Here is a 71243-nt window from a genome sequence, read left to right on the forward strand (position 1 = left end):
TTTTTTAATGCATAACCATAACAACAAGGTTGTTTTTCTGTCTGGAAGCAGCTGATTATAATCTCAAAAATTGAAATAATAATACTTGAGCTGTGTCGCCAAATCCCAATGAGAAGAGAGAGAAGGAGGAAGTTTAAACCATTTCTTCAATCAATCATAATAAGCAACACCAGCATCTCTCAGCCCGGCGTTCTAATCATACAGACATAGATTTAAAGAGCAAAAGCAAATGAGGTGAATTATCAGCGCCTGCTAACACTTGATGGAGTCAAACAGGAAGTGTGGCCTCTGCTGGCCGGATGCTGAGCTGTTATGTCATGACAGTCACAAGACTATTATACAGCAGCAGTCTTCAGTCAGACGTTAAACTAAAGTGATTGCTACCAGAGATGCTTTATGTCTACATCTTCACCACCCACAATTATCCTTTTGACAATAGACCCTTTTCACAGTGACGTCAGACAATGGCCGCCATAACTCAAAACTGGGTATCTTTACTTCCGGTGTGATTTTGCCTTGGGAACCAAGCTGAAAACTTCCCGCATTCTCATAATCTTAAGGATATAATAAAAGGTAAGTTTAATAATAACAGCATTTAAGTGTTAGATAGCTGTTACTAATCATTGTAAATTCACCATTCTCTATCTGTGTATAAAATAAACAGCCTCCGATCGGAGAGTAAACCACCTAGCAGCAGCTTTAGCCACATTTAGGAAAAATATACTCTCTGTCAGCGCTGTAACGTTTAGAGGTTCACTTTCTGTGTTTTATAAAACGGTGTTTACGTGTTAGATAACCGTTATCAGTCATTGTCAATTTACCATTCTCCAACTGTATTCAAAGGAACCAGCCTCTGATCATGAGTAAACCAGCTAGCAGCAGCTTTAGCCACAGTTAGGAAACATATACACCGCCGCCTGTCAGTGATGTAACGTTTAGAGGTTCATTTACCGGTGAATCATTATTTTTTATAAGTTTAGAAAAAACAAGACAAAAGCCACAAATAACAGTTGGGCTTGACGATATTTCTGTTTTTCCAGCAACAAAATGCGCATCTCCATGCACTGTTCATGTTTCTGTCACTGCTAACTGTCACAGAGTCTCTCCCAAAGACGCAAAGAAGGAATAAAAATAAATACACAAGAAAATATTAATGTGCAATGATTTGGATAAATAACTTTAATCTGATTACTGGATTTGAAATACGAACTCGTTAGATTATTCGTTACCGAAAAAGTGGTCCGATTAAAGGCATTACAAAGCAGCGGCGGCACCGGACATCTCTGCTTATAACAAACAAATCCCTATTTTATGGGATGAGTGGCAACTCCAGTCTATAATTTAATAATCTGATCAAGATTAGAGCCTAAAACGTTATAGTTCAAAAACAGTAAAAAGTTCTGGTTAAGGAACAGTTATGTCACGTAGTTAGCTAGCTAACAAAATTCACTAATGCTAAGCTAACGGTTACGCAAAACAAAAATACCTACCTTCATAGTCAAACAGGTATTGTTCGGTGAAGAATTTGTAGCCTTTGTCTAATTTAGATTTTTTTTGTCAGAGAGAACTGGTTTGCAAATCGTGATATATCTTCAAATCTTATTTTAGGCAAATGTTTTAGAGACTGTGTAAACTCCATGCTCCGGTGATCTGTCTGATCAACATATGCTGTCAGATTTATACATATCTCTCTCTCTCTCTCTCTCTCTCTCTCTCTCTCTCTCTCTCTCTCTCTCTCTCTCTCTCTCTCTCTCTCTATATATATATATATATATATATATATATATATATATATATGAAATAGACAACTTTATCATTACTTACTATGTACACCGGAACTAAGGATACACAGCTTCGAGCCAAAACGGAAGTTGTGTGACGTCATGTGAAAAGGGTCTATTATGTGGATTACATGAGTTATGACAACATTTAATTTGCTTTTGGGAATGACAATACAAAAATACAAGTAGTACATATTAAAAATCAAAAAATGTCTTTGAGGTTATAATTGAAATTCATTACAAAGTGTTTTGGTCTTCAGGACCTCCAAAGATTTTATGTATGTATTTATTTTAATAATTGCCTGTTTTTGAACATATTGTTTTTACATAAAAACTTGTAGGCCTGTAAAGGTGAATTGCAATAATATTGGTCTTGATTACAGTAATCTGAAGTGGACAGGATGACATACTGTCATAAAATACTGTATGTATTGTGTCTTTCCAAAATAACGTCAAAAGATCAGTTTAAGGACAGTTCCAGAAAAGACAGGTGATTACCTTAGAGCTGGGTCTACACTGGGTCATTGAAGAATATTTAGGCATACTGCAGGAATCTTTTTTTTAAATTTAATATTTACTAAGTAGCAAACATTTTTCCAACCAATATCACAATTTCCAAGAAATTATCCCATAAAAATGCAGAAGTGTGCTTGCTGATAGAGTATCCTATTATCAATTTCCCAGTACAAATGTTATTGGTTAGCTGATCTGATTTTTTTTTCTTCCAAATCTTTATTGAAAGAAATGTGGTCCAACAAGACAGTAATTAATATGAACAGAATCCAGACTAATTATTCCCGTAAATACATTGAAAAAAGATGCAAAAATTAAATGTTTTTCCACAACTTCCTTGTCATTGGAGTCAAAGCTATTCATAATGTACTGTCCAGATTCTTTATGTCGATAAAAAGCGGGGAAAAAATGGTAAGGGTGAGTCATGGCTCATGTGACCGATAACGGGGCGTGGCTTTCGGCGTCAACACTGATTGACGTGGATCGGAGCAGGAAGCCAGCAGTGACATCACTTTCCAGAAGTCCCCTTCAGGTTTCAGACAGCGACGAAGAGGCAGCAAAATAAAGGGAGAGCGCTACTTACTCTCTGGGAGTCCTGTTGGTTCGAGTTGATATCCACACAAACACTGAGCAGGTGAGGCTGTTGTTTCTGTCAGCGTTGAGGTGAACCCTTTCTGAGCGGTGATGGGTTTCGTTTCCCCCCACCAAGCTAACACCGTCTCGGCTAGCTCCCCTCCGCCTCCTTCGCTGTTTATGTCGGAACAAAGACGGTCTGCTTCGCGGCTCCGCGACTTCTGTCTGCCGTCAGATTTTCACACACGGTGCTTTTACTTTTATCGGGTTTTTTTTTTCCTGCCTGGTCTTGAAGTGGTTTTAACAGAAGTCTTTTAAAACCAGTCAGGCTTGTTAATTTTTAATGATTATGCAGTAAGGCTAGCTTACGTTGACTGGCGAGGTTTTGTGTCTCAAATGCAACCTTGGTTCCCTAATAAAGTTGTTTAGGTTGGAAAACAACCTAAACTAATATTGTTTAGATTATTAATTTTTACATCTAGACGAGATCACCTTACACCGCATTTATCATTTCTAACCCATTTTTTAACGTCACCTATAGGAATAAATACAGCGATTGCCTTGTTGTATGTCCGGGAGTTTGGTTTGTTATTTGCCTGTACTTGATGTAATGAAAGACATATTTAGCAGTTACAGTGTTCAGGGTGTGGGTCAGTTCATATTTTCCCATCAGTCCTCCGACCTCCCTCTCTCCCTTCCTCTTTTTGCTTTCCCAGCCATGTCACCAGACCGGAATAAGCTGCCAAAAACACCACATTCTTGGATCCAACCAATTCGTTCAGGCCTCCTGAAGTTAGCTGTCCAGCTTCCGCCTGCTTTTAATAGCGGTTGTCACATACTAGGGTTGAATAGAAGCAGTGGAAAGTGACTGAGTTTGCTTATTTCCCCGAGTATTTCTGTTTGAGTTACTGTTTACATTAATTTCTCTGACCTCGTTACATATCACTTGGACTACGAGGAAGATGAAATATACTAAAGATGAGAATACATAACTATCTGGCTTGTGAAGTATAGATTTCCACAACAGGATTAAAAAAAAAAACGGTAATGGAAAATAACAAACGACCAGGCTAACTATGCTTTGTATAGATTTAGGCTGATGACATCACAAGAGGCAACTAGCATTAGTAAACACAACAACTGAGTGTTGAAAAACAACTTACTAATTTTTAATCTGCCAAGTTTTCATACTTATTCATTACTCATGGAATGAGTAAATTCAGTATTCTGTGTGTTTTACAGTCAGTCTGAACTCTGCCAGCTTTCCTGAACAACTGCGATGGTGTGGAGGGTTGGTATGGCTATAGGTGGTTGGGAAATTAAATGTTGTCATAACTCCTACCATTCACATATCTTCAGAGTTGTTGTGGATGGTGATCCTCGTAGCAGTTAGTCTCGCAACAAATCTGAAGAAACTTCTGACTGAAGACATTGTTGCTGTTTGACAGTGTCACGACCGTTATACATGACATACTAAAGGCTCAACATCCAGGCAGCAGAAACAATACAGTAAAATGTCCTGTTTGACACTGGAGTGGAAAAATTAAAGTAAGGTCACATCTGCTAGTTGTATTGCTATATGTTTATTCTAAGTTTCTGTATATTCCCACCAAGTTAAACTATTTTGGTTACATGTACAAGGTTGGACGTTGTTTTTCATAGTTGCATGGGAACCAGTCTGTTTAGGATCCCTTATCCCTTTGTATAAAACTCATGTGTTGTCTCTGCCTGGCAGAGCTTTTCATCCAGACCTGCTTCATTACTGATTGTCCTACAAGCTCTCTGTATTGTGCACAATATATGAATAAACCGGATTGAGTAATTTCACCTGAACAGTGCTTGGAAATAGTTTTTTTCCACGACAGACACCATCAGTTGTTAGCAGCTCTGCTAACTCTCCTCCTTTGCTTCTGCTGCGCCCTCTCTCTCCATGCTCTTTGGTCCTTTTCAACTCTTCTGGGTTTTGGGAGTTGTAATTTGTGTACTATTTTTACTTTTGAGATGCTAATAAGCTTCTTCCAGTTACGCATCACGATTACGCATCAAATGTCCTGAAGTTGAAAAATAAATGAGAACAATACCCAACCATTAAATGTAGTTTTGGTGACGAGTTATATTTGAAGTGAGTCTGACTTCTAGAAAAGAAATGTTTTGCTTGTAACTTTAAAATAATTGCCAGTTGTGACTTAATGTGCTTCTGTTTCATCTTACAAATCTTGCAATAAATAATGTCGACGACTAGCTTCCACTGCCGTTGCTAGGACAAGGTTATGTCATCAGGAATTGTTCAAACTCCCATTTTCTCTCCAGTCCCATTCACGTCGAGTCCGCAGGTCGGTCCGAGAGAAGAACACAAAGCAAGCTAACGCATCGCTGAAAAGTAAACAGCAGAAGATATTTAAAATGGCCTTCTTTGTGCGCCAACACAATGATGGGCTTGTGTGTGTGAGGAGTGCGAAGAAGAGAATAGAGTAGTGGCCAGAGTAAAGCTGGAGGACTGAGGTGTCTCAGTGGTGCGATTGTGGCCGGCATATTTGCTTGTTTTGGGGGCTCTTTGCAGATTTGACATGTCTGTGTCAGAGCAGTTCTCTGTGCCCATAGACTGGTTATGTAAACATGAGTCAGCAGTGTGGGAATATTAAACATTTGGTATTTGGGATGATGCATTTATGTGGGAAGGGTCTGTTTAGACTCAGTGTGGTGTTTTAGCTTTCTCTGGTAATTCAGAGGAAAGCAAAGCTGTTTCATGGTCGACTGTTATTAGTATTAGTAGTTTTGATATCATTCAGTCACACCTATTGGTGTTTTTCTATTTTGCAATGAGGAAGTGATTTATCTACACGTCTTGTGACCGACACACATTGTTGTGTAATGGACTGACCTCCTAGATCTGCAACTACTGACACGTCTCCACTTTGATCTACATCCTGAAGAATATTTTTAGCATATTTAATAACAAGGACTTTTCCTTTTAATCATTTTTAGAAATGTCCCGATACAACTTTTTCACTTCCGATATGATACAAATATCATAGTTTTGATTATTGGCTGATCCCAATATTGAGCCAATTCAATATTAACATGGGTCATATACTTTTATTACTCATTTTGTAGTGTGGAATAATAGAAAAGGCTTGATAAATTAATATTACTCAGAGAAGAACAGTCCACAACAATAGGTATGAAAACAACTGACCTCTTTATTATTAATCAGTGGATCTGTGTGAGGGATACAAGTACTGTAAGTCACAATAAATCAATTAAACGCATAATAAATTAAAACAAGCTCAATAATTTCCATTTGCATGATTTTGTTTCTTCTGTCTCTTTCTTCTTCTTTTTTTTTTTTTTTAACGAAAATTGGATGATGAAAGTTTTCAGTCTGATTCTTTGGCCTCAACTAGATCAGTTTCGTTTACAGAGACTTCATAATTAATTTTGTGTGTTGTTTTGTTAACTTATTTTGGATATTTAATATGTCTTGTGGTGTTTATTGTTCATTAGAATTCAAAGTTTATAGACATTGGAGATTATGTTCCTTCGTTATTATGCCATTGCCACTACGTTACTTGAAAAGGGCCTCAAAACAACTATATTATTGTTTATAATATATATTATATTATCTTTGGATAATATAATATATATATTACATATATATATTATAATATCGTTGGACACCGGCTAGAAAGACTTGTAAAGTTGTCCTTAATATTACTATTGGATGAAATATTGTGCTTTTTATTTCTTCCTCCTATATTTAGATTTTTTTTATGAAAGAGGCAGCAGCCAGCTACGTTTTATTTCGGTTGCACCAAAAAAAACGGATTTGAATAAGTAGCTCAATATAGGATTCATGTTATTACACAGAATAGGCGCCTCTTTAGCAGTTTGCAAATTTGCTAGCTGATGATCTACAGAGAGGGTTAGCTGATAACAAAACAGTTGAGAGCAGGTATTAGATTTAGGTTATGATCTTTATGGATTATAGCCTAACAACAACATCCAGGAAGTTCTACTTCTCCTTGTTTCTCCATATTTTGCTCCTCTGCCACGTTCTGGTTCCATCTTTGTGCAGCCTCTGACAGCCTTTGCATTTAGCATTTTAGAGAAAGATGAGGAGACAAATTAAAGGCTCATTTTCTAATTAGGTAGTTTTGTACCCGACTATGTTGAGGGTGATGCACGGTGAGCTGATACTAACCGTGTATCAGTTCATACCTGCCTTAAGGATGTTTTTTAAAAAAAACTTCTGTAGTCTTCTGTAAGGCAGTGTGTTTGTGTGTCTCTGATAAATAATATCTAACAGCAGATTTGATCAAGGGTCATAATTTGAGATCAGATCCTCAGTTGATGGTAACAGTGTAATATATATTCTTTGGCAAAAGATTCGGCCGATCACCAATCCTCCAAAATGAAATAAATCAGCACCGATAAATCGGTGCACCCTAGTGATATGTATCACTGAACTGTACACAGTAACTGTAGTTAATCAGTGGTACAAAAAGTGGGTATGCACTGCTATGAGGGGCCAATGTGTGCACCAAATTATGGTGGAAAAATTAGTTCTCGTTGACGTTTTCTGTATTTAATTTGATATTCTCATTGAACAAACGAGAGAAAATAGTAAAACTAAGAATCCCGACAATTTGGACAACCCCAGTGGGGTAAAGAAGAGAAGCCATGATCTGTGGACAATTGGATGGAACTTAATGTCAGTGATAAATCACACCCCTTTGTTGGACAAGGTGGTGTTTCTGTAACGTTTTGTTTGGTGCAGGTCAAATAAAACCAAACACAAATGTTTGCCTTTGGAAAAATTCCTTCCAGAACCTTGATAAGAGGTGGACAGTCAGATAAAAGAGCGACAGCTACTACCGCTGCAATAAATCCACAGGTGGACTTTGACCTTTCCAGTTCTTTTCATCTGCTGAAGCAGAAGTAGGTTTGTGGGTAATGAAGTCATTTGAGAGAATTGGTGCCGCGTCTGTTCGGCATCTGTCGTTATCTTCCTGAGAGCCTCGCCCAGCTGGGCTGAGCCGTTGCTCAACCTCTGTCAGCTGATTTCCTTTCATTTCCGCAAACTGCTTCAGGCTGCTGTCATGTTTAGATCCAAGCTAATGATGCTGGAGCTAAACTGTGCTTTCAGGAGACCATAAGGGAATTTAAAGTGTATTATAATGGAGAAACACAACCCTCTGCTTGTACCTTTGTGTCCACTTTTTTTTCCTGCTTCCTTCACGCTATTTCAATTGAGGCTTCAGTTAGATTATTTTGGATAAAATGTCTATTTGTTGTCTGTTAAAGTGGCACGGTCTTCTTTAAAACTGCCTGTGTTTGGCTTTAACAGCTGAAGTCTTAATATTTTATTGACCTAATCTCTTCCAGTAATGCATTTCAGCTTTGCAGAGTAGTTTGATCCAGTTGTTTCAGTAATGTTGCTTAAGTTCTACGCTAATGGATAACATGGTGTTGAGGTAGAACCTTGCTGCTCACAGCTGTTTCTTTCTTTTTTTTTCTTCTCAGAATGTCTCTGTATCCATCCCTGGAAGACCTGAAGGTCGACAAGGTCATCAAGGTAAGAGAAATGTGCTGCTATGTCTCTGTTTATAGCATGATGATTCACCGAGATGTTAAGTCATTATTTGTCGTTTATAGTAACCAATTCTACGTGAGCGTATGTGAAGGAGACCAGCCTGTTTGAAAGAAGCTAACTGGATCCCAGCTCTTTCGACTGAAAAATGTTGCAAAGATAAGATTCTTGGGTAAATCAGGTTTTAGCCAGATCCAATGTCTCTGCAAAAGCTGGGATCTGAGAAGATAAAAGAGCAACATTTACGTTTTTCTGAGCTGTTAGATTTACTGAACCGGTGACCAAAAGAAAATCAAATTGTAAAATAAAACCAGGTCCCGGAACTTTACGTGTTTATTTGAAAGAATTAATTACATAAATATTAGCATGTTAAAAATTTTAACGCAGTTAATCACCTTTTTTATACAGTAACTCTGACGCACACCTCGCTGTTTCTGAAAAAAATTAGTCCCTTTGAATGTTCTTCACTTGGTATCAACAGCCACACCAAAGTGTGTTGTGCGTCGCACTTTCATATGTGAGTTTCTAAAAAAACAATCACTGGTAAAGGCTGATGAAGCTAAAATCATCGCACTCTAGTCAATAGACATTTTTTGAGTGCCTCTCTAGTCTTCACTCAGCCCTCATTTGTTTAGCTTCCATGTTACTTATTCTGAATACTGATTCAGATTTGTGTTTAGCATAGTTGAAACCAAACGAGCGCATAATAATTCCTGCCTTATCTTTCCCCAGACCTTCATCATGTCTCTGTTTTGTTCTTTTCTGTTGTTCTGAATGGAATCTGCTTCACTAAGCTTTCATTTGACTGCTGTGTCTGATTGCTTTCTAGGCTCAGGCCCAGTTTGCACAGAGCACCGCCCCCATGCCGGCCATCACTGAGGGAACCTACCAGCCTCAGCCTGTTACTGCTGGGATGCCAGGATCCAGTGAGTCGCACGCCGTGTTGCGAGTGCTAGAGCGTTTAAAACAGAACCACTCCGAGTTACCTAGAGTTTCCTATAATGTTTTTATTTCTTGCTCTTTTTTTCTTTGCTTCAGTCTGTCTGGTAGGAAACCACCTTATTTTGTGTGAAATTCTGTCAGTGGCACACATGATTGCTCGGAAATCATCTGAAATGGACTGAAGATAGGCAGAGATTAGAGACAGTGGAATTTTTGCTAATCTTCTCCCTTTTCCCCTCATCCCATTCTCCCACCCCTTCAGAGACTCCTCTCTCTATTTGGATGCAAAGTCCTGTGGGTTTTTCCTGTTTTGTTTTCACCTCAGCAGAGCTCGCTGCGAGTCGCCATGGCGACAGGCTCTGGCAGTTGTGCCGGGATAGGGCGAAGGGAGGTGAAGGAGAGACTCACGGGCATTTAGCGAGCTCGAGAGGAAAACTGGAGTCTAGTTGAAGGAGAAGGAGATGAAACAGGGTCGAATTACTGACAAAAATATTCTTTGCATTAAATATTGTAGTAAAATGCATACGCTAATTTTAAATTACTTTAATATAAAATTAACAGGTTTAAAGATTTGTCCCATTAAACCTGAACATGTCAGCGGATCTGCTGTTGTTCAAGCAAGATTTTCATCAAGTATTGGTTTCTGATCTGACATGTCAGCGTGCTTCAATGCCTCTATCCTTAGTGTATTGGACATATATTATATTTCCTTCTGCAAAATTTATTTTCACACTGCCAAGGCAGCCTTAAGACAAAACTAACTTACAAGTAACTTTTCAGCAAGATATAGGAGCTTGTTTTAAGTCATTGATTCTTTAATATTAATGAAGAAGTACTGGTTCCACTGGCAGATTTTTTTTCACTCATTGCAGGAGAAAAATGTCTTGTTACAAGTGAAGTCAGTCAAACTAGTACTTTTGAAAACCTTCCATGTGTTCTATAACAGCTGATTAGAGAGTAATCAGATTCTCTATCCACCATGTTTGTTTTGACATTTTTAGGACAGAACCAGGACAGAAGGTCTGGAACCACATTGGCTTACTTGAGGCACAGACACAGACTTACCGCTGCAGTCTTCTGGTACATGCAGCATTCTGGAGGAAAACTATTGTAATTATTAAGAATTTGAAGAAGATAAAAAGATGAAATCCTCAAAAGTTTGTGTTGCCTGAAAAATATAGGCAATGACAGATTTTTTTATTTTATTTTTTTATAGTCGTCGCTGTCAACGATGAGGCCACATTTCAAGATTTCTGTATTTATGACTGACTCCAATCTTTCAATCTTTTTTTTTCCAAACTGGAAACCCATCAATCAACATTATTGCTGGTCATTATTATTCATTTTTTCACGGTGTCTTATTTAATACCATTAGTAGTCACGCTTTAACTCCTCAGCTACTTCCTGTTATTAAATCTCCATCCTGCTGGTTAGGGTGACCTTGTTTATACTTGGCAGGCCATCATAACTAGCATCACCTAATTACTTTGTTTCTGTTTATACATTTGTTTATAGACCAAAGAAGATGAGTAACTGTAGAACATACAGTTATGTGTTCATGTCTTCACAAGCAGGAAAAACCTGCTAATTCCAGTAATCTGTAACTGAACACTGCTGTTGTACAACATGGCTGCCACCATCTGATATTCTATCAGGTGTTTTTACGCCTGTGAGTGAAGAGCTGATTGTGTCTGTGTTCAAAGTTGAACAAAGACCTCACTGGATTTCTGGAAGCTTTTCTTTCCAACAGAGGGCGGACCATCTTTTCTGTTTTCTCCCACTCATTTTGTTTTTTCATCTTGCATCTTCTTTTTTTCAGGTTTGTACCCTAATCTGGAGGAGCTGGGAGATTACATGGGTCTGGCCCTCAACAGCGATGAAGTCCAGCGGAACCTGGCTCTTGTTCCTGTGGCTGACGATGTAAGCATTTTAGTGTTTGTTTGCTTCATCATTATCATCAGACTTGTTAGTTTGTTTTAAATAGGAAGTGTTACGTAAAATGGACTTTTAAAAACACACCTGAAATGCTGCCTTGATTCTTTCATGCATGTTTGCAAAATCCTTTAGTCGCCATGGCAACCATTCAGCTGTGCAAAATGCTTGGATGGATGTGGAGCTGCCTTCGAGGACTAAGCTTCTCCTAAGAGCTGCAGATTTGGAGCTTCCATGATTCCCCCTCTCAGCTCCTTCAGACTAGCCAGCAGCAATTAGCAAACACCTGGTGTAACTGTGCATCTGCTGTGCTCATTATAGAAAATACTTCTCAGTGAAACGCTGGTAAAAACATTGTTAAAGGGTTAACCGAAAAGCGATGTTGCGTTGACTTTATGAGGGTGGAGTTTCAGAAAGAGCTGGAGTTTCTTAAAGAAACAGATGCCTAATTTCAAGGCATTAAATTACGACGTCACATTTCTTTTAAGTCTTATTTGTCATCGCTTTTCTATAACTGATGGCAACGTGGTTACTGGATTGAGTTTTAAAATGGCGATCTGTGCCTGGAAAACACATAATACTGCCCTTTTACAACCAGAAGAGGTCAGGTTGGATTGGAAACACAGAAAGCTGCTGCTCTGGCTTAAACCCAGCAGGAGATCCAGTCTGCAGAGTGACTCACTGCAGGCCTGAAGCTGAATGGGAGACTGTGATCCCTTCACGCTCCTCCAGCAGCGTGCTCCTGCCCCCAGCCTGTCAGCTTTTCTGCTGTTTGATTCAAACTCTTGTCTTGATGCTTCACATTTTTCATCTTCTTTTTGAAAGCTGAAAAAGTGAGCTTTCTAAAGCATTTTTAATTGTTCTGCCTGCTGAAGGAAGTGATGAAACACAATCCTCCCACATACAAATGAAATATTTATCAGTGTCAAAATGTGGAATGGATTGAATGATCTCAAATTATGTGCTGTTTTGATGAGCTTTAATAGAATCTTAAAATGTGAGTTTATAAAAGCTCAGACTGGTATTCAGATGTATATGTGTTGTGTACCCATGTACAGTTGAAACTAAATATTTACATACATTGAACAGTGAGACACACTTCTTCTCAGTGTTTGAAGTTAAATCTGACCAAACCTTTCTTGTTTTAGTTTAGTCAGAATTACCAAACTTAATTCTATTTGCCAGAAAACTTGTCAAACATTTTTTAGAAGTTATTTTGTACATTTCCTCAAAATCAAGACTTTACATGCATTTGGTCAGTATCAGGGACAACTCTTTTAAAATGTGTGCCTTTTTATTCAGTGTATGTAATCATCTAGTTTCAACTATATATATGTAATGTAAGTGTGTATATTTAAATATAAATGTGTATACATATAGATGGCACATACTGTATCTCTCAATATTGTAGACTGCTGAGTCTATGAAAATGGTCATCCTATTCCTTGTTTGTTAAATTGTAGGTTGGAAAACAGTATTTTATTTAGTTTTCTTTTTAGAAATGTAAATTTACCAAAATAAGTTGATGTGAATAGCTCTTTTTAAATCACAATCTTTCGTCTTCCTTCTCCTTCTTTCTGAACCTTCTTGTTCTTCTTTGCTCCTCCAACACAGCAGGTGGCGCTGCCTTCCAGCTCCGGCCTGGGGGCGATGGTCCGCCCTGTGACGGGAACAGACATGGGCATCAGGAGGGCAGAGATCCGTCCCGGCCTTCGAGAGATCATCCTCTGTAAGGACCAGGATGGGAAGGTCGGGCTCCGGCTGAGGGCCATCGACAACGTGAGTTAGCAACCGTCACGCCCGCGCCGTTGCCGCGCGTAAATTATTTAGCACACACTGATTTTTAACACCTTGTTCCACATAAGTGCTTTTGATGTGCTGTAGAGGTGGGCCCTTTCTTACACTGCACTTGGTTGTGTGTGAAAATAAGAGATTTCTCGGTTGAGTCGGATGATGTTTTGATTAAGCCTGAAACTTTTTGTGTGTGAAGAATTCTGCTTGTTGGGGAGTTTTATAAAAGTAGAGAAAGCCCTTAACTAATTTAAGGTGACGTTTTTGGAAATGGCCCTGATAGTGGGCAAAAACTACATTGCTACTACATGGAAGTCTGATTCCTCCCTATCAACATTGAAATGGTACTGTATATGGAGACAGGTTGTGTATAATCTCAGAAAGGATACAACACCTTTATTAAAGTTTTGCAGCCTTATTTAAGTTATTTAGATAAAACGTGATGCTGAAACTTTTTTACTTCAATGTGCTGTAAAACTGTCTTAAATTAACGGAGCACCCACTTGGGGAGGAGAAATGAGGGAACTGGGGGTTGATTGTCCGTGTATAAACTGTAAAATGAGCCGTTCTCTCTGCTCCACTCACTAACTGAATGTTTGGGTTGTCAGGGGCTGTTCGTCCAGCTGGTCCAGGCCAACTCCCCCGCCGCCCTGGCCGGGCTGCGGTTCGGGGATCAGGTTCTTCAGATCAATGGACAGAACTGCGCTGGCTGGAGCACAGATAAGGCCCACAAGGCTCTTAAAGCTGCGGCGGAGACCCGCATCGAGATGGTCGTCAGGGACAGGTGAGGACCATTTGACATGAAGAAGCGGGGAATAAAACATGAAATAAAACTATGATTCCAGTCATTTCTATTTTATACTGTAGGAAATTCTGTCTAACTAGCTTGTTAGTATTAGGAAACACCCACTTAGTCACTGTAAAGGACTGAGGTCATTACTTTATTTTTTGATGTTACATGATCTAGTAATCCTACATTTTAATTTAATTCCAGGACATCGAAACTGAAGCTTTACCCTTTTAAATCGCTGATAATAAATCTCTGATTGTCTGCTGTGAATTTTTTGTTTTCTAAGACCTTTTCAGCGCACCATCACCATGCACAAAGACAGCTCAGGACACGTGGGCTTCATCTACAAGTCTGGAAAAATCACCTCCCTGGTCAAAGACGGCTCTGCTGCTCGCAACGGCCTGCTGACCGAACATTACATCTGTGAAATCAACGGACAGAACGTCATCGGACTCAAGGTCTGGCTGCTCTTGTGCCCATCAGTCACGGTTTTGTAAAATTCTCTTAGATGCTGTAAAAATTCAATACAGGGTGGGATTGTTACGGTTGTGACAAAGGAAAAGTAAGATTAGGTGGAATTATTGTCGTGTTGCATTTGGATTCAGTTGCATTTCCTTCACCTTTTACACAATCATGATGCAGTAAACATGCTTCCCCTATATCCACTATTTAAAATAATATACCCAAAGTTGAATCCAGATTGCTTATTGCATTTTTGCAAGCTGATGCAAACTCGCCAAATGTAATGTTACAAATGGTAGGTTTTAATGGAAAAAGGATCAACATCTTTTTGCTTAAACTAATGTTACCAGTTTTGGGTCATGACCCCGTTAGCTAACAGGTAGTACTGTAGGATACAGAATCTAACACTTGCATACACTGCTTTGTTTGAAAGGAAATAAATGCTGATATTTTAGAATGAAGATTCAGTGACTATATAACTAAGGTCAAAAGATTAAAATTAACACAACTTTGCATGTTTTATTAAAATAACAATTTAAGATGGCCAGAGTTAAACTAATGTACTCGCACTGAATGTAATCACAACTAAATGTTTCTTAGCAGTCTGTTTTGACATTGGTATTGCACACATCCACATATTTTAGAATATTGTTCTAGAATATTTGTACGTGTAAGTGCTAATTTTACCTCCTGCATATTTTTCCAATAGGAGTTAATTGCTGACATGTCTCTGTATTTTCTAGGACTCTCAGATTAAGGACATTCTGAACACTTCCCCCACCACCATGACCATCACCGTCATGCCCAAGTTAATCTATGACCACATGATAAAGAGGTACGCCCTTCCATTTTAATCTGTCTGCTCATTTATAATTTAAGATGTTAATTTTTTTTCTATTATCTCGCTGGCAAAAGTGTGCTGTCAATGTTTCTGGTATTTTAAACGTATAGTTAGACTGAGACTCTGCAATAATAGTTGAATGACTCTTATGCTAACGTATTTTTGGACAAAATTACATAAAACCCGAATTTTAATTTATTGATTGGTCATTTAAGCAGTATGTTATAGAAAAGATCGAGATTCATAATCGTTTCTAAAGTAATTAGTTGATAAATTGACTGAGATTGAATCACAATTTTCTATTTAGCTGAATCTCCTAAAAAGTGTAAATATTTAACTTTATACTATATATATTTTTCAAGTATTTTTTAATTGTGTGATGTTTTACTCTGAAATGGTAATATGCAACAATGTTGAAAATGAAGCTACCATTTATTTCTGATAAATAAAATAACAAATTTTACTGGATGATGAATTGCCCCATAACGTTGCTGAGACAATCTTCAAGTAATATATTGCTAATAATGCAAGTCCAAATAAACTTTAATTTCACGAAGAACTCTCAACACTGGAATTGTAAAATATTTTGAATATCCTAAATGAAATGAAACAACCAAAATCAATAAATAAAACCTAAATAAAAACAACACACAACTAAAATCATAAATAAAATGGATTACAATGTCTCTGTAAGCAGAATTGCCCTTCAAAAAATATAATGGAGCTCATTTTGAATCATCATGGATATCACCCGGATAAAGCGGAAGAAAATGGATGGATGGATGGATGGAAGCTATTAATTAATTAATTTATTGCAGCGAACTAGGATTAATGAAATAAATGTGATTGCATCCCGTTTATTTCCAAGCTGATGGAAACTGTATTTGTTTTCTGTCCAGGATGTCCACCGGCCTGCTGCGGTCCTCCATGGACCACTCCGTCCCTGAGGTGTGAGGACCATCAGCCATGCTGAAAACCGTCACCATGTCTACAGAATAGTTCCTCTTGTCATTTTTAACCGTTTTTTCTTCTGTCTTCATACCAAGAAGCCTTCAACTTTACATCACAATCGTTTTCCTTCATTACCTGTAACATATTCTTAAAAAAAAACTTTTTTACTCTTCCCATTTCTACATTTTATCATTAGTACTGTCTGTATGTTAACTTAGTAGTCTGATATGTAGTACGCATCTGTTTTTCTTTTTTTTTTTTAATTCAGGATTAGGACTATAGAGTAAGTTTTTTTGTTTGTTTTTTCTTCTTTTTAAAAAGAAACATGCACAAACTATCATGAGTCCAGATCTTCCTCCTCAGTATGGAGCCAAGTCGGTGACACTTCATCCTTTCCTAAATGCTGTAGAAGTTGATCGGCAGCCATGCGGATAGAAGATGTAGTCTCTGCACACCTTTTTTTTTCTGTAAATAATCCAATCTAAATTAACACATGGGCTTTCCGAATCAAAAATAAACTAATCTAATTTCAGTGTACAGCCATATACTGGGGGCCAGTAGGAGTGGTTTGTTTTTACTTCCTCTCATTTAACAATGAGGATCAGGTTTTAGTCAAACATTGTGAGTGTTAACATTTGTTTTTATTATTATTATTATTATTAATTTGCTGTTCCGCGATTCAAAGTCTGAACGCAGCAGTTTTCCATATTGTCCAGGAGGTGGCGACCTAGAACAACACAGTTCCAGCCTCTGTGCAGCTGCAACAAACACTGCATGTTCCAGGGGGAACTGTTGGGAAAAGAAACAATGTTTGGAGGACTGACTATATCGGATGAGGGAAATAAAATAATAATCTGAATATTATCATGGTCGCCTGTTAAGAAGTAGTAAAGCGTTGTATGGTCTTGTGTTTCATGAGGAAATGGCTGATATTATTTCATTGGGGGCCCCGAGCCGGGCCCACCCACTAAGTGCACTTTTCATTACCTTATAAGAGGTTTTTTCCCCTGTATTATCCATTTCACCTTTTTTAATCTTTGTGGTGCCTTGTGTTAACCAGACAACTCTTAAAAAAAAATCCGATTCGGTCATTCAGAAAGGACTTCCTGCTGTCTTCTGCTGCATCTTGTCTCACAACAGGTGACCGATGAACACACCGACCTTATACTTGTAAATTCCCACATGTTCCTCCTTTTATTGCTGTTCATTTTCGGGATGCATGTACTCTTTTGAATTTTCTCCATATGCAGTCTGATAAAAAAAAAAAAATGCTGTCATTCTGTAAAAAATATTACAAAAATCTAAAAGTTTATATACAAATGTAACCAAGATAATATTGTAAAACTGAATAAAGTCTTTTCTGTTCACACCCTGATTCTGCCTCACTGATTCACAGTTCGACGACAAAGACGACAAGAATGCTTCCATCATGCTCTTTTAACATAAGAGTTTATTTTTGACTTCATACAGTGTGGAGGGACGTGGATCCCATTTGTTTTTATACCTTTTTTCACTGCACACCCTCCTATTGCATTAAAGTAGTTATTTCAGATAAGCTTCAAATATATATTCATTCTGTACAGGGTAATGGACGCCTGTACAGGCTTGATGTTAAGGAACTAGACCTCAGGATACATCAGGGTTAGGGAGGGGAACACACACACAAATATGTTGTGTTTACAAGGATATTCCATTGACTTCCTTTCGTTTCTACAGTCTAACCTTTAAACCTAAACATAACCACTGCATGCCTAACCTAAACTCAGCTCACACGTCAGTCCAAACCTAACCCACAAACAACACTTCTCTTGGGGACCAGACTTTGGTCCCCGCATTGTGGTGTAAGAAAAAAGTCCTTGCTATGTAACAAATACAAGATCACCCCTACACACACATGCGCACACCCACACACACACGAGTCATTTTTCTAGCTTCACAAGAAAAATGAAGCACATGTTCCTGCATAATTCAAAACACTAAGATAAAAGAAGATTTTAAAAAATATGTTCTATGTTAATTAATGATAAGAATTTAATTTATTACTGTAACCATCTTAATTTCACTAAATCATCTCAGTGTTTTGCCATGTGAATGTTATTGAGATATCTGTTGTGAATTGGCGCTATAAATATATAAACTGACAAAACTGAATTTAATGTGCTCAACATTGTTAATAATCTCAATATTTAATCATAAATTATTGCCCAACTTGATTAAAATGCAATAGCTACTGCATTGAACATTCAGGTACATAAAAGGCATGCGCAAATGATTTGAAATAAGTGATGTACAAAATATCCAAATGACCAAAAGGCTTATTTAAATAATGAGCACGAACAAGACATGAACTTTAATAAGATATGATTCTGCTCAGAAGTCATTGAAGGGCAAAATATCAGTAGATTTTCATAGCTCAGAAAATTCGCTGGAAACTGAGGAAAGTGATTTAATATTGCATGACTGTGAGGATATTTAATACTCTGCCACCTGATGCTTTTGTATGTTTGTTTTTCAAAGTCTTCATCGGTCCTGCACACCAACCTACAGCTCGTTCCATCCATCGCTGCTCAGGCTTTATTTAAAAGGGATAGTTCAGAATGTTTTGATAGTTCAGATTTTTTAAAATGATTTTTTCAACAGAGATGCAAGATGTGTTTCTTGCTGTAAAAGTAACTTTTAGCCTTCTTTTTTAAAAAGTTATTTCATACCCAAATGGACATCAAAACAGTTTTAAGATTGTTCTTGACTTCTATTAATTTAATTATCATAAATGTTATAGCAAATCACAAACACATTCTTCAGATGCCCAGTATTTTCAGGGGCACTAAAAGTTGCTTTCCATAGTTTCTTACACTGTATTACTTCTGCAGCAAATAAATATGCATGAGTAAATATAATCATATAGTTGAAATATGATGGTACTTTAAAGATTCTTAATGAGACCTGCCTTACATCAGCAACATATTGAGACTATTTTAAAATGGCAGAAGACATTTTATTTTTTATCTTGGTCCAACTATGATGAACCAGAGTTCATCAAAGTGAGGAGTCGCCTACAGGAAGTGAGCAGTGGCGCCCCCAAGAAGGGATCTGAGGTTAAAAATTTTTTTTATCTGGGTACCCTTCACAGTATGGTCATTTTTGATTGGATGTCGCTTAACAACCTGCCCAACCCCAAACATTTTGACATATTTGCTTCTAACAAATAATTTCCCCTGCTCACTTTTGATTAATTGAAATAACCTCCTTCAACTGGATGGCAACTCTCAAAAAAGCAATACACATTTTCCTCAAGAGATATGTGCGACAATTTTGTCAATTTTAATTGATCTCAGGTGAAACTGCTGTATAATGCAAAACCCAAATTTATTTTCTATATGTTAGAAAAAGAAGTTGCACCTGTTAACAATGAGAACTGGGAACATCAGTAAGAGATCTTCACATATCATAATCAATTAATAAAACTATAAAATGTGTACTTTAAGATGTGGACTTTAGAGGCCAATATTACAAAAATCATTTCTGTTTAGAAAGCAGGGAGATCCTGTACAACAAGCCTGACTGAACAGAAACTTGTGAACTTAACTACATGTGCATGTCAATAAATGAGAATATCTTCCAAATAATAATTGAATTCAATAATTCACTTCAAAAATGGAAACTGATATCAAACGGATTCACTTAGTAACGAGGTGATATATTTCAAGCATTTATTTATGTTAATGTTGATGGCTATGGCTTACAGCTGATGAAAACCCAACTGTCAGTTTCTCCAGAAATTGCATAAGACCATCTTACTAAGGTCTTTAATACAGAAATGTTATGATAGAGTTGTAATCATAGGCAACTCTATGATTTGCCTATGATTAGGCAACAAGACAACAGACTGCCTGTTGCCTTGTCGACAGCTAACAGTGTAGTAGCAATGTTTGCATGTGAATAGAAAGTTGGTTGGAAGAAAACAAAAATTTGGTTGAAAAAAAAAACAGGAAAAACCGCAGCCTTAGCAGGATTGTAAAGCCAAATCTATTAAAGAGTTTGAGGAAGAATTACAAAGTGGAGTTGGTGTTTCAAGAAACACAACTCACAGACATGTTAGTGTTGATATTTATGCAGTGGCCTCCAGAAGCTGCCCTGGAGTAGCTCAAATCCGCTGAAACAAAAGGTTTAGACCTCCAGTAAAGTGACTTAGAACTAACTGCTTACTTTAATAGCCAAATAATAAATACGTCTAAATAAGCATTAATATGCACAGTGGAAGCCCTCTTAGCATTTCTGCAGAAGCTAACATCAATGCTCCCCCATTACTTGAAGGCCCAGCCAATCAGCTCTGATGAAAATGAATGGTGTTCCTGGATTAGCTACTTTGCAAAAGCCAGCCAATAGGGTGTCAAGTTACGTTATCCAAAGGTATTTTTGTTTATTTTTTATACGCTCCATGAAAAAGCATGGCAAAACATAGGCAAAGTTTTCACAAAACTTTTTTTTTTTTTAAAAAAGCAAAAACTCAACTTTGGCGGGGGTCCAACATACTGTATTTCTGTATTAGATTTTCTGATAAAAAAAGAAAAAAACCCTAAACTGCAAGCTTTAATTAGCTGAAAGACATAATCATCAGAATAAATAGAAGTAAACATTTCAGTCTGTGTGCTGAGTATGAAAATATATAAGTCTAAACTCTTCAAATAGAATTACTGTGATAAATGGACTTTTCTTTGTTCTCATTCATCAGGATGTTCCTAATAAACTGCATTGAGGCTCTACAGATGACACCTTCAAACTTTCTTCGCTTTATTACCCTGTTAGTCACAGCAGCCTGTGGTTAGTAACAATGCGAAAGCTGACTGCCAAAAGCAAACTACAAGATACAGGAGGATTCCTTCACATAACTCTGGTATTGTGTGTTTTTTTTTACATTACTTTGCAGCAGAGAGGCGGAGGCTGGCTCTCACATTCCCACACTTGTACCCTGACAACAGCATATGGCTTTTTTTGACATGGTTTTGCCTCCTAATGTCCCTTCATACAGTCAGACAAGGGATCAAATCTAAAGTTCAACACACAGAGAAACAATAGAGGACAAGTTCTTTCTCTAGAACCTTCTATAAAACATTAGACAGGTTACCCCGAACATAAACTCAAGATTGTTGTAATATCTTTACCAGTCAAATTACAGTAATAACCATCAGATTGGAGGTTTCACTTTAGTTAAGAGCAGCTCATTTTAAGGATTAAAGGATGATAAATTACAGTTTTATCATACAAAATGATCAACATTAAATATCTGATTTTTAATCCATTAAGAAGTGTACCACTAACAACCCTTATGGACTTCAAACAGCATCAAAAATAATCAGTGAGGAAATAACAGCTGGTACAGATACATGTACAGTCTACTTCAAGTAAATCCTTAAAACATATAAAGTGAATAATAGTGCAATATATAGCAGTAAAAACTTAAAAAAAGAAGGACATTGTCTATTCATGTGTTGGTGGTTCCAGAGGATTCTTGCGTCCGTGTTTGACTCTGACATCTAATGGAAACATTTAGATTCACCTTCAGTGGAGACACATTTATACCAGATTACAGGAGAAGTAAAAAGGCCAGCAGAACCTTCATCTGAGGAAGACGAGCAGCATAGACTGAATTCAGTCACAGTCATTCTGTAACATACGCTCTGTGATTTCTGTCTTTGAAGTAGTTTGTCATTTTCTTACTTTCCATTTTATATTTTTATCATAAGTGTATTTGCCTATATCATTTTATGAAGTCATTCATGAATGTTCTGTCTATCTGAATATTACTACACAGTTTAGCAATATTCACTGTGTAGTGTGAATATTACTGCTGTCATTTTGCTCCTTGCAGTCTCTATAGCCCTTAGAGTCATATGGCATATATTTGTTGAAACTTTTCATCTCCAAAAAATTCGTTTGGGCCTGCATGTTGTTAGTTTTTTTATGTAGTTATTTTGTAACTGATAGCGTGCTGCGAGTTAATGTGTTTATATATGTATATACTGTATATATATATTCAGATATACAGTACAGACCAAAAGTTTGGACACACCTTTTAATTCAAAACTATGAATAACACATGTGGAAATATGCACTAAACAAAAAAGTGTAAAACAACTGAAAATACCCCTTATATTCTAGTTTCTTCAAAGTAGCAACCTTTTGCTGTGATTACTGCTTTGCACACACTCTGCATTTTCTTGATGAGCTTCAAGAGGTAGTCACCTGAAATGGTTTTCACTTCATAGGTGTGCCCTGTCAGGTTAATAAGTGGGATTTCTTGCCTTATAAATAGTCATGAAAATAAAGAAAACCCATTGAATTAGAAAGGTGTGTCCAAACTTTTGGTCTGTACTGTATATACAGATGTATTTGATGATTGAAAGTACATGTGGTCTGGACATTTTCTACTCTTTATTATTGAACATGAGCTATTTCTCAAGAATGGGCATAGATTTCAGATGTACAAAACAGTAGCTAAAGAGTAATTTGTTTTGGTTCACCAAAACAGATTGTTAAAAAGAAATTAAAAACCACAAAACTATGCTTTTTTTCCCCATTTCAAAATTATGCTTCATTTTATGTTGGTCTGTCACATACAATTCTAAAAATAAAAATACATTGAAATTTGTGGATATGATAAGATATAGTCTTAAATGTAGGTATTTTTTTGCAGTTTTCAGAATGTATTTTGTCAGTATCTTGAATGCTAAGTACAAAATGCTTTATCTTACTGGTACTTAACCATCAATCTGCTACATGCTTGTTGAATTTTGACATCAGAAAACATCAACGTCAGCCTGATAACAAAATACAGAAAATAAAATTCAGCTGAATGCAACTGGAACCAAACAACACATTTAAAAAAAGTAAATAAGTTTGACCTAACAGATTTGTAGAATGTCTTTACAAGACAATTTTAGACACACAGTTTGTTTTTGTAATGGACTAAATTGTGTAGGATGGACTCGAGAATACATATTGACAGTTAAAGACTAGCTACAGCACAAGATCATCAGGGTTAGCAGAAATGTACAGCACAGATCACAGACTGAGCACAACTCACTTCACTCAGATCTACTGATGGTGTCAAACTGAGATAGTGAGTATCTACAGACGTTTGATCATGATTTCACTGTATGACTAAAGAGTTTTGACTCTGTTAGTCACTGCCAGCGGTACACTAAACAGCTATATAGGTAACTGTGTATAGAAAATATTCCAGGCCCACATCATTCCCCAGACACTGTTGTGACATTGGCAAATAAAAAGGCACAGATTAGGGAGGAATAATCTAAGAGCAATATATTTCTCAATGTACAAAATTTACACACTGAATTTTCTATAACAATTCATGAATTCTCACCAAAAAAACTTTGATTTATTTAGAGTTCTTTCAAAGATATTCAAGCTATCTTTATCTAACCTAGCTAACCTTTAGCTAAAGGACAATTCAGAGCAGGTGTAAGGATATAACTAGCGTTGAATGTGTTGTCTGTGAACTAATTATGTAATGGCGGAAAATTAGTGGACAGGGTAGACATTTGGAGGGGACTGGGGGAACTGCATCATTACAATCGATGTAAGAACACTTCACACACAAGTGATACGGTGAAAATAAATAGGTGAGTCTAACGAAAACAATCTCAGGGTAGAAACACAACCAGCAACCTGCGAGAAAGGAGATCAGTGTCGACTCGAGAAGCAGACTGCACAAGAAGGGTTGTATTGAAAAGAACACAACAAATAAACTAGAGGGCAAACAAGGGAGTAGGATGCAGCCTACCACATGTAGAGAAAACTAACAGGAAAAACTGCACAGTTTGTTCGCTGTAAAAATGACTGAATGTTAGCCAAAGTAACGACTAACATTGTTCATAGGTTACGATTACTTCTGTTTGAACTTTCACCATGACGGTGGAAGCTACTATAAAGTGGTCTGTTTTTATGTACAGAGGTGTATTTTTTAAGTGTTTACAGCTTGGCTAACTTTCTTCTTTTATGTTTGTTTAAATAATTACACAGCTAGGTATGTGTCCCTGTGAAACTAAGACATGTCTGGACTACTTGTTGCGCTGCTGCACCTTATCAGAGCCAGATTAACTCCAACAGGTATGTTTAACATGCACCGAGACTGAAACTGGATTACAGCTAAATTCACTTGATTATCTTCCATCATTTAACAGATGGGAAATCCAGACAAATGTGGCTGAAGTCCCTACATATGAAGTGACCATTGAAAGAGAGTATCATGTAAGGATCACAGATAATCTCTGTTCTGTTTTATTCTGCAATCATTAATTAGTGCATGACCTCACTGTCATGTGCTCTTAATGATTTAAATTTCTATTTTAAAAAATGCCTGACCAATTCTACACTAAATGTGTTTACCCCCAGTCGTCGTTTTGTCTTGTTTGTTGCTGGAGCTAAAGGTAGTCATATCTCCTTTCATCTAGAATATTTTACTCCCCTGAAAATGAAAACATTTCAGCTGAGCACCACATTGGGAAAACATAAAAGAACAACAAAATCCAAGTCCCTTTCCACTGAATAATTTTATAATTTACCATTATTAATGTCATTAAGCAAACCTTTAGAAAAGGAATAAAGCTATCGTTAAAGAATAAATGTCAAATCTTTGAGTTTATTCACTTCTGCTTCTGGCCAGTAGAGGGAACCATTAACGTCTAAGGCAGTCATTTAATTCTGAGCAACCCTTGATCTTCATCTGGACTTGTGTCAGGAAGTCCAAGAAAAGTGAAGCGTTTTCTTCCTGTTCTACCCGATTTAAACCTTTTCAGTGGACACAGTAAAGAGTCCATTTATAAACATCTGAACTGTAATAGCCAGGCCTCTCCATTAAGTCTGGGTACAGATAGCCTGTATATCAAAGACAAAATTCTCATTGTAAATATCTCCACTGCCAGTTTAAAGAGAGGAAGCCAGTAAGAATAAACTGCTTTTGACTGAAGTTTATTTAGCACACCACTGTGCAAGGCCGGCTGACAGGATTGGTTGTGTTTCTACCCCTAGCAGATACCTGAGTTCTGTGTCTCCCATGTTTTTCTCCACAGCAGACAAATGAAGTTATCGGTGAAAAGTGTCTGCAGCTTTGGATTAAAGTGGATTTATTCCCACTACCACTGGCCAACAACCGTTACCTTAGTTTGTTCTAATTTAATTTTACATATACACACCTATACATACATATAAAGTATTTATGTACACATTCACCAACATGTGATCATAGTATTACGTCATAACTGACAGCTGACATGGCAAGGGACATTTTCTCTACATTCAAAAATAAATTAAACAATCAACACCAAAGCATTGATCATTCCTTTCAAGCAGCTCATTCAGCTAGCACAAGCCGGTACATGGATATTTTGGTAACGACAGCAAAGACCAAACAAGAAAAAGTAATTATCTTTCTTGCTTTTACAATATGTTGCAGGGTCAAACAGAGTAGAGTTGATCGGTCAAAGGTCTTCCTCTTTGATGCCCAACTCTTGTTCCTAACATTCCCATTCTTTATTACCATCCAAAGCAGAGGAACAAGAAGTTCTTGCTCTTGCACTTTAAGCAATGGTCTAACACTACAGACCACACAGGAGAAGTGACACCACAGTAAAGGACCAGGAAGATGTCATTCTGCTATATTTGTGTGCCGCCAAGATCTCCCCCGCCTGCGGGGTAATGTCTCAGGCCACCGCCCCTGCGCAGCGAGTGCAGTGCAACAGTGCAGCAGCCTCTCAGCAGTGAACCGATGTGATACATAGGCTGGCCGCCACGGACCGGGCCACGACACAGCCACGCCACCGTTGGCACCACAGGGATGGCCACCGCTAGCAGATCAATCAGGAAGTGACGACTCCAGTAGCTTTTTTGGATTTTCCCAGAGTCTTCGTCCTCTGCTACAGCAATCCCTGTGGCCTCTTGTTCATTAGTCTTATCTTCGTCATCATCCTCGTCATGAACTTCTACCACTGTGACACCAGCTATCTCTTCACGGGAGATAGATCTCCTCGGAGGTTGGGATGTTTGAGGCTCTTGTACACCCGGAGACAGTCCAGTGTACTCTGAAGTAATCACAGGGCTCTTTTCCTCTGCTGATATTTCTCCAATCCTGGCCTCTTGCTGCTTGTCCTCCGCTCTCTGGTCATCTTGCTTGTTTTCTCCACAGCACCCTGCAAAATTAAGTTCACCCTGCATTCTTCCTGCTAAATCACAGACTTTTCTTTGTTCTGCCTCTTCATCCAATACCTCAGTCCCTTCCACTGAGCTTTGATCTGCCTCTCCTGATTGTCTGACTTTAGTGTTGTCCAACTTTTCTCCTGCCTTCTCTCTATTTTCTTTTTCTTGCTTTTCCTCTTCCTCAACTTTGTCATTTGCCTGATACGAAGGACTCTCCATGGAAAATGCAACAGTTGCGGATCGTGGAAGAGGTGGAGCCAGTGGTGTTTTGGAAACTGGAATTGGCTCAGTGGCTGTGCTCATCACGGTCGCTGTTGTCACTGAAGTGGTGGTGGTGATGGAGTCCAGATCCTCTTCCACCTCATCAGACATCCAGGTGGAGGTGGGGCTGCAGGCCTGAGAGCGAAATGTACGTTGCTCTGCAATAGTATCCAGATCAGAGGGATACCCCGCTGTTGCAGGGATGGGACAGCTCTCAGTCTGAATGCCTGCCTCTCTCAGGGGGTGCAGGTATAGGTGGTGGTGGGACAGGCAGGGGTGGCTCATGCAGCTCACTCCACCCAAACTGCAACGAAATGGAGCCAGCCGCTCGCCTGTGCAGAGTTTCTCATAGGTGGAGGAGTGAGGCATCGTGTGTGGCATGGAGTGGGACATGTTGTGAGGGAAAGAATGAGGTAAGGTATGGGAGTAGGTGTGAGGCAGGGAGAGGGGAGCAGAATGAGGCAAAGTGTGGGAGAAGGTCTGCGTGTAGGAGTTCAACAAAGATGCCGTTTCCTCTGAGAGGTAGGCAGCTTCCAGGAGGAGGTCTGCCCGGCTGGGGACACTGTTCTCTCCACAGCACACAAACCCACTGTCCTGTGTGCCGTCAGCTGAGAGGCAAGGAAAGTCTGTGTCATTGCAGTTGCGGTCTCCCAGTGCCTGTTCGCTCAGCTTGGTGTAGGTGGAGCTCCGAGTCAGAGAACGAGCTGGAGAGCCATCGCAAGAACAAGACCCCCTCCCTCCCACTGGCAACTTAGGTACAACTCCAGGGCTTTCTCCAGAAACAGATGCCGGAGCTGAGCCCCCAGCACGGGTCCTGCAGCCTGGTATGGCTTCTCCTTCCTTGGCTAGTCCTGCTTGTGCTATCTCCATGTTGAGCAAAAGGTTCTCCAATTTGTGATTCTGAGTATTGATGTCCTGAAAGTACTTTTGAACCCCTACGTCTCCACTGAGCCCACCGGCATCACTAAGTCGGGTACGAACTGTGTCCACTGCATGTTTGAGCTGCTGAATTTCCTGACGAGCCTCCTTCAGGGCTAACTGAGCCTCCACGCGGTGACACTCCTCCTCAACCCAGTCTTCCTGCATTCGGTAAAGCTTGGTTCGCAGCGCATCAATCTCTGTGTCCCTAAAAGGTTGAAAAATGAGAGGAAGGGCAGAATGATCAAAACTAAGTGGAATAGAGAAAGACATTTTAAACTTCTATCCAGGTTTTTGTAATTCTGTCTCAGTATCTCACCTGTCTTGCAGGGTGTTAATGGTCTCTTTGAGCTTGGCTCGCAGGTGTCGGATACACACTTCCTTCTGCTGGAGAGGTGTGAGGTACTGCTCTGGGGGAGGAGGGCGAATGCCATGGTTGTCCGTACATGATGTGTACTTCTGACGTCTGGGACACACCAGGCACAACCAAATATAGGTGATCTGCCACAAGTTGAGTATTTTGAAGTATTTTTTTAAAGTATCTTTGTTTAAATAAGTTGATTGGCTTGTTTTAAGACAGGCTCTGTATGAAAGCTCAGAAATCTTGGAATTTACTGCAAGTTTTAAAAATGAGTTAGTCAATATTAGCTACACATTAATTTATCTACCTGTGTGCAGTATATAACATACGTTTTATGGCACTAAAATATGGAAACACCAAGCTGCAAAAACTGACGTCACCTTATTTAGTTAACATATTGAGGGAACTAAACAAATACAGTGTTTCACATTTTATTGTGTGATGCAGAGTGGGGTGCTGGTCTTGGTCTTGACTTGGTCTCAGGTTACGTCTTGACTACAATACTAAAAAACAGACTAGAATCATAAGATTAAGCTGATTGTGTCTTTTTTCACAACCTTAAAAAAAATGTCATGATTCCTGTAGTTAAAGGAATATGTTTAAATGTAACAAGCAGTCAACACCTGACAATTCTTTTAGTGTCTTCATTTAGAAAAAAAGCTGTTCATTTTGGAGGCTCCAAAAATATCATGCTGGTTTCAGTTAATACTATCACATTAGATTTTGCACAGAAACACTTCATATTCTGAAGCCAGAATATGAAGTGTTTCTAGAGTTAGTGCCTAAATGACATCAGACAGCCACTATGAAAACAGTAACAACCAATCCTTTCTGCTTTTTTCTTAGTTTGTGTTTCACACAGGGAAATTATTGATGGTGCACTGCCTCCCACTTCTGTTTCCAGCATGAGATTATCATTGACTGCTGGGTAAAAAAGAACATCCAATGCAAACATATGTATGGTTAAAACCAATTATGGACATTTATTAAATTTCTATTGTACAATAACTTCACTATGGTTTTACAATGTCACCATAGTTAAACAATAATGTGAAATATTAATATTTATCTTAATATGGCCTTAATAAGAATGGTGGATGATGTTGCTCTGCATCACTCTTACTGTTCAGAACTTCTTACCCTTTGGTGGGGCTGCAGTCACTGCCTTTACACGAGCCTGAGTTGCTGCCACTGCTGACGGAGGCATTGCCTTGGGGATCTCTGTTACTGGGTGCAGCTGGAGGCCGCCTGGAAAGAAGGAACCAACTCTTCACCTCTTACCATACAACTAAAGACCACAAGTGGACTGATAAGCAGTTCTACTACACATACAAAGACAGAAATGCACATAAATACAAGGCACTGACTCATAGTCATTGGCATGCCACTTCAGCATACACACTGACAGATCACAACACTCAGACATTTAAATGGATATCAACAGAAAATAAGCCTGCATGACGAACATGGACACACACTACAGATAATATTATTATCAAGAAGGGAATGGGCTCAGTGATAAAAAAAAAAGACAAGCAAAGTAGCATACCACAAAAGTAGGCTAACTTGTTAGTGCACAAGACCGCTTTTGTTTCCGACTGTAAGACATCGTGAAACACCAAAAACATTCCCATGCTCAAGACGACCAAAAAACATCAAGTCTTGGACTCTTAACAGACCGGGAACGTGGCGTGGAGGGAGAGTTTGTCGAGCGGCGATCCGGAGACTTTGTGGAGGTGTATCCTTTAGTGGGCGACTTGGTCGATGTGTAGCCTTTAGTGGGGCGCATTGAAACCATGTAGCCCGACTCCATGGGGACATAATCTAGTTCTATGAACCTGCAGTAGTCAAACCTGAGCAGGCAGAAACAGGAAGGTGTTAAACCGCAGAAGGTGGATCAGCAAACCGCACCTGCATGACGCGATGTGTGTGATTGCATGCAGGCAAACTGCACCTGTCCTGAGGGGACAGGAGAAGCTCTCAGGTGATGGCTGCACTGAACTGACCCAGGAGATGCTGCCTTCTAAAAGGCTCTGCATTAAGGGATGGGCCCCTCACTCTGGACAATCTGTTGCTCTAGGGTTGTATCGACAGAAAACATAAACTAATACTGTGGATCTTAAAACACAATCTGAAAGTGTGAAAAAGAATGGCCGGAGACATCTTTGAGGGATAGCATGGGATGTGTTGTGACAAAATTAACATTTGCTCATAAAAACCTCGATATCCAGAAGCACTTTATGCCAAATAGGTTTCCACACAAAGGATTCTAAACAGCAGCGGTCATAAACACTAGGCTAGGTAATACTGATACAGAAATGATGACAACTTATTTTATTTCAATACAAAGAAAATCTTTTGCTTCAAAAAATACAGTAGAGCTGATCACTAAGACCTTTCTATCACTCCTATCACAGAAACTACAAGACAAACTACAGTATAGCCAATGAATGCTGCAGTGGGGAATTGCTTCAGGGTGATGAAAGACAGCTGAAAAGTTATTAGGAATAGCAATATTTGCATATTCCTGGTAGAAATTTTTAACACGGCAGCAAACCTGCAGTAGACATCGCTTGTTTGCACTCTCTGTCAGACCAACAAATTTAAAGCATTTTATTTTTCCTTTGTATTTACTTAAACACAGAGGAAAAAATGATCTACCTTTTTTATTCTTCTACATCCAGTTATTATGGATGAATAGAATTTTGCCAGCTGTTTGCCCACAACTCCAGCTTTTACATAAAAATATGCTGATGTTCAGAAGTTCTGGATTCTGCTAAGAAAGTAAAGCATTTTATGTAAAAGCATATCTGTCCCAGGCGAGAAAAAGGAAGAATGCTCTGTGATGGGCAACTTCTATATCTGTGTTCTATAATTATAGAGAGGTTTTAAAGAAAAAACATAGGTTTTTTATTAATGACTGTTGCCCAGTCACCGACCGCCAAAAGTGGAAGAGGAGAGAAGCAGGTCTACTCAAAGCAACCATGAGGGATTTACACACAGGACACGGTAACTACAAGCTAAACCACGGCTCCAGTCTTTGCTTTGGTTCCTGTTGTCATTTAGGGCAGCGGTTCCCAAAGTAGCGGTCAGGGTGTCGAGGGCCAAAATAGAAAAAAAACTATGTCAAATGTGAATGTATAATGAAACAGATTAATGTATCAAAAAATATTCCATTAAATAGTTAAATATACTTCTTAAATGATGAAATTAAATAATACAGTTTTAGTTCTTAAACACAAATGCATTTAAAAGGCAGGTAATTATGTACAGAGTGAAATAATTACACATATTTTACGGGCGTCACTGGGTTGTCATTAGACTATTGGCACTCTGGTCCTATTTTTTGGTTGGTCACAGACTGAAAAGCTTGGGAATCCATGACTTAGGTATTTTTCTCTTTATTTTAAAATGATTATTTCTCTATTATTTTTAAAGTACAATTTTAGAATGTTATGAAAGTAAAACCCTTTCAATAACCTCCAATTGCTCTCATAAAGTCACACCCACATAAATTAAACAAAAACAATAGGATTATATTTACTACAATTATATTTAATAATTTCTCACAAATACACTGAGGCTTGAAAATGGGCTATCTAACAGGTTTTTTATATTAACTCTTTTAAATTATTTTTGCTGGTCTTGCAGTGGAGACTGGTCACTTAGAAAACAGCTAGCTAGCTAGATACAAGATTAATGGTGGATGAATTGGATTTCTTGCTACGGGATAAATTTGAAACCCTTAATTTGGAGAAGAAACTCAAAAGTAACTTGGTGTTTACCAGTCCCAAAAGAGATGGGCAACTTGAACGAGTGGTAAAATGGATTTAAAGCTGACAGTTTCACTGTGAAGAAGTGGCTAACTGTTAGCTTACAATTTCAAGCTCTTTGGGCAGAGTACATCTGATGCTAACGCATCAAAATGTCTACATATTGGCTTTGCTTGTGTTGTGTCATCGTGTCCTGTGCAACACAACAAGGGAGGAGCTCAGATATTGACAGCTCAACAGATCTTTGAAAATCACTATATACGACAAACAAGCCGAGACATTAACAAAAGGTGAACCAGGCAGACAGGAGCAGCTAAAAACGGGATGAGCCTAAGAAGTGACAGAATACACAGAGAATCAGTGTTTCTGGTCTGTTTTATTCATCTACAGATGGTGCCAGTGACAGGTCAGTCAGGTGAAGGTGAGCATTAGGTGTCAGCATGAGTACCAAGATATTGCCTCATGATGGAGATAAAGTTTAAAAGGCTTCAGTATTTTTGATAAATCAAATACAAGAAGAAAAACAACAAAATGAAACAATAAGATCTTTCCCATTTGAAGTGAAGCCAGTGTCTCAAATGTATCCACAGACCAAGCAGTGAGTGGTGAACCAGTGATCACTCATGATCACAGTATGCTTTCCTAGTACAGCTGCTTCCACTATAGCCACTAAACACAATCTCACAAGAACACCGGTCCTCCAATATGAACTCCATGTTCACGTTTACCAGCAGAGTGTAAGGTATGAGCAGGTCCACCTCATCTATTTGCTCGAACAAAAGCTCAACAAGAGCAGCAGAATGAAGTTTTAGAAAATTTGCCTTTGTTTTCCATTTCTGGTTTTAGTGGCTAGAGCGTCAGAGCTGCAGCTACAGCCGCAGTGCATGCTCGCTGAGACTGCAATTCAACGGTGTCTCACGCAGGGGGCGCAGGCACCGGAATGGCCACCGGCGCAGTGGCCGCGGCTGCACTCGTCCCCGATCCCGATGCCGGCTTGGAAGCCGCCGGCACGGGTGAGGACGCCAGTATTTGCTGCAAGCGGCGTTTGGGCTGCAGCGCCTTCAGAGGGTTGAATCTGAGGAAGAGGAGAGATGAGAGAGGAGGACACCATGGCTTCACACTGAGGCTGCTGCTCATTACCATGATTGTAAAAAGCAGACATCATAACACCTGTCAGAGAGGGAAGTGATGATAGAGCTTATGTACAACAAATAACCTAGACTTAACTAATGAAGTTCAGCTGTATTAAGTTATATGTGGAAAGGTTCTAAAAACTTTGGTTTAGTAAGGAAGATGCGAGCCAACTTGTTGTTCTCTAGGTAGTCTGTTAGGATAAAGGGGACAGGTCAGAACATGGCCGCACAAAGGCACAGTTCCACAGAGAAAAGGCACTAAATTAACAGTAGCTGTGTTTCTACTTCAAATGTGAGCAAATCTTTGTCTATATTCTGATAATGTCAAAATTCACAATTGCTGTGTTTTCATTAAATAAATGAAATTAAAGTCATAAGCTTATTTACGCGATAAGTCATTAAAAATCATGGCAAAGACAGATGTAAACAATTACATGAGATATATTCACAGTCCAGTCATGGCGCCAGTGCTCATCATCAGCCAATCAGAGGAGACGTCGGCGTCTTATTCAGGCGTTGAAGCTACAAGCCCTGCCTACTTGAGAGTCGCTAAGTATGCGGCATTTTTGGGGAAAATTGTAGTCTGAGATTTTACAGAAGAGCTATAGATTCAACATGCTTTTTATGACACACAGCTTTTTATGAACTGTGTGATGCTGTGAGAGCCCTGGTGGAGCCAGCTGCTCACTGTCTGAAAAAAACCAAAACAAACTATCATCCTCCTACCACTTCCTGTTATGTTTTTTTGTCATTTTCGCCGGCAGTACAATCCAGTTGTTGATCACGTGACTTGAGTGATGCAAAAAAGTGTTTCCATAGCAGTTTTGTGAAATACACCTATTTCGATAAACCACCTCATCCTAGTGCAAAAACTTTTAGTTTATCCTAGCAGAATAAACGTTTTGAAATTGCCGTGTTTCCAATAAAGCAATTTCAATTTGTGCAACAATCAATATAGTCAGTAAGTCATGTTCCTGTTTCTTTGCCTATTCTGGCCCGTGTGGCACAAACTCTGGTTTTAGAAAATAATAACACCGCTCTCCCTGGACCCCAGGAGTTTTCATTTCTATATTAGGATGATACGTCCCTCAGGCACTAAAAAGGTGACACATTTTTGTAAAGGCAAAATTCAATTATGCATTTTTTTTAATAAGCAATTGCCACAAACATTGCCACTATAACTTCACAACTTGTTTGTCTGAAATATGAAATATGGACAGATGGGTTCAGGACTGGCTTGAATATTTATGCACCGCTGACCCACAAATTGTCTGACTACAACTGCATTAGGATCCATTTGGTATACAGATACTTCAGCTCATCTCCATCTCACACAAAACTCTTCTATATCCTGAAGGAATTACACACAAACATTAACTTACCCTGCTGGGCAGTGACTCAGCAGACTGTTTTATACCAGAGACATGACACAAGATGAAGCCTGCCCCTGAAATGTTGGTATAAGTATCCCACTAATAAAGATGTATTAAATTAACAGTGTAGAAAAACCAATTCCAGAAGTTCTGGATGCACTTTCTGCATCCAGAAAGTATTCACAGCGCTTCATTTCTCCCTCAGTATTAATGCAGCAGTGGTTGGAAGAAATTATGATAATTAGTAGCTCTCAAGCTTCCTTGTCATCTTGAGGCACTGTGCTGATGATCATTGACTGAGTTTCTGCAATAGCCATTAGAAGAGTTTAAAGGTCTACATGTGACTTCAAGTGTTGTGAAATAGGAATCTCTTTTAGCTGTTAAATGTATTATATGATACGCTGAAGTAAGTAAAGATATACAATATGGAATTTGAAATCCATCCATCCATCCATCCATCCATCCAGCCATCCATCCAGCCATCCAGCCAGCCAGCCAGCCGTTCCCAGGCCAGACTGGACAAATTGTTCGTCCAGCGAGTCCTTGGTCTCGCTGGACCAAGGACGAGACCAAGTGTTCCATCATATGAACACCAGTCGCTCCAAAAATAAAAAACGTCAGAATGAAACAAAAGCAATGACTGGGAAATCTTTAAGAGCAGTTCCAGCTGATAATCTGGTTTAGAAAACCACAAGTGTAAAAGGTTTTACATGAAGTTTAACATTTCTTTTTTCTTTAACATATCTTTAGTTCATGAAATGCTTTTCCTGTTTTCTGTGTTGAATCTGCATTTTCTACACGTGCCTTGGCAAGAAGTCTTCTCATACCCATGTTGGTTCCGCCTTTTGCCACAAAAAAACGTACACCCATCAAGTCATATCATCTAAACATTCTAGATGTCAAGTTAATTAAGCTTGATTGTTTTCCTCAAACCATTTTGTTGCAGATGGATGACAGCTTTTGTTTCCAAAAGAGACTATGAGGACTTGTTTTTCTTTTATTCTTTTTCTTAGGTGCCACACTTAACACTGAAGAAGTCAGATACATTTGGGTAAAAATGTATAATTTAATGTGGTTAGTTGATTTTAAAACAATTAATCAGCCAGCTCTTAGCTTGCAAGCAACTCTATCGTCTTATTTAGAGCAATAGGTGACACTCATTGAGTTTCCAAGCCTTGAATCTTTGTGTTTTTTACACCCAGAGACATTTCCAAACAGTTGAATTCATGTTTTCAGGCAACATAGGAAAAATGTAGATGATGGGGGGGGGGACAGTTCTGCTACATTTTGTACAGCCAAAGAAAACTCCAGTCACTATTAAACTTTCTATTTTATCTCAGTTGAACTCTAGGGACCATATGGCAAAAGTTTCAGAAGTGAACTGTGACTCTTGAGACTGCTAACCGATTGTGTTACCAGTAGGATACTGGTCCATACCTGCTCAACAACAGTGGCAGAGTCTGTAGAGGCTTGTGCAAAGAACTATTGCCCACACAAGATTGGTGTACAAAGTCCTCCAATGTGATATGTTCCATGTATACTTTATCCCAAAGGGGACAGCCACTTTTACAGCATTTCAAGATCATAAATAGACCTTCATAACAATAAGTGTCAACAAACCTAGATCATGTTCTACAATTTCATTCATCCACCCTTGATGTTAAAGTCAATGTGAAGCTAATGGTAGGTACCTGGTACCTGCCATAAAGACTCTGATATGCCCAGATGCCAGATCAGTTTTAGCTGTCTTATACCAGTGGTCAAAATGAAAGTGTGAAAGTGTGATATATAAATATGTAAGTGTAAATATGAGCCCCAATCCTCAACATTGAACAATATCTACCTTGAACTGAACAACACGCGTATAGAAGAACGCTGAAAGTCCTGTTTACTTCTTACCGGCGAGAGCCTGACGTCGTCCTCCGACTGGCTGGAGCAGGGGCAGACATGGAGTCAGACAACCTCTTGCTAGGCCTGCAGGGTTGTCTGTTGTCGGCCTCCTGTTTTCAGCTTAATTCCAAGAACTCAGAGGCTGAAGGAAGAACAGACAACCATCAAGAAACAACAAAGGTCAACAGCTGCTTCATTGACAGCTCCTGTGTTTAGGTCTGGGCGCTTCAACATGCAGGCTGGCGTTGCTGACTCAATTTGACAATTAGGTGGATCATCACAGACTAGACATCAAAGTTAATCAACCAATCATCTCTCAGCCTTATGGGTGAACCACCCAGTCAACATTAGTCTGTCTTTTCTCAGGTAAAATGCAATGGTAGCTGACATTTGCTTCTGTAGGTCAAGGCCAATTTAAGCACAGATGTGACTTTATAAATGAAGAGAAAAGGCAGCTCAAGGTAACAGTGGCGCTTGATGGCACTTTAAAAAAAAACCTGGTGGAAATATGTTGCATATTTCTGCCACAGTTGTGCCAGAAATATTCTTTCAGCATCCAATATGTGAGCTTGCAGGCTGAGACAGAGAAAGGGGAAAGCACATGGAAGCAGATTATTGTCATCAATAATGTATCATAACTTGGTTGGGCCTTGAGAGCCAGGCTTGTGTATGTGAGTCACTGCAAGCTATTTCCTGCTGTGCTGTCTGCCAATTGTGATTCACTCAAAGAATCTCACTCATACCCCTTTCATCAACTTGCATGGCATATATTTCATTCAGTCCAGGACATGTAATGTATTTGCCATTAATAACTAGGTCTATTTTAAATCTTTTAGTGTCAGTTTATGTTTCACTTTTACATCAGCTTAATGTAAATAACGACATGCCAGTTGAAAATTGGGAGCAATACACAAAGGATGTCCACTCTGTAGATGAAGACGTCGACCAAAACGTTAAAAAACTTATTCCAAACATGTGGGATAGCTGTCACACATGAAATGTTGGCTCAAACAGTCTGGCAGTTGATGTTCTGGTATATATTTTAAAATATAAATAGAGAATAAATGATATGTTTTGTTTTTCTTTTTCGCTTCAGTTTATTGCGGTGAACTATGATCTCAGGCCTCACAGATTCATCAGTCCATGGAAAGTCCAATGTATGGGAAACATGGAAAATTATCATGGATACATTATCCATGTCTTAAATGAATTACATAGCAATGCACTTGCACTCCTCCCTTGCAGCAATCAGTTGCATATGTCAGGGTTCTCTTCGGGAACTCCAATTGCCTCCCACAGTCCGAAAATGAGACTGTAGTGCTAATTGCTTGACATCAATTGCCGTTAAGTGTGAGTGTGTGCATGTGTGTTTTGTTGCCTTGTGTGTATCTGTGTTTTCTTGTGATAGACTGACAATAGGGTTCAGGGTGTATCCTACCTCTCACCCAACGACTCTGCAAGGATAAACGGATATTGACCCTTTACACTTTTATTTAGTTGATTTCCCAGTTTTGCATGGTTGGCTACACAAACAGACAAGGATGCAAACTGAACGTGTCATTTTATCAGAAATCTTTTGATGATGAATAATGGAGAGCAACTGTCAATAATAAGCACTGGCAGCCCTTGGTGTGTTACAGTGTAAACTTTTGACAAGGTAAGTAAGATTGATGTCCAAATACTTTATAAGTAAGTAAGATTAGTAAGATGCAATAAAATATTGCATTATTGAGAAGTTACATATTTAAGACATTTCTTACCAAAGTGGCAATGCCTCACCATCATGTAGCCTAGCATGTACGAAAAAAACTGGTAATCTAGACTAGCATGGTTTTAAGACTGTTCTGATGTAAGGGGAAACGCCGTTGATGACATAGTGGTATAAATGATGTAGCATGAATTCAGTCAGATTTGATCAAATTAACAAACACGCTGGAAAGAAGACGATATTGTTCAGTTTCTCAGCTAGCTTTTCCTAACTCTTGTAAAATGTGCTGTCTATAAGACCCCGATAGGTACGCTACGTCCACAGGCAAGTTAGTTTGATTTGAACAAGTAGCCATGGCTATTTGAGAAGAAATAATTTGTGAAAACAATCTCTGTCGCAACGTTCAATACTCCCGTCCCTGACTTTCAACGTCTGTTACGGCGCCTCGTGTGAATAAATGTGGTGTTGCAAAGGGTCAACAGAGAAAGGACAGATTTTTTCCAACATTTTCTATTTGACCTCAGTGAACAGCTTTATTTTAACCTCTTGTCTACAGTAAATGAGTCTTCTAAAGAAAGCCTGTTCTCCATATGCAGCTGCTGACACAACACATCAAACAAGAGAGGAGCGCATCATCATGCAGAATTTACTAAGTTAGGCTGGTTATGTAACGACGTCCCCGTCCTCAGAGATGCTGACACGCAAGCAGCTTCTGCGCTGACGCGGCGGAAGTACCGAGCAGGTTACGAGAACGAGACAACCTGTGAAAGAAGGAAGAGCACTGGGAGGGACCAGGCGAGACGAGAGCCAGTGAGACGGCGGGAAGAGATGGCACGTGTAGCGAGGGAGAGAAGATGGCATGCAGAATGAAGAATTGTGTGATAAGCTAAGTGTCTCTGCAGCAGAGGAAACACTGCAGCGTGTGCTTGCCTTCTAAGCCTTGTGTAACCTTCACAACACCCAGCAGGATTAATAGCAGCGTCAGTGCATAAACATACTGACACCTGACTTTCAGAGGGCAACAAAACACAAAGTATATGCAGAAAAACAACAACTGAGCTCAGCTGCCTGAAAAGACTGCGGTGGTTGACTCATGACTGACAGCGTGCAGGCCAGACAAACTGGGGAAGGATCATGGTGAGCCAGGGAGTGTTCTGTCTAATATCCCAGGACATGTGTGTACTGTGTGATTGCTGTGAGTGTGTTTGTGTTTATGTGATGTTCTGCAGAGGTCAGTATGATGCTGAGGGAGGATGATAGGGTGAGTTTCTCCATCAGTGAGCTGTCCTGTTGTAACATGACTCTTTGTTGCATGCGACACTTTGTGTTTTGTTAAATAGATGACAGAAAATTCCTGAAGAAGTCTGATCAACGTTCAGCTTTTCTAATTAGCTAGGAGAACAGCAAGATGCTACTCATTTTGGGAACTTGTAGCAGATGATACCTATTTGCTGACAGATCTTTCATGTTTGATAAAAAAAAAAAAATACTGTTAAATATTTCCCATTTATCCCAAACCTATTAGATTGAAGTCAAGACTCTGGGTAGGTAAGTTTGGTGTTTAACAGTCTAGTTATTGGAAGCAAAGTAAGAAGAAACATAGCTTGTTTTTTTGCTCAGCATTGCGCGCTGGAACATGTCAAGATGTCAGTAAAGGTGTAATATGCAATGAGTGCTTTCACTTCTATAGCAAAACACAGACTAAACCAGACAGGTAGACATGGAAAGTGGAGTCTTTCCACTGAGTTTTTCATAGACTTGGAGATGCTATGAGCAGCCCTTAGAGTGCATTCACACCAACCCAGCTTAGTCCTGCCTAGTCTGTTTAATCGAAAGTTCAGTTCAGTTGGGGAGGTGTGAATGTGCAACCAAACTCTGATGCAGACCAAAACAGCAAACTCTGGTCCGCCTACAAAGCTATATAGGTCAAGGTTTGGTTGAGGTGAACTCTGGAACGGTTTGAATGCATACATGAACGTTAAGCGTATCAGAGACCGCTCCAAAAGCAGGACTGTAGCACAGGGCATTCTGGGTAAATACAACCAAAACAAACGTGCGTGTCTTGTGATAGTGTCAGAATTGGCTTGTGGTCTTTTATCAAACCCAAAAGTGAAATCCATCCATCCATCCATCCATCCATCTTCTTCCGCTTATCCGAGGTCGGGTCGCGGGGGTAGCAGCTTCAGAAGGGAGGCCCAGACTTCCCTCTCCCCAGCCACTTCTTCTAGTTCCTCCGGGGGAATCCCGAGGCGTTCCCAGGCCAGCCGAGAGACATAGTCCCTCCAGCGTGTCCTGGGTCTTCCCCGGGGCCTCCTCCCGGTGGGACGTGCCCGGAACACCTCACCAGGGAGGCGTCTAGGAGGCATCCTGACCAGATGCCCGAGCCACCTCAACTGGCTCCTCTCGATGTGAAGGAGCAGCGGCTCTACTCTGAGTCCCTCCCGGATGACTGAGCTTCTCACCCTATCTCTAAGGGAGAGCCCAGCCACCCTACGGAGAAAACCCATTTCGGCCGCTTGTATCCGCGATCTCGTTCTTTCGGTCATGACTCAAAGCTCATGACCATAGATGAGGGTGGGAACGTAGATCGACCGGTAAATCGAGAGCTTCGCTTTTTGGCTCAGCTCTCTCTTCACCACGACGGACCGGTACAGCGCCCGCTTGACAGCAGACGCTGCGCCAATCCGCCTGTCGATCTCCCGCTCCCTTCTTGAAATCCTACAAATGCTAAAATTTGGAAAACAGGTTTTTGGAAGGGATTGGTTGTTTGACACAGTGTAGTGTGAAAGTGAACCGCACCAGCTGAAAATTTCACAAATGTAGTAATTTTGGTCCCCAATTAAACCAAGCCTACCAGACTATCATGTGTGAAAAAACCCTGATTGTATGAGAAAGTGTTTGAAAACCTTTTCTAACATTAGTACTCCTTGTGGAACCTAAAATGTGACGTTTGGCCTTTAAAGCAAACAGAGATCAGGCCAGTCCTGCTGCTCCTGCTGCTCTGCATGTTTCCCAGCTCAGCTAAAGTTTTGCCAAGCACCACAGCACACTACAGCCCAATTAACATAATAAGTCTGATGCAGTTCAACCAATCACAATCTGGGAAGTATCTGACACATTAATCAGAGGTTTTAATCTTAATATTAGTTGCTTGACAAAAGTCCCTGCAGAGTTTTTTTCTCAACAAGCAAGACTTAGCCCTCATTAGGCTTATCTGGTGCTCAATGTGAGTTTATTCAGGTCAGGAGCCTGAAATATCTAATACACTAAGGGTTTGTCAGTAGAGAGTCAAGCTACGTTGACAGAAATCATGCCTGAGTGCTGCTACCCACAAAATCATGCTAGTGTTTTACTCACAGCCAGGAGGAGCAAAGGGGCATTATTACAAACCAGAAAATCAATGTTTATGATCACATTAGAAATGGGAGGAGACTGAACTGCATTCATTTGTGGCACTCTGCAATTCTACAAGAAGCTGACAGGGAGGAGCCTGTGGGTTTATAGAGCTGTCTGTTCTGTTAGCAGAGCTTCTGAAACACTTTTCCAAATGAGAGTGTTGATGTTACTAGAGACAAGGCAAGTCAAATCTAATCTTTAAACGGGCAGTATTGTGTGTTTTCCATTTTATAGCACAATCAAATAACTATATTACCATCAGGTGTTATAAGAAGGCTATATGTGTGTGTGTGTGTGTGTGTGTGCGTGTGGGGGTGTGTGTGTGTGTGTTGGGGGGGGGCGTGTATATCAAATATGACTTAACAGAAATTTGACTTTGTTATTTAATGCCTTGAAATTGGGCCTATGTCTCTTTAAAAATTCCTGCTCTTCCTGAAACTCCGCCTTCAGGAAGTCATCACAACATGGCTCCTCTGTTAACCCTTTCACAACATTTTTACCAGCATTTCACTGAGAAGTAACTCCTATAATAAGCTCAGCAGTTCTTATTATAAGGTGTTTGCTAATTGTTGCTGGCTAGTCTGAAGGAGTTGAGTTGTGGAGTCTTAGGGGAGGGCTGCTCTGTAATGTTGGAGCTGCGAAGGTTGGAAACTGCAGCTCCAAGGAGGAGCTATGTCTGGAAGGCGGAGCTAGGTCTACTCAGGCGTTTTGCGCAGCTGAATGTTTTCTGTGGAGTATAAAAGATTTCTCAAACATGCATGGAAAAATCAATGGAACGGTCCAGGTATGTTGGATGTAAAGCTCAAAAAAGTTTACTTTACATAAACAGTCCAGAATTGTTTTGGCATTCTCAACTTTAAACAGAAGAAAAAACTTTGCAAACCTTGATAATGGATATTGGAAACTGTCCAATGCAAAGAAATAAAAAAAATCCTTAGGTGTACATTTCCCAGCAGCTGACACTTCAGCAATCCCACCAAAAAATATACACTTTGCACTTACTGCTAATATGTTAACTGTGTGATTTCTGCGGGTAAACATGCGTGCAGGTTTTGAGCCATTGTCCTACACAAAGGGCAGCTGGTAGCACAGTTGCCTTCCAGCAAGAAGGTTCTGTGTTCTGGAGTCTTTCTGCATGGAGATTGCATGTTCTCTCAGTGCATGACTGGGTTCTCTCCAGGGACTCTGGCTTCCTTCCACAGTCCAAAAACATGATTCTTAGAGCAGTTTAAAGAGACCAGTAACTTACAGTGTGAGTGTGTGTAGGGTTGGGTGTCCTGTGATTCTAAACCATATGCTGCAGCTGTTCTTTGCTTTCAAATAAATGCTGTTGCTAGACTTTGGGATTAGTATCACAAACTCTAATTAAAAAACAGTGCAAACAACTCCAACTGACTGTGGCACATAGTGTCAAATAGTGTCATTTGTACCACAACCAATTGTACATTGAGGATATTTACAAGGACTGAAGAACTGAAAATCCTGTGAAAGCGTTTTGTAGTCTTACATATTTTACTTAACTATGATTGTTTGCTTTTATTTATTTAATAGAAATGTGGAACGATTAGGTTTTCTCTCCATGTGTGCATCTTGCCAAACACAATGTGGTGACAATGAGTGCCAAGTCACCATGGAGACGGTCAGTTTTCCGCTCGTGTGTGAAACGTGAGCAGAAGGAGAGCTGCGGCTGACGAATAACGCTGGAAGACGGGACAAGAGGGGGAGTCTGCAGCTGGCGAGGAGGGCAGGCTGGACAAAGGACAAGAGGAACCAAAAACCAGAGGGAGAGGTCTGGCTGGTTTTCATCTCCTCACTCTTGTGTTGCGTTGCTGAACAAGTAGTATTTGGATTTATAAATAGATCAGGGTGCATATGGCATGGCGCCTAGAGCACAGCGTCTGACTGTTGCAATATTTAAGAACAAACCCAAAAGATTGAGTACAGAATCGGAAGGACAAACAAGAACTTGCTTGGAATGAGTATCCTATGTGTATGACATCTGGAAAGGCAGAAAACTTTTAATCAAACCAACTGTTTAAGATCCAAAAAACATCCAAGAAACAGCTAGAAGTTTGCTTTTAAGTTTCAAATCTCTGACTCCCAAAGAATGTCATCATCATGCTAAGTGTTAGCATGCCTGTCAGTGAAATGAACAACCTTCTGCAAATTCAGTACTGGACAGTTGAAATTGTTATTTAATAGGCTAACTTGCTGTGAAATTGGGAATGTTACTGTACAAGCTAAACAAATGCAGTAAAGAAAGTGTATAGTACTTAATTTTAGACACATAATTAAATTCAATTTAGTTGGCATATTTGAGGCTGAGACAGAATTTCAAACTTGAGTCACCTTTTAGGAAGCTTTAACATATGATAGTCCAGTAAACTTGGTTTGAATGGGGACCAAAATTGCAACATTTGTTCCTTTTTCAGCAGGTACGGTTTGCTTTTGCACAAACCAAACCCTTGAAAAACCTGCTCCCCCTCCTCACCTGTGGCGGCGCTGCACTAAGGACCACAACACAAAAACCTCTGTAGAAGACACTGACAACTTAATTTATCACAAAATGTAAACAAAAATGGGGGTGGCATCAGATTTTCACAGTTACAGGATTTCTCTTTTGTCTTTAGTAAAAATCCACAAGCCATCTCTCCCTCCGGTGCTAGACTCATGCAACTGCATTTACCCAGAATGCCCTGTGCTATAGTCCACTTCCTGCTTTTGGAGCGGGTCTTGGTCTGCATTCAAACCGCCTAACCGCACCAAAGTGCACCAAGACCTAAGTTTTTAGCCAGACCAGATTTAACTTTTTGGTCTGTATCAGAGTTAGATTACACATTCCTCCTGAAACAAACCGACATGCTAGGTAAACCGACTGTTCGATTAAAGAGGATCAAACTGGGCTGTTGTGAATGCACTCTTAAACTCAGAGAGCATTAAAAACCTTTGTTATTTTACTTGCCAGATACAAATGAATACATATCATAGCCAAAACCATAACCATCATCTACAACATTTTGTTATTTTTCTTGGAACCGACCAAACTTGTAAGATTTGTCAGCTTTTCCACAGCATTGTTGAGGTCAGGACTTTTTAAATGCTTAATTTTATGTATGTTTGTGATCTTTATCTTGTTATTCCCTGTTATTGTTATTGTTATTCTCTGAGATGAAGGAAAACTATGAAATGCTGAGGAAAAAAAAAAACAAGCACCCCAAGACTCAAACTTGCTATAACCAAAGTTATTATAGTTAGCTAAAACAAACAAAACAAAACACGGGTGACAGCAAAAGATGGGAGGAAATACCAGAGTCATAAAATGATGTCTTCTGTTGCATATTCATTACCCAGTCAATTTAATCACAATACAATACTTTGGTTAATTTTTAGGTACAGGACTCAACAAGGTCCAAGTGTGAAAAACTCAAAACTTCTAAAATTACTCCTAAAAACCAAGCTAAAACCAAGCTATATTTAACTAATAATAACTAACAAGAATAGCAAACCAATAAATAATAAAACGGACTAGACACACACAAAAATAAAACTCCTCATGCATTATTTGATATTGGATAAAGATTATTGACATATTCTTGGCAGAGTAATCATCCTAACTTACCCCTGTGGTTGAGTCTGTGCTGACTCCATGCACATTTAAGAAGCAGTCCTTGATTTAGTCTTGCACACAGAAACATAGTTATTCTTTTCACCACCAAAGAATGAAAACTATTTCGCGCCTTAATATGTTTAGAGTAAAAATCCCTGTCATTTATCAGGCTGGGGCAGAATCATAGAAAAAAAAGAAGAAGAAGCAAAAAACAAAACAAAACACAAATGCTGCAAGGTCAAACTGCAGCGCATTGCAACCTGTCACGACTCCGCTGCGAGCAAACATGGACGACTCTTACCCAGAGCCCTGGGCGCACTGTCCCATAGCTCATAGTTCCACAGGAAATTAGATGCACAAATCGCTGGAATTCCAGTTTTGGTGCAGTGAGTGTGCACGTAAAGGCTGTAAGGAGTTGAGCTGAATCAGGCGCACAGCGTGAGCAAAACATCTGCCGGCGCAGGAGCGCAGTGCGCAGCTTCCATCAGCTGCAGCAACATAAACAGAGCAGGAAACACACCGTGGGCCTGACTCAGAGCTGAATTAACCATCGAGATCTACACACTCCCTGCACAGTCTCTCCATGCATTCATTGTTTTCTGCGTAGAACACTTTTAGTCCTTGACGCACAACACGGTCTTCACTCTTCCGCCGCAAAACGACACCTCTGTCGCAGCCACCAGTGGCTCTGACGGCTGCAGTAACCAGACCTTACCTGTGCTCCTTATGTCTCATCCGGGATTTTTTCCGCTTTTCACGCTCCCATGTCCTCGGTTCTTGTGATTTGAGCTCCGCCCGATGGAGCGCTGATCTCCCGGCGAGCAGAGGCGGAGGGAGGTGGAGGAGGGAGGGGCTGGTCCAGGGGGCGATACAGGAGGTGAGCTGGATGGAAGAAAGGAAGGAAGGAAGGATGGATGGATGGATACGGCGCGAGGAAGAGAGGACGGGAGAGGCGCACGGGGTTTTGGACGGAAGCGTCTGCGTCATGTTACGTCGGGTTATTTTTAAAGGGAAATACCACTCAGTCTGTTGTGGCTGAAGAACTCGAGATTGCATGATTGGTTCTTTCATAAAGTAAGAACTTAAAGGGATAACCCTATAGTTATCCGTTTAACTTAACTTAAAGGCTTAAAGTTAAAGGGTATATATATATATATATATATATATATATATATATATATATATATATATATATATATATATATATATATATATATATATATAAACTTTTATAGTTGAAAGTGGCAAGCCGAGTTGCCATATGGGGTACCATTTGTGATGATGCACAGTCAAAAGTTAATAATTTGGGTTCTTTACACTGTCATAAGAAAAAACGGAGGTTCATTTTTCATAGCCGTAAGACGGTGTAAAATAGGGCAACTGTAGATAGAAAAAAGGGGAAAGTAAATTTCCATCAAAGCACGAAACGAAAATTTGCTGGCTAAAACTCAGAAATTTTTAGATTAACAACAACCGGAGTTACAACACCGGTATTTTTGCCCTGAAATGAATTGCACCGCAGCCCAACGCTAATCCACTCAGCACTACAAGGCAAAAAGACAAGCGACCTATGCTGGAACATTTGCTTAATAAAATGAAATTATTTTACAAAATTACTTTTGCCAACTCTACTCTGACAGCGATATTAGAAAGACATACTTCAGACAAGCGATTATTTGGTTGAGAACAACAGTCTATGTTCATCGATGCCTTACCACCAGTCTTTCCTGCCACCTAGTGGTGAATATGCAAAAATGAAGGTCAGACAGCTTTGGACGAAGCCCTGTGTGCTAGTAGGATGTTTTCGAACAAACATTAACAACTCGATTATTCCTTAACTATTCTATAGATAACCAGTGCAAAGACATAATAAATTAAAGCTAAGTAAATAATAATAATAATAATAATAATAATAATAATAATAATAATAATAATAATAATAATAATAATAAAAGAGAGACATCCTGCTATTACACGTTCGGTTTTGAGTCATAAGAAGCAAGTTCAGAGCGGTTCATAAATGTCCAGGCTAAAATATGTGTGTATTTGTTCCAAAAGTGAACTTCTTTAAAATTTGCTTTTTTGGAGTCTAAAAATAACCTCTTTTAGTCAAGAAAATCAGGACCTATTACTGAGCTCTATTAAATATGTTACAGAAACTTCCGTGTGTCCAAAAAAAAAAAAATAAATAAATAAATAAAACCTTTTCTTTCAAATCAACTCTAATTGGGAGTAAATGTGGATTGATTCTTTCCTATTGAATTTCGCTCATGTCTGCAGCAAGGATGTTCACAATCACTTTAAATACCAAAATCAAACAACAGAGAATGTTGGAAGGGTGATTAAGTCCTTCGTCAAAACTCCATTAAACAGTCATTTGAAGTCCCTTTGCAATACTTGCAATCACTTGTAATACCACAACTTCAACAGCAGAGGTCACTTTATCATCGCCACTCTTATCTGGATACGCTGCACTCTACTGAGACTGGATCCGATAGTGGAAAAAGCAGAGAAAAGTATATCAGGAAGTTATATCAGTTGACGAAAAAACATTAAGCTCATCTATTACCAAGTGTTTATATGGGGAAAAATCCTAATTTAATCTACACTTAGACCCAGGATCCATATACTTGAACTCCTTTTAAAACCAAACAAAACTCTAAAAGCATATTTTCAACAATAGGTGTACACATTAATTCTGTTCTGCCATAGAGTCAGTATTAAGGAATGCTTAAATAACACTCTTTTCAGGTGTAGGATGTTCTTTAACATGCTGGAAGATAATCAAGACTTCCTTTTGCATAACGATTTTGAATCAATAGAAAATACTTCATATTTTCTATTGACTATTCTAGTGTTGCAGTTCTAATACTGCAACACTAGAACTGCAGTAGGAAGCAACATTTGACCTTCCATTCTGCAAAATGAAATGTCTGAATCAGAGTTTTCTTCATTGCGCCAACCTGCAGCAACAGTCACTTCAATGTGCATTATAACATGTACAGGTCCGTTTTGTAACCACATGAAAACACTTGTGAACTGCTTTTGGTTTGTAATTTATCTTTGTCTAATATCAAACTTATTTTGACGATGAAACGTTGACCATGCAAAAAAAAAAAAAAAAAAAAAAAAGAAAAGAAAAAACCCCAAAACAAAAACAGGAGCATATTAGAGGTTAAACATTAGCTCAGGAAAACCCAGAAGAAGATCCTGATGACTGAAACCTCTTGTTTTACTAAGAATCAGTGCAATATGTTCTATGCTTCAAACCTTATTGAATAATAAAGAGCAAAGATCAAATCATATAATATTCACGGAATAGCTCAGCTAAGAAAAGGACTGTGATGGAAAATCAAAGTCCAGTTACCATAACAACTGGTTTCAAACCATTCAAGGTATCCTGAAGCAACTTGTTCGACACAAACAACAACATAAAACACGTTTAAAACACGTTCAACATGTAAGGAGGTTTCACACTGTTCATTCGTGAGAATATTAAACTCCAAATGATCTCATAATTCATTATATGATCCGGTATGCACTAAGGAAAAGAGAACAGATGGAGTGAAAAATGTCAGTTTCAAGTTATTAATCAGATCATCTGATCAATAACCTCTGGTTTTATTTCAGAAAGGTCAACAGAGAGCTGAGCCTGAGCAAACACAGCAGAGGCCTGACTGTAGTCACAAACAGCTGTGTGGCTCACAGCAAAACTAAGTCTATTTGGGAAGGTAAAAGTACATCCTCTCCTCCTTCACAATAACAAAGACTGCAGACTGGGGGCATGCTGATTATTTTTAAAGCTCATCTGGAACAACAAATGGCTCTTCTTTACTCATTTTGCTCTTTAGTGTATGATGGGTGAAACGGTTTGGAAAGGTTATTCCCTCAGACTGAATGTTGGGATACATGACCAGCTGGCTTACAGGACATAACAGTCGAACTGGAGTTATTTTCCCCAACAAAGCAGTTGAACTGAATACAAAAAGTAATCAATTCAATTCTGTTCAGTTCATTTATATACCGCCAATTCAGAACAAATGTTGCCAGTTCAGTCATACATTTACAGCAATTCAAGCTAGTCATCAAGTAGGACATTAAGTATTTTGAAAGGTTCCTCTTATAAATCAACCAGTTTAACTGGATTTACAGCTGCAGTTTAGTACATGCTGGTTTGGAAACCATCCAGAAAAGTTCAAACCTGGGCTGCTTCATCCATTCATTGATTTAAAAAGTAAACTGAAACAGGCAGGAGTTTCATGTGTTAACCCAGACATTAGAGCCGCTGTCTTGGTCCAGATGGTATTTTTTCATCCCTCCAACCGTTTCTACTGTAATCCACATGAATCTACAGGAGAAAATTGAATTCCCAGGACAGAGTGCTCCTGTGTGTTTCCACAGAAGGTCTTAAGTACACATACATCAAGTTTATCTAAAAGCAATCAAGAAGCCACACACTGAGTAAAAAAACAGAAAAAATTTTTTAAATATATATATATATATTGTAGGAGGGGGCACTGTGGGTATGCAAGTCAAGTTAAAAATTCTGGTTGCAGCATAGATGAACGATATTCTAAAACAAATCAGAATATACTGATCCCCAAGAATACACACTCATGGCCTCATCACATTAATGTGTGTCTTCAATGGCAAAGCAAAAGCCACAGGAAAAAAAAGAGACGTAACTAAATACAAACACCATTTGATCACCAAACAAGCCAGGCTGCGACAAAACTTTCAGAAGAATAGACATGTGGCAGCAAATGTGCACCACTGCTGCAAAAGGTATGGTAACATTTTGTAAACTGCATATAGATCAAATATTCAGCACATTATGAGTCACCAAGCTCATCCCTCCATCGAAAATACAATACAATTTTTTTTTTTTTACATTTCAGTACTTTGGTTAAAGTTGCAGTACGTAACTTTTATAAACATACATACATGTATATATACTTGTTGAAAGTGTCTGTATGTCGTGACAGTATAACATAAGTCAAATATTCAGTGAAAAAAATCAAGCTTCTCTGCCTCCTCCCAGGTGGCCCTATTGCTACCTGCAGAAATACACAGCTCAGTCAGAAACAGCCAATCAGAGCCAGGAGGAGGGCCTTAGTGCTGTCAGTCACTCTCATGTACTGCTCATCCTCCTGGAAACACAGCAATTGCAAAATGTTTTTTTTTTTTTTTTTACATTAGCAGAATATTAAACTTTTGCACACATTTGTAATGGAAATGCAGCAAGTATGTTCTTTCACCAACATCAGCACATTTACGTTTTAGTTTAAAGTTATCTGCTATGTTTGTAGGGGGGAGGACTGAATTTTCAAACCTTAGGTTGCTGATTTATAGCTGTTACACTGAGAGGTGTGGTGTGGAAGGAAAAAAACTCCTCAAAGTTGGCTGTAACATAAACAAAGGTGGTTTATTAGGCCTCCTTCAGCACAGCATGGCTCACAGACAAGACAAAACGACATCTTCTCAAGCTTTCTTTCCCCCTTTTGGCTCAGCCAACAGTCCTCTTATATACTGTTGTCCCCACCTTCTCCATTAACTGCCCAGCCAATCAAAGTCCGGCAAACATGGGCCTTTCTATAAAAGAGCTGGGTTTGAGGCGGGCCTCCTCTTTGATAGGTTCCAAGATGGCCGCTACAAGGACACACCCAAAAGGTAACAAACATTTCACAAACAAAAGGATCACATACACATTCTAGAATTTAAATGTTACAGAAAATATTATTGCTTCTTAACAATAGCACACAACAAAATCAGAAACTATGTTAACACCATGTAAAGATGGTGTTAACATAAAAACATGACCAAGGTCTGATGATTAGTGCTTGCCTGCTTGGCGGTTGCATCATCTCATCTTGTATTGAGTCGATATGATTTATCACTGAGTGTGCGTTCAGACCGGCACTACTGATACCTCTTCTCTGTGTGAACCGCTAAGCAAAGGCAGGATTCAATTTCACGGTTGAGCAGTGTTCAAGACTGAGGGACATTTCTGTGATTGTAGCCATGTGTGATCAGTGTTATGGGAAAGATGATGTCATCACCACCAATGGTTATGGTTTATGTCTACTGATATCCTAATGTGGCATGTATAGATTGCACCAGGTAGCTCAAGCTCCTATTAAACTGACTTATAATAAGTCTAACACATTTTGTTTTTTAGTTGAAAGTTGGTTTTCAGATTAAAAACATTGATAAAAGAGGAGGGATGTTGTGATGACTTCCTGAAGGCGGAGTTTCAGAAAGAGCAGGAATTTCTTAAAGAGACATGGGCCCAATTTCAAGGCGCTAAATAATGAAGTCAAATTTTTTTAAGACAAATTATATGTATATGTACAGTATTTTTTATAACAACTGAAGGTAACATAAATAGTTGATTGTGCTATAAAACTGCACTTTGTGCCAGGAAATGACATAATATTGCCTCCTTTAACATCGGCTAATGTAGCCTTCAAAAACTAAAGGGTCGCGTTCACCAGCAGATGTTTTAGGGTGTGTGTGAAAGGCTCAAAGAGGTAAAAACCATAAAAAGTTCAAATGCATCTTTATTTTAAGAACACAGCAGCCAGGCTGGGTTTTAAACCACAGGCTGCTCTTAAACTTTTTGAAACCCGTCAGTGAAAAGGAGCACCATAGTTGGTTTATGTCAGAATCTAATAACGTAGAACATAATTAGTCGAGTCTCGTCTCATTCTTGCTGTTCTCAGGAGAATCCAACAGCGTGGTGTTGCACGACGATCAAACAATTGACCCTGCAAGCATTCATTCAGCGCTCCATCCCCCGGGACTCGGCCTCGTGAAGAATCTATTTCAGTGCTGCAATGTTTTCCAAAAAGCAGGCAACCTGACCCCGCTTCATTTGTTGAAGCCATGGTACAAACACAGACAAGGGTATTACACGGTCTTTAAATGGGGGGGCCTCTGATTGCAAACTCATGATGGAGTCCATCAGTCGGTCACAGTACTGAAACATGTTGTTGGAATTTAATCGTATTTAATGTGTGTTTAATATTCTCCTTCAGTAGAAAAGATTACAGCTACAATAAAGTCATTGTCGTTTACCTGCATCTTCTCTCCTGTGCTCCTTGTCCCAGTTAAACCATAAAACGTTTGTGATGAGGCTGATACTGGTTTATGAAACTGGGTTGCATAGGTTTGCACGAGGTGATATTTGGCATGTGCGTCACATTGTTGGCTGTCTGCGTCACCTGAGCCGACTGAGAAAAAGGATTTTCTCAGTTTTACTTGCCACCTCTGAGCACCTCTGTGAGAACTCACGCAGAGCCGTATTTCCGTGCAGTTGCTCCACAATGAAACTTTTAAATTGAACCGTGAGTCTGAATAGATGCAAAAAGTAAACAATTTTATGCTTCATCTTATACATCACACTGTACGGCCCACCATAACGACGGTGTGTGAAGAGAGGAGGCAGGAGGCAAAGCAGAACCCGTAAATGAAAATGCCAAATTGAGTTTGATGTTGTGTGTCCTGCTTGAATTTGCTGACAGTAGAGAGGAAGTTTTACCTCGTTTAGGAGATGAGAACTTTTTCACAAAGAGCAGAGGAAATACTGAGCTTATCTCTCAAGTGTAGGAAAATGATAAAAGTTACTACTCATTACATACTTTGTCTCAAAGAGGCAGAATTATGTATTTTCCAGGAACATAGTGTCATTTATAGCATAATCAAGTAATGCTATAATCAGGTTTTAACAACTGTAAGCCTCAGTTGTTAAAAAATGCTGTACATACCAAACATGACTTAAATGAAATTTTACTTTAATTACTTTAATTTAATGCCTTGAAATTGGGCCTCTGTCTCTTTAAAAACTCTTGCTCTTTCTGAAAGTGTTTCCATGTTGTGAAACTCTTCACAACATGGCTCCTCTTTTAACCTTTTAACAAAGTTTTCCACCAGTGTTGCACCGACTATAATGAGCTCAGCAGATGTGAAAAAAGAACAATCACTTCAGTCCAATGATACAGACAGATTTCAAGTCAATTACAAACAATCCAAGTGATCCTAGAGATCAAACAGCGCAGCCAAGATCAGTTGATTACTCAATGTCCAGCACCTCCAGTTCTTCAGGATTCCATGATCGTGGAAATTCACACAAATTTCCACGATTGTGGAAATCGATTTTTAAATCAAACATTTAAAAAATGTTCAAACGTATTTTAAATGTTTTAATTTGTTGGAGTTTTAATGAATTTTGAAAATTATTCCAGAGGCAAAGTGCTTTAATTCAACCAAGTACGGTAAATGAGTCTGCAAACTTACCAAAGGTGTAATATCTAATGCGGCCTTTTGAGTAAAATTGTTGTTGAAACAACAGAAAATTCAGTTCGGTTACATCTATTGATTGATCCGATAGAGAAAAACAGCTGAACTGACTTAAAACGTTTCTTTTTTTAAACACAGGCGTAAATGTGCTGAATTACAAATATAAATATATTTGATAACTCTGCACCAGTACAGCACACTTACATACACCAACAGCTTCACAAATTTGATCACAAATGTAAAAACAACACAACTTTAATTGTTCAGTACCAAATCAAGCTGGTATTAACAGCCAAGATAAAATAAATAACAAAGAAACTGAAACAAACAAAAACAATAAGTTGACTACGTTGGTCACATATTTAAAAAATGAACTGCACCAAACCTTCATTCAAACGGTTCAGAAAGTGCAATTAGGAAAACCAATAATAAAGCATGACGTCGCTCAGAGCACAAAGCAAAGAATTAGACTATGGCTAGGGCACATTGTCATGATGCCCATCCTAGAATGTTTTTCAAGACCGATGCAGATTTTCATATCGGATCGGCGCATCTCTAGTTAAGTCCAATAAAAGCTGATTCTTGTGGGGATTTTCCTGCCACATCCTGGGTCCTGCTGGGCCTGGAATGACGACTACAGTACCAAATAAAGCATAAACTACATGACTTGAATGAAATATACTCTTAATAATTGGTTTACCTCAATTGAAGTATACACTTTCTACAAAATTTAAATGCTTGAGTTTCTCTTTGCAACTCAAGCATTCAACTCATATTTACATCATATTTACTCGCAAATATGATGCGAGTAAAATCAGCAGCTTGAGGACTGGTTTAGCTCAGATCCATAGTGACGCATCTTCAGGCTGAATGTTCTCATTTCTGTGTGATCCTGTTGGGAATAAGCGTTGACTGGTTCAAAGGAAGTCCAGCCTCTATTATTCAGGAACCCTCTGAAGTTAAGACGAACCATGCAGTGAAACATTGTTAGGTGTGGATGAGGTTCACTCTCTGCTCCTGACTGTATGAACAGGCTTGATCTAAGCTGATCTTTACTGACTCATTTTGTGGAAGCTGGATGAAAACTCCACTACCACACCAAGCTTCCTGCAGCGGGTGGCCAGTCAAACAGACGCTGCCCACTCTACATTCTCACCTTCCTGTCATTGTACATCCTCGTTTTCATTACCTTTGGCGACGTTGTGGCATGTTTAGGTCCAGCTGTTGTTTGGGCGTCCAGTCTAAGAGCGAAACATCCGTAGATGTGTGAAGTCTGTGTTATGACAAGATTCTAGAACCTAGAGTTGTGAATCTGATTCACAAAGAAAGTTCACACACAGACAGCAAGGAAAGATCACTTCTGTTTCTTTTTTATCAACAGATTTTATTCACTTCTGAACCACTGAGGATTGGACACTAGGAGGTCGGTCATGTGAAGTGAGAACACTTTGCAGCTGCTGCAGGGTGCTTACAACGCTATGTGCTAACCTTCTAATTTCCGTGTTTGGCCTTTTTTTCTTGAGGAGAGCTTTAAATGTGTAAGCTTTAAATCTTCAGATGTTCTTCGCTCCTCTCAGCTCGTTCAAATAGAGGGCACGAGTCTGGATCTCCGCCTCCTGTTATTCGGCTGCTGTTTATTTTCAATCTCGCATTTCAGATATCAAAGTCTTTTGCAATTTCTCCGACATCTGCTCCATTTGTAACCTCGAATCCCAGATTGTTTTGCCTGCTGATTCTGACCTCGTCCCCCTTGTTTCTGTAACGCAGTCTTTGTACTCAGCTACTTTAAATTCTTCACACCCTCGACGTCCTTTCGAGTTGCTCTCAATTGATGCTTCTTGTTGGGAGACATATTGAATATATTTCAGCATCAAATGGGGGGAAGAAAACAGAAATTGAACTTTTGATAGTTGCACAGAAGTGATGAAAATTCTATGCAAGATTAAGAACATATGAATCTTCACAGATTAATATGTTGTATTGAGCAATATTTGAGGAAAGGTACAAACGGGGCAGGCAAACAGAGAGAGAGTTATATATATATATATACATACATACACACACACACACCCACCCACCCACCCACACACACACACACATATATATATATATACAGTATATGTATATAAACTAACAAAAAAGTTAAGTTCTTTCCACGGACATCTTTTCCCTCCTTAGGAACCTATTTTGACAGTTTTAAAGTAATTTTGTTGTTGAAGCTGATCAATCAATATTGGAATCAGTGTGTATCTCACACCAGGTTTCAGTATTAAGGTTATCATTTACATTTTTATTTATTTTCATGCCATCAAATACAACAAACTGATCTTTGAAGTCAAACATACTATTGAGTGTTGAGAGCTGGGAGTACATTGTAGTTTTCTTTTCTGATTTTGATTTATAATATATTTGCAGAAATAAAGATGAAGCTTTTGTCAGTTTGCTATGAAGTTCTAAGTGCTCCTGCTGTGAATCTGCTTGACGTCATAGGCTTTACAGATTTCGCATCGAAACTGGAGGAAAATGTATTTAGTTTATGTAGAATTGGGGCTGTGACGAGACTAAATGTGGGAAAAGTGAAGAGGTGTGAGGTACTTTGAGGATGCTGTTACAAAACAGAATAAATCACAGCCACCAAAACATTCTGACCTGACACTGCAGCTAATGCTGCGCTGAACAATAATACGTCCAGATAGCTGGGAGTGGGAGCCTGACTGTGTTTATCGGTGCAGTGGTCCACTGAGCCCTCCGTTAACCTTTATACACCCGGAGGCTCCATGTTCTGGCTTCTGTAATCAACTTAACCTGCTCCCATTTTTAGATGTTACACAGGGCATTCGGTGGAGAGCGCCTGAAGCGTTGTCTGTAATTCCTGTCTGCTGCAGGAAAGTAGCAGAGATCAAGATCACAGATGAAGAGATACAGTAAGTTTAATGTGATTTCTAAGGTGAATCTCTAAGATGAATTTCCAAGGCCTTCTCTGAAGCACAGTTAATGTCCCAAATCATAAACGGCAAGGCTGGGAATCGATAAGAACCTCACAATTCAAATTTTAATTCAATATTGATTTAAGTACTTTAAATACTTAAATACTTAGTAGTATATCAATAATTAATTGGAGTACCTATTAAGAATTTTATGTATTACTTGTCCGTGTAAACAATACAAATTATTTTACAGTGCATGCATTCACATTTTTGAGCAGTAAAATATCTGAAAATAAAAAAAATAGCTCACTAACACTTGTGCTCAATATGTTAAAACATGACTGTATTAAAATTGAGGTAAAGTGCACGTAAATGTGAATAATATCCTATGTGGAAACTGAGATAATTCACATATGTAATTTTTTTTAAACCATTAGTTTTTTACGCATGTTTAAACAATATTGTGATTCTGAGTCACACTCCTCACCAGTAGATGGTGGTAATGCATCGTAGTTAACTGTTTGACAACCTCAAATAAACTCAAGAAGAAGAAGAAGTTGATCTCCACATCTAGGAGTCTTTTTGACACAGAGCTGATCTGCTGCGCAGGATTATCTATTAAGGCCATTTTAAGAGTCATCCAAATAATCGACACGTCCTTAAGATTGTTGGAACTGAACAGTGGAGGTTTTAAAAGACACAAGTTCACCTTCCGCCAGGACAACGACCCTTAACTCAAAATCAACAATCAGCGGCGGGAAGCAGCATGCAAATTGGACTTATGATGAACAACTTTCATTCATCACACCCATGTCATCAGCTATGTCTGTCCATATTCCAGTGTCAGTGATAAAATGCTCTCTTCTCTCAAGAATGCAAGTTCCATGATGTCTGTGTGGAGAGATGGGGTCACGGTGCAAGCAGAGGGAAAGATGGCTGTCTGTAAACAATCAACCCAGCAGCCCCCCAGCGATCTCAGACAAACCTTCACATAGTTGGAAAATAATAATAATAATAAAAAAAGGTTCTTGTGTTTTTCTGAGTGGGAGGTTGTGCTGTGGATTAGGAGCCATAATGAATTGTTTTTGTGTGTTTCTATAGAGTCTCAGTGTTTGCTCAGGTGGCTGGATGTGACTGATGGAGCTGCATTTCTGACTGAAGAGCAGAAAGCACTCATATTTAATACATTTAGCTGGAAAAGTTTCACCTTGTGTTCCAGCAAGTTGTTTAAAAATGGCTGTTTTTTGTGTTTGTGTGTTTCAATAAAACTAAAGAAGCGTTACTCCTCTGCTTCTGTGTAAGCCTGCGCTGTAAATACCTGTTGCAATGTGTGATGTGGTTTTGTGAATAAACACATTTCAGGAGAGCGCAAGAGACAACAATTCATCTTCCTTTTGATTTGATCTGGAGATCCATTTAAAGTCTCCACAGGAAAGAGATGACGTGGCATGTGGGCCACTTCCAGCTCTTCAGTGGCGTTTAAAGGAAACCTGACTAAGTTCTTGTTAAAGCAGATTTCAACCTGCTGCTTATCTGTTGGAAAACTGAGTCATGCTTCTTGTCTCTGCACTGATTAGAGACAACATGCGACGCCGTGAATTATGTTTGTCGCGTGTACTCCTGTACAAAGCTGATTTGTTTTTTGTTTTTTTCCAGGGATAGACTGGATCTTTTGAGATGAGCTTGTGAGAAGTTGTCAGAAATAGTTCCCTCACCTGCAGCAGACATGCCAGGTCGCTGTCACGATCGTCATTGTCTGCGTTTCCGCTAACCATGGAATTGCTCAAATTGAGTTTACGAAAAATGAATTTGCTTAATGGAAACACGCCAATTTTGAAAGGCGGTTCGCCCAGGGCGCCGGAGAGCCTAGAACCGCCTCTGCTGTCTGCTGATTGCTGACTGATGCCTCCTGTACCGATTCCTGCCCTAAATTCACTCAGAGTGATTGTGTGTCGTCAGCCCCTGACTTGTCTACATCCAATGCCTATAATTTTTAAAAAATATGTATTTGCTTATTGATCTGATGCAACATTCACAATATTTTGAGATGCAAAATTTTGGGATTTATTATCTGAAAGCCATAATCCACAAAAATGTATTTATAAAAAAAATTGTTTCACTTTCTGAAATGTGGATGAAAAAAACTGAAAATGTTCTATTATTTTGTTGTATTATTATTTTTATTTTTTTTAGCTGTGCTGATATATCCACAATGGTTCCTTTGCAAAGTTTAAAGCATCAGCCTTGCCTGTGTAACTTTGCCTCAGCCTGTCCCTGGGATAAAATCGTTTCTAATGCTGCCCATGTTGATGTCACTCTGATAGTCTTCAGCTCCATCTTCTGTCTTTTTGTTCGCGCCGCCATCTTTACCCGCTCATCAAAGCACGTCCTGTAAGCCAGGCATCCTTTTTGTCACACCTTCCTCCTCACACTCATCTCCCCTCAGCACCTCTGCTGTTCACCGCCTTTAGTTGTTGACCACAGGTCCTTCATGGTCCGCTCTTTGCAGTTTCAGTGCTCCACACATTTCCTCTGACATGCCTTTACTGATTTTTAGTCAAGTTTTTTTTTTTCTTTCAGAGCACAGGTCCACCTCTCCAGGCTCTCTTCCATCTGCTCCCCGTCCTCGAAAACGTCCCACTCCACAATCCACACATCTCTGCTCAGCCCTCCATCTCTCTGCAAAGCCACTGTTTCTCTCTTGGCCGTGCATCATTAAAAAAAAAAGGGGAAAAAAAGATTTTCAAATTAAAAAATACATTTGCATTTGTGAGTGTCTTTGTTGCCTTGGGCACCCACCGCGCCACAAGCGAACAATTCACTCGACTTTTTTTTTTTTTTTTTTTTGAAGGGTACACTTCAGAAATCAATCAGTCTGACCAGGAAGCTACGACTCCGTTCCTTTTCCCCCAAATCCGAAAACTCCAAAGGCCGTTGCATTTGACAGATTACCAGCAGTCGAAGCAAAATGTGAGAAACTGAAAATACAGGCCTGATGGAGTCAGGCTTAGGATGAGACTCGGTTGTAAAAATTAATTTAGTTGTCTCTTGCGAGTAAAACATGACAACAACCGCATATTAAATAATAGTAACGTGGATGAAAATGAAAATAACAATCTGCTAATTACTTAGGGGTCCTACCGCATCCCCTAGTGCCGCCACTGCTTCTCCCAGTGTTCCCAGTGCTACCTACAGAAATATACCGCTGAGTCAGAAAGCGGAACCAGGAGGTTCCGCTTTCAATCAGAACCAGGAGGACCCGGTGGAAGTGGAGGAGCTTGATTTTTTTTTTTCACAGATTTTCTGCCTCATATTATACTGTCACCACATATTGACTAAAGCATAAATTGTTTTTTTATAAAACATATGTTATTTTACAAATGCCACTTTCAAGCCTCTCCAAGTCTTACCATGTTTTGATTTGTCTATTTTTAATGATTCTGACAAAATCGTGTGCCCAGCTACCTCTTTATTATTCAATATGTAATTCCACATCCTTTACAAAGAAGACACTCTGACTCTTGCTACTTTTAAATCACGGACTAAGTAGAACTTTTTAAATATTTCTCTCAACATGTTTGTTTTTATCTACAAACCTATTCTCCTACATTTTTTATTATTTGCTGTTTTCCGCCTTCCTTGTTGTCTTGTCAGATCGATCTTGTTTTCCATTGAACAATCTGAACTATTCCCCGCCTGTCTGCCGGCTGCTCCTAAACATGACATGATCATTCTATCTGTGAGTGGTAATAATGCGTGCCATGTAGAACGAAGTAGAGACGACTGCTGCTTCACCAGAACCATTACACACAGTCAGCAAGACACATGAGCGCTGCTAAAGACCAAATACGGCGAAAAACTTTCCATCATGCCGACAGGGTGAGTAAAGCCAGCTGTGCGACATGTTTTTGATTTCCTCTTCATTTGCTTTGAAAGCACAACCCATCTCTTCTCTACCGCGGCACATTAGGACAATTGTAGACAGAAAAAAAGGACGAGTACATTTCTGCCAAAAAAAAACAAGAAAATTCCTGAGCTCCATCCAAATGTTGAAAATTTGAAATGTTTTGAGTTTCAAATGTTGACAATTTTCAAATTTCCAAACTCAGACATTTTGAGATTAATCTCAGAAATTGACTTTTGGAAATTTTTAGATTTTTTTTTTTCTAGCTAATTTTTTGACTTTTCAAACTCAGATTTTTTTTTTTTTTCTGGAAAATTTCTCAAAAATTGTTTGGAGATTAATCTAAAAAAAATTGCTGTCCTTTTTTTTCTATCTACAATTACCCTAATACATTGTCATATGTCTCCTTCTCTGTGGAGTCTGTCTTGTAAAAAAAAAAAAATTGCTAGAAAATATTAGCATAATACTTTGTATTAACAGAAGTTATGAAATAAACGGGGAACTGAATGAGGAATAATTCAGAGAAGTAAAGACAAGAGACCCAGAAGAAGAAGCGAGAAAAGGGGGATGAATATTAGAAGGACATTTTTGTGAGAAGCAGACGGACAGCGGGTGGAGGGTTTGGTCAAGCGTGTTAACAGCGTGCTGCTGGTCAGTCACCGGTGGTAGGTAAACCAACACAGGACGTAAACAAACCTAAACTCTGGGAACTTGCAGAGCAGGTTGTTTCTAGAGCCAACACAGGAGCTTAGAGATGGCTTTCCCACCGGTCTTAATGAGGGAGCTGTCACTCTCATTAGCTGCAGTTCAGCGGAGGAGGGAGAGCAGTCAGAAAGGTCAGGTCACATATGAAATACCCAGAAACAATCCTGTTGGTTTTTCTCTTTCTCTCTTTTACTTCTTCTGAGAAGATTGACCATGTCTGGAGAACTTTCCAGAAATCTGTAAACCAAAGAACATCAATATAAGTTCAAATGGAAAATACAAAATAAAACTAGTCAGGTGAAAGTGAAAGAAAGCTCTTGCAGACATGTCTCACCAGATTGTCATCCAATGACTGAAAGACTTGGAATGACACGGCAACAACTTGGTCTGATGAGAGACTGCATCAAACACCTGGACATGTCACACAGTCTCACAGGGGGTTAGATCAGTCCTTCCCAAACTGTGGTCTAGGTCAGTGGTCCCCAACCACCGGCCGCGGTCCGGTACCGGGCCGCACAAGAAATAATGTGGTTACTTCCGGATCTTTTATTTTGAAAATCCTAAACCGGTTACGTCTTGCGCGTCAAAATTGAGCCAACTTGCAGCAGGATGAGTAACAAAACAACATCAGAGTACCCCCCCCCCCCCCCCCCCCCCCCCCCCCCCCCCCCCCCCGCCGCCACCCCACCGAACAACAGCATCGGACTCCATACTTACGACGCTTTCTTACTTCAGTTCCGTCTTATTTCAAGAGGAGTAGTACTAAGATTTTGTAAGATTTTGTGCTTTTGCAGTGCATGCTTTTGGTAAAAATTTGTAATTAAACTGACTCAAAATTCCTTCGGCGTGGCTTATGTGCTGCTGTTTGTGGATGGAAAAGCTGTAAAGCCAAAGGCACAATTATTCTGCAAGAATACCCACTGAAAGTCTGTTATGATGGAGTTAATTGTTCAGAACTTTTCCCCCCAGTGTCACAGGAGGAGAGCCTGTTGATCTGTGGCCCTCGGAGCTCTGACAAAATGGCAAAAAATGATGCTTTTGGAATAATAAGGAACCGGGGTGTAATTGGTATGTCACACACTGGTTCTCAGCGATTCGGCTCCCTGATCACATCGGCCTTGTGTCGACATTGTTGAGGTTTCCTCTAAACTCAGTTTTCCTTTTGCAGTTTCAGCTCTAATCTGGTGTCTCTGTGCAGTCGGCAAAAACAGTCACCCCACACACAGTTCTTCAGACTATATGAACATGCTGTCTACTCACAATGTTAAGAGAGTTAATGGAGGAGAGTACAGCCAATGTAATGTAAACTGTGATGAAAGTGCCAACAGTTGGTGTTGCAGTCAGCTTTTCAAACCAAGCGACTTCATGCAGAGCTAGTTTCTTTTCTCAGCTCAGTGGTTTCTGCCTTTCATGGTCATTCACTTTAAATCATGTTGTTTTTGTTTTGAACATTGTAAAAAGCTCCAAAATACTGCTAACAGAAGCCATAGACTTTAACTACTTCCTGCAAATTACAGCTGAAAATGATAGAGTATTACAGGCTAGCCTAAGAAAAATCCCCCCACAAAACAAGGTTGACAGCGCTAAGCCCCACCTCCTGGCTCTGATTGGTTGTTTTTGGTCATGCATTTCTTCAGACGGCAATGGTAGGAGATCGATCTTTTACCAGATTATCTGTCTCATTACAATGTCACAACATAGTGACAGTTTTAACAAATATGGAAGAAAAAAAAATCATGATTTTGTAAAAGCTACATACTGCCGCTTTAACGAACAGTAATTTTGACAGAAAAAAGGGCGCAGAGAGAAGAGAGAGACCTGCACCAAACTGCCCAGGACTGGGATCCATCCACCACACATGGTGCTGGGCTGCCTCTGTGTGGCCACTGCTTTTCCAAATTATCTGGTAACCAATTCCATCGATCTCACCACAGCAGTTCTGTGCACGCTCCAGACTGTTGGCTGCTCCTACCTGATTAAAGGGGAGCACATTGTGAGAGGACCTCTCCCTAACCCCGGAAAGGCCACCCATGTTCATCCATCCAATTTTCATCCCATCTTCCCTAATAAGTTAATTATCTATTGGATTTGTCATAATTAGAGATGGTCGGTATTTGTATTGCAAAAGTGTAATGTGCTATTTAGATGTGGAAGGTTAAACGGCATTGTAATAACGCAAAGGTTTTAGCTAAATAGATACTTAGGCGTGATGTTCCACTGGGAAGCATTAGACCTTAGGTTTCTCTGCTTTGTGTTCACTGCAATAAATATACCAACACTCTCTTGATCTCCCTCTGTCCCGTTCTCTCTCTCTCTCTCTCTCTCTCTCTTTCTTACACACACACACACACACACACACAGGTAGTTGCCCTTCAATCCAGATACATTCATACTCGAATGCCCAGTTGCAGAACTGGTTTGTGTGTGTAGGTGATATTTTCACTCTGTCACCCCCCATGATGAGGTCCTTATCTGGCTCACAGGAATATCAGAGAACACAGACTCTTGTGCTGCATGATCATTAAAAATGGCTGCTGCTTGAACAAACCTTTTAAAACTCAACTTCTCAAACCAGAAAATTACTTTTTTTTTTCTCTTGATGTATTACAGCAGCAGGACAGAGCATGGCAAGTGTTAGGAGACTGTTTTTTTTTTTAAAATCAGACAATATGTTGTCCACATCAGAGGATTTTTCATTGTCTGTCATGTTTTAAATGCATATGTTTGAGCCAACCGTTAATTATTAAGCAGCAAATTTAAAAGAATGTAAACACTACCTCAGAATGTAAAATATTGTTTTTTTGTGATTAAATACTTGATGTCTGCATTTTAAAAAAATGTTTAAGGTAAAAAAATTTGTATAATTTATTGGGAATCTTCATGATAATTAGCTTAAACTTTCATGTCTGAGTGTGATTAAGCTCAAATTGTAAGTTCAATTAAATTTGATTAAAAAACCATAATAATGTTAGACTTTGTTGGGTTCATTGTGCATAATAATTAAAGGTGCAGTGATTTCCAGGCAAATAGTTCTAGCATAGTCAAGCAACTAACTATATTAACCTGAATTAACGTAGAAATTCTTCATACACCAAATATCAACATTTTGAAATTGGGCCTCTGTCTCTTTAAAACTCATGCTCTTTCTGAAACTCCGCCTGCAGGAAGTCACCCATCGCTCAGCGGATTCTAGCATGGTGAAGTGATATGAAGCCGTCTGTCAAACAAGTCCAGTGGTAAAACTTTCTCCCTACCAAATATTCAACAGTTTTGTGGAAATAATGACTCAGCCACTAAGTGGAACCACATGTGTCATCATAGGGGGGGTCAGTGGATGCTGAGGTGTGCGTAGTGCCCACAGGTTCCTGACCTTCTGCAGAGTCAAAGGCTACACCCAACCAAACTCCATGTCGCCATCAGATTGGCTCAGAAACAGTGCGGCAGGAGCTTCATGGAACAGGTTTCCATGGCGATGCAGAGGGTCAGGAGAAGTGGTCAAAAGTAGTCAAGTTTATTTGGATAGCACATTTCAGCAACAAGGTAGTTCCATGTTCTTTACACTATAAAAACACAATGCAGTAACCAATGAAACAAGCAATAAATGAATGTCATCATCAAATTCATCAAGCAAAAATACATGAAATATTTTTTTGATCAATGTTCCACTTAATGCTAATCAAAAGCAGCGCTAAACAGATGGATTTTAGACTAGATTTAAAGGAACTCAGTGTTTCATCTGTTTTGCATTTTCTGAAAGTTTGTTACAGATTTGTGGTGCATAGATGCTGAATGTTGCCTCCAATCTCATACGAAGATATAGTTCACGACTTAATGAGCACAAAGTGTGCATAAAGCTTTGTGGCCTGAAATCCATGGATGCATTCAATCGATGTTTAAAAGACGCACTAACTCTTCGCGTGAATAATTTGGTTCTGGTGACTGGCAGAATAAGTACATAGTAATATACACATAGGCTACATGTGTGCAAAACTTTGACATTCCACTAGTGTCGAAAAAACACAATTTTGCAGTTGGGGTGTTTACATTAAATAAAGATTGCAATTAAGATCACACGAGAATACGTTTATTCACCCAATAAGTCATAAAAAAAAAACATTCAGCTCCATTATTCCTCTATCACTTCCTGTCATCTTCTTTGTGTTTTCTGCCAGTAGTAACATCTGGTTGTTGCTCATCTGACTGGTTTGATAGAACTGAGCCTGGATGAGAAGAATAAGCTGTAATTAGCAAAATTGTTTTTTTTTCTGTCAGATGAAATGAGTTTTCTTGAACTTTTTTTTGGGTCATACTGTAAACAAAAATAAAATACATTCCACATAACACTTCATCATTTTCTGCACTGACTGGCAGAAAATGACCTTCTGCTGCACCTCCAGCAGAAGGTCTTGCACACGGAGGCGCCAGGATCTAACTCCCAAACATGAAATCCATATAAGAAGAATTGGACTCCTCCTTCATCACAAACCGATTAGAAACCAACCGAAAAAGTGCAAGACTGGAAGTCTTTCTATTTCGAACTGACTTAGAGAATTATAATTCATGAGCTTTAGAACTTTCTTATAATTGGGTCTGTGGCTTATTTCCAATTGAGCATTCGAGATATACTGCCTCACATTTGTATTTCTTCAGCCCGACCTCAAATTTCTTGTTTGAAGTAATTAACTGAAACCAGAAAAAAAAGACCCACCACATTGGTTCTCCATTATCATTTTTTAAAATAAAGGCTTTGCTGACAAATCCAGTTCTCAGAGCAGAAAAAAAAACTGTTTGCTACACAAATATGCAGTCAGTAAGTAGTAAGTCAGGCATGACACGATAGATGTGACCTGCTTTACTAACCAGGCTCAATGAAAGCTGTCACCATGTCTCTAACGTGAGGCCTGCAGCATCCTCTCTGTTTAGGAGACCTGGAAACAGCCTGCAGCTGATTGAAAAGGTGACAGTAAGAACCAGGTGAACCGTGTCAGAGCTTGTACAGTAGTAGTCATTAGTAGTGCTGTTTCATGATCTAGTTAGTAGGTAAACCAGTTTCTATCTGCCTTGAATCTTCTTTTGTTCCATTTGTTTCTCAGGCTTGCATCATCTTGACAGGTAGTATCTTGAACATACCTCTGCTGCCTCCCATGTCACTTTAATGCCTGTTTTGTTCTTTCATGACTTTTTTCAGGTAGACTCATCTTCACTACTTCTTTTTGTACCAGCCACTCTCTCAGTCCATCATTTTACTTTTAGATCCAGCAATATATGAAGTAACAGAGACGAAATTGAAGAATCCATACTTAACACATCAGTGCATCACTCAGTAATCTACTTACCTTTAAATCTCATAATGTGTTTAATTATACTAAATTATGCCCATAAAAAAAAGTTCTAACAGCACTTCATGTTCAGACACTTTAATGCTGGGATATTTGTTTCATTAGTTAAGTTTGTGTTCTGTAACCCTTCTAGACCAGTGTAAAAAAATAAGAACTAAATGGGACATACAACAAAGATTTGGACTGTTTGAGTATGGACAGAAGTTGAAAAAGGAAGTTGATCCTAAAATTCAGTCCAGAGCACAAATCTTTGTCGATATTCTGCCAATGTCGAAAAAAACCACAATTTCGCAATTGCAGCGTTTCCGTTAAACAAGAAATTAAATTAAAATCACATGTGAATAAGCTTGTTTTTGTTTTTTAAAGACCACAAGTCATTTCTCCTGCTAGTGCTAGACTCGCATGTTTTTTTGTTTTGTTTTTTTTAATTGTATTTACCAAGAATGCCCGCCACTGTTATCCACTTCCTGCTTTTGGAGCGGTCCCTTGTTACACATTCACATCTCCCCAAACAAACCGGACTTTCTAGGCAAAGGAAGGCTAAATAACTGACCTTAACTGTCCCTAAAGTACAAAAGAGACTAGAGTCTAGTGGACTCTGCAGAACAACAGCAAAATCTGCAAATCACTAATAAAGTAACCCTCAGTCTGACTCCAAAAGCTGAAAGTTTCTGGCGATATTGTGTCACTTGGTGCATTAATGTAAAGCCAGGTCTCTTTGTACCTCAGGTAACCTGTATTTAACACCCACAGTCTGACTCAGAGTCACTTGAGAAATTTTCCTTCAAACTTCCAACTGATTATGTGGAGCCACAGAGGTATGAGTGTTTCCAGACGCTGGTCTCACTCTTTACTTTTGCTGAAAATTGTTAGGAGCACTAAAGTACGTCAGAGACAGAACATGTCCATCCTTCCCCATTCTATTTATGCACCAGTTTCCTTTTTACAATGGACATTTTTCTGTTTATGAAAGTATTTATGTTTATCCACAAAGCCTCATAACAGATTGGTTTTTACGCGAGATCCCTCTTTTGGTCCCACTGGCAGTGGAGAATGGGGGAATACTGGAAAATAAAAGTTGAGGACAAAACTTTCAAGTGGGGCGTTTGCTGTTCTCCATGCCTCGCCCTGCACTGTACTGAGGTTCTAAGTTATCACAGCTAACCTGCTTAATTTCATCATTGTGTAAAAGCTAGTATGGTTTACGGTAACGAGTTTACATGCAATTGTTTGCTAAAGTCAGTTTATTTGAATCATGCGTGTACATGTAAGTCATGAGATCATTGTCACATACCCAATTCTAGCATATATCTATGAGCCACATCAGGCAAATCTTTTAAAAGTACCTGAAGTTTTTTTTTATGTAGATTCTAAAATTATTTTCGTGGTTTCGTGTAGTATCCTCTTTTCAAGCATACATTTCTTAATTTATCCTTCTGATTCTTAAATAAAAAAGTCAATATATTTGCACACTGATGTTTGAACAAAAGAAACATATCAAGTCCTGACTGAGCAACAGACTGGCGATTGCACAGATTTAATCCAAATACACACACTATTCAGGAAAAAAGGTACATGAGATGAGACACACACACACACTTTAAAAATATGACAGAACTTGGCTTTCTCTAAAGTCTGCTTCATTTCCTCATGTTTAGACACACGTAGCTCATTTTCCAACACATAATCTTAGTATGGCATGTTGGAAAAATGTGACAAAATATGTAACCAAAGCTCTGGAAATGTGGAATTGGACAAAATGAAAAGTTCATTGCTTGTTTTCACAATTGGTGATTGATGGTTTTATGATGTTTTTAAGCACTTTGAACTGCCTTGTTGCTCAAATGTGCTATATATACAAATAGATTTCACTTAAAAACCACGGTGATGTTCTGATGAAGGCTCCCGATAGAAATTTTTCATTTCGACAAAATTGAAACCATTTAGCTCTACTTAAATGGGTTGCTCTGTCATCTAAGAGTTTTCTAAAGCATCAGGATTCCGTTGGTGATTTATTGCTCCAAAGTGCATTCGGTCTGATCTGTAAATCAAAGCTGAAGTTAAAAGAAGGGGGACAACAAAAGAGGCTGTAAAGCGAATGAAACACATCATCACTGCAGTAAATCTGAACAGCAGGGATTCAAAGTGTGATGAAAACGAAACATTGGAGAGTCCTGATAGGCAGAATATGACAAAAAAAAATGATGAAACAATACCCCATCAGACAACTAGAGAGCTATTCCTGCCAAGTCGAGTTTCACCCTTTGGACATGGAGCTCCTGGTTGACCTTCACTTGAGCTGTCTGTCAAATGTGGTTTGGTAATAATGAGACAGCAGCTGGCTGCAATGGGCTGTGTGGCTTTGCATCATGTTAACAAACCGGAGCATAACACCGGCAAACCGGCAAACTTTCTAGGTAGTTCTGAATCTCTAGAGTGTGTGCTATAACAATAATGTGATTGAGAGGTTTAAACAAGTAACAGGGTATCTTATTTGTCAGGTTATATACAATGCTGTATTTGGCAGCTCACAGATTTCTTCTGTTGTTCTTTGTTTGACACATTTAAAAGTTTCAGATTATAAAAATGTTAATATTAAATACAAAAAAAAACAAATGTTAAGGGGTAAACATGGGACGTTGAACATAAAATGTGATAAATCAGTTATTTCATGATTTAACAAGAGGGTCATGTTTGGTTTGGGCAGCATTGTCTCTTGAAATTAAATCATTTTTTAAGGTTTCCACGTCTTGTTATTACAAAAATAATATCTTTACAGGCAACGAGGAGGTGGAACTGGCTAGGTGGGTACTACAAGCACTTCTTTGGCATTACAGTAACCCAGTCTACAATAACACTAAGAATAAATGCTTAGAATAAATCACAAGTAGACTCAGACCAACTAGGCATTCCTTCAATGACTACATTTTTATTTGGGAGCCTAATAGCTCATGGAACAAATGAGAATATTGATCTGGGACATAAACCAATTGTTATATGGCCAAAAAAACCCAAACCTAAGGTGGAGTTGTCGGTTAGCAAAAAAACAAGTTTTTTCAAAACTGCCGTGTTTCCATTAAGTACATTTATTTTGGACATGTCCTATTGCACAATTTTATGTTCACTGCAAACACAGTCAGTATTAAACACTGAAAGACGGGGTCCAGTGTTAACATCAAGTTATTCTATCTAATAAAGTTTCCTGTGGGTGTATTGAAAATGTTGCATTTTCTGGGCTTCCTCCACTGTGTTTTTCTGCACTCTACTGCAATGTTATCCCGACAGCGCATGTTTGTTGTTTGCAGATTATGCATAGTGCAACACATGCTGCTGCTTTCTCTCTCCACCGCCGCTCTCCGTGTTTCAGGAGGTAGAGCGCTGTAAGGAAGGATTAAATGTGATTCGAAAAACATGTCAGATGGAGACCATGGAGTGATTGGTTGTTTAATACGTATGGATAATGGATGTCTGGATTCTTTGGGTCATTCTTGATGGACGATCAGAAAAGCAGGGCTCTTAAAAAAATCAATAGAAAGAGTTAGGTCTCTTTTTTTTAGTTCTCAGTCTAGCAAAATAGAAATAAAAATAAACACGGCAAGATTTATTTCCAGCCTGGCTTGAGTGCTTGTAGTTACATTAAAAGGCTTTTTATCACTTCTTTTTTAAAATTAATTCTGACTATTCTAGTGTTTTACACCAGAGCCACAGTCATTTAATGCTCTCACACACAGAGCAGTAGGCAGGAGGAACCTAAAATCAAATAACTTCCGCATCATCTAGGATATAACTTTGTGTACTTATACTCTAAGCCATGTGTGGATGACTGATGTTGAGGCATGAAAGCAAGACAAATGCCGACCTCTTCACAAACACTGTTTGTCTGTCATGCTAATCTTTAATGGTGCTTCACTGATGCAGGAAACTCAGTTATTCTTATCAGAATCCTTTCTGCAAGTTTCCAAAGCCTGCTGGTGTGGCAGGATCTTTGTTTTATATCGATTTTAGTATTCAGTGTTTATAACATCTTGCTTTTCATGTGGATTTTATTATGCTTCAAAATACATCATGGCTCTATAGAGACCTGAGTGAAATGATTCTCTTGTTTTCTGTGCGGCTGTGCAGCCTTTGGTGTCCTGAGGAAGGAAAGAACCAAAAGAAACGAGATGTTTTTAGGGTTTTGTTCTCCATGCTGAACAAAGCCATTTCTTTCCCTTTCCACATCTGTAATTTGTTGCTTCTCATGGCTTCTTCTCACCTGAAGTAGGATCAGTCCCAACAAAATACAACATTACATTTTAAATGGAGACAAAAGAACGCAGTCAATCATCAATCAATCAAATTTTATTTGTATAGCACATTTCAGCAGCAAGGCATTTCAAAGTGCTTTACATCATTACAAACACAGAAACACAAAGCAACATAGAATCAATAATCAAAACACAGCATTAAGTCAAGTTAAATTTGTAATTGATTACATTTCAAATACAATCCTAAACAGGTGGGTTTTCAGTTGAGATTTAAAAGAAGTCAGTGTTTCAGCTGTTTTACAGTTTTCTGGAAGTTTGTTCCAAATTTGTGGCGCATAGAAACTGAAAGCTGCTTCTCCTCGTTTGGTTCTGGTTCTGGGGATGCAGAGCAGACCAGAACCGGAACCTGAGAGGTCTGGAAGGTTGATACAACAACAGCAGATCTTTAATGTATTGTGGTGCTGAGCCGTTCAGTGATTTATAAACTAACAACAGTATTTTAAAGTCTATTCTTTGAGCTACAGGGAGCCAGTGGAGGGACTTTAAAACTGGTGTTATGTGATCTGTCTTCCTGGTTTTAGTGAGAACGCGAGCAGCAACATTCTGGATCAGCTGCAGCTGTTTGATTGATTTGTTGGACAGACCTGTGAAGACGCTGTTGCAATAATCAATACGACTGAAGATGAACGCATGGATGAGTTTCTCTAGATCTTGCTGAGACATTAGTCCTTTAATCCTGGAAATGTCGGTACCGTTCTGCGTCTTCACTTTGATTCACGTGACGAAGGCTTTTTTATAGTGTTGCAGTGAAGCCTGCTGTCCTTACAAGGTTTCACATAAAATAATTGTTTTTTTTTTTTTTACATAGCAGTGACTCAGTAATCAGAAAGTTTTTGAAATGGCTTGTTTTCCAGATATAAGAAACCATCAACTTATTGGCAGAAAATGGAAATATTGCATTTTTTATTAGCACTTGGGCTGTTTCTAAAGCAGTAGACTCAACTTGAAGTACAAAACCATGC

At 39.1% G+C, this 71243-nt stretch overlaps 2 protein-coding genes across 8 annotated transcripts; one reads left to right on the forward strand and one right to left on the reverse strand.

The window, feature by feature from the left end:
* The first annotated feature begins 2774 nt into the window (after positions 1-2774).
* sdcbp2 (syndecan binding protein (syntenin) 2) lies at positions 2775-17541 on the forward strand. Of its 2 annotated transcripts, none has more exons than XM_032569264.1 (9): positions 2775-2928; positions 8391-8442; positions 9287-9383; positions 11219-11319; positions 12946-13110; positions 13731-13906; positions 14199-14370; positions 15118-15209; positions 16115-17541. In XM_032569264.1, exons 2-9 carry the CDS (start codon positions 8392-8394, stop codon positions 16167-16169), a joined length of 909 nt encoding a protein of 302 aa, XP_032425155.1. In that variant the 5' UTR covers positions 2775-2928; position 8391; the 3' UTR covers positions 16170-17541. The 2 variants fall into 2 exon arrangements, with proteins under 2 accessions (XP_032425155.1, XP_032425163.1); XM_032569272.1 differs by having other exon boundaries at positions 12949-13110.
* Positions 17542-22579: 5038 nt separating this feature from the next.
* Positions 22580-45834, reverse strand: snphb (syntaphilin b). 6 transcript variants are annotated; one of them, XM_032569226.1, is made up of 7 exons: positions 45517-45834; positions 36100-36232; positions 32614-32769; positions 29601-29774; positions 29062-29169; positions 27880-28026; positions 22580-27768 (listed from the first exon to the last, which is right to left on the reverse strand). In XM_032569226.1, exons 2-7 carry the CDS (start codon positions 36147-36149, stop codon positions 25842-25844), a joined length of 2562 nt encoding a protein of 853 aa, XP_032425117.1. In that variant the 5' UTR covers positions 36150-36232; positions 45517-45834; the 3' UTR covers positions 22580-25841. The 6 variants fall into 6 exon arrangements, with proteins under 6 accessions (XP_032425117.1, XP_032425125.1, XP_032425137.1 ...); XM_032569234.1 differs by having other exon boundaries at positions 44814-45834; XM_032569246.1 differs by lacking the exon at positions 32614-32769 and having other exon boundaries at positions 45517-45828.
* Positions 45835-71243: the final 25409 nt, after the last annotated feature.

This window comes from Xiphophorus hellerii, chromosome 1, assembly GCF_003331165.1.
Source record: "Xiphophorus hellerii strain 12219 chromosome 1, Xiphophorus_hellerii-4.1, whole genome shotgun sequence".
Taxonomy (NCBI): Eukaryota; Metazoa; Chordata; class Actinopteri; order Cyprinodontiformes; family Poeciliidae; genus Xiphophorus; species Xiphophorus hellerii.

Bases quoted from the DNA above. Each gene is read 5' to 3' on its own strand.
- sdcbp2 (XM_032569264.1), top strand. From the start codon at position 8,392: ATGTCTCTGTATCCATCCCTGGAAGACCTGAAGGTCGACAAGGTCATC. The intron at 13,111-13,730 runs GTGAGTTAGCAA...TTGGGTTGTCAG, and splicing joins GGCTGAGGGCCATCGACAAC to GGGCTGTTCGTCCAGCTGGT. The intron at 14,371-15,117 runs GTCTGGCTGCTC...TGTATTTTCTAG, and splicing joins AGAACGTCATCGGACTCAAG to GACTCTCAGATTAAGGACAT.
- snphb (XM_032569217.1), bottom strand. From the start codon at position 32,837: ATGGTAATGAGCAGCAGCCTCAGTGTGAAGCCATGGTGTCCTCCTCTC. The intron at 29,170-29,600 runs GTCTGTTAAGAG...CCTTCTTTCCAG, and splicing joins CCCTCCACGCCACGTTCCCG to GCGGCCTCCAGCTGCACCCA. The intron at 27,769-27,879 runs GTGAGATACTGA...TCAACCTTTTAG, and splicing joins ATTAACACCCTGCAAGACAG to GGACACAGAGATTGATGCGC.